The sequence below is a fragment of the Phascolarctos cinereus genome, unplaced genomic scaffold, assembly GCF_003287225.1.
Source record: "Phascolarctos cinereus isolate Bilbo 61053 unplaced genomic scaffold, phaCin_HiC Scaffold_726;HRSCAF=1367, whole genome shotgun sequence".
Classification (NCBI taxonomy): domain Eukaryota; kingdom Metazoa; phylum Chordata; class Mammalia; order Diprotodontia; family Phascolarctidae; genus Phascolarctos; species Phascolarctos cinereus.
In genome coordinates this window covers 373004324-373065271 of record NW_027556098.1, presented here as the reverse complement: position 1 = coordinate 373065271, position 60948 = coordinate 373004324, and the positions used below count along the sequence as shown (strand labels likewise).

Genomic DNA, 60948 nt, shown 5'->3' with positions numbered 1-60948 from the left:
GTAGGGAGGGCAGGGGAGGGCACCCCAGGCAGAGGAAATGGCCTGAGCAAAGGGTGCTGAGGCAGGAAGCCACAGTGGTATTCAAGGAGCAAAGAGTGGCATAGTTTAGGTGAACTATACGAAGTGAATTTGGGAGTAATATGAAATAAAGCTGGAAAGGGCTGATCTAGCAAGCACTTTTTAAAGCACCTACTGTGTGCCAGGCATTGTTCTAGGTCAGTGGTTCCCAATTTTTTTGTTCCAAGAACCTCTTCCAACAACAAAAAAAGTGCCGTGACTCCCCGCGGTAACAATATACTACTCATAATAATCAGATTTATTCATGAAGTCCTTCTGTAACAGTGGCCACCCTGGCCCCCACTGCCTGAAGGCCAGGTGTGCTACATTGGGCCCTTCCCTCCAGGGATCTCCACTATCAGTCCCTCCACCATTGGCTCCAGGCCCCACCAACAGTGTTCCCCTAGTTTTAGGGGGTCCTCTGCACCCCAGTGCCATATAACCTCTTGACAGATTCGCTTTTACAAAGGAACGTTTACTCAAAGACACAGTAAGAACACAAGTGTCACTCCCAGCACCTGAGGGGCTTCGCTCTCCACTGCCCCCGGCCCCCCACATCACCTCCATGTCCAGGGAGTGAGGTTCACAGCTCAGCTCACTTCCTAGATAGTTCCCACCAGGGTTCCCTATCAGGCTCAATCCCCAGGCACCCGGTCTCTCACAGCTTCCCTGACAGGCTGGCAACATCGCTCTGGCCTAGAATTCTGCCTCCAAGGTCACCACGGCCTACTCGGTCCGGGGGCTCCACTGGCCGCCCCTAGAGCTGAAAGGGACAAACAAAACAGAAGAAAGCTCCAAACCTGTTTCTCAGGGTCATGGAGCCTGAAAACGTGGGGAAGGAAGCTAGTCCTCCCCCTCACCCAGGTCAGTTCATGATGCTTACCCTGTGGGTGAACTTCAGACTCCTTGGATGCAGCTCGCTCCAACTACACAGACAATAGAAAGAAGTTGTTCCCACCCACGTGGTAGGGGAACACAGCATGTCTTCTTTCAGAGAAATAGGTCTCTGCCTTCTCCCATGTGAAGGCCTCCATGTTAGGTTTTCTGGATATGAGCAAAGCAAATTCTATTCCACTTGCAATAACTACAATGATAATTTTTGCCTCCAGAAGCTCTGAATTAAAATTTATAATTATATAATTTTAATCATAAAATATAAAATGTTATTCTACCTCAGAATTATGAAAACTCTTAAGTATAAAATTGTAGAACTCTACTTATAAAATAATTATGAACATTCTATGTGGGACATTTTATAAGAAAATTTTTTTTCCAGGCAATTGGGGTTAAGTGACTTGCCCAGGGTCACACAGCTAGTAAGTGTCAAGTGGTTGGTCTGAGTCCGGATTTGAACTCAGGTACTTCTGACTTCAGGGCCCATGCTCTATCCACTGCGTCACCTCGCTGCCCCATTTTATAAGAATTTTAAAAAGTAATCTAGCAAGACCTCATATATTTACTATTATCTACAAGCCTTCATATTATATTTCTTTATCTTACAGATTTCTTTGTTTGACAGATTTTGTTGAACATAACATTTTGATGAAATAGGTTACAACTCAGAAGATGTTTAATATAATATAATAATCATATACAAACTTAATTTCAATGTTGTACTTTTTTATTTGAACAAATATTTGTAATTTGGCTCATCAGACAACCACAGAATTAAATCTGGTTTCATATCAAGTTTCTGTCTGTATTTTGATTTAAAACAAGAATAAAGTGAAAATGTTTGCTCACACAAATGTGTGATGGAAAAAGGGAGGAGAATTTTACAAGCTCTCTTGCTAAGAGGTGGAAATTCATTTTTAAATTTTTAGACACCTAAACAATTAATGAAAATGGCAAGCTAGTTACAACATAAAATATTTACTTTTCTACTGGCTAATGACAAGCACTGTATTAAATGACAAATATACTTACAGTTCAATTGCATATACTACATGTTTATTTGTTTTTTAAACAATTCTTGTATACATAAACCGACCTTTGTAAGGAAAGAATTTCTTCAGATGTGTCTTTCTTCTCTTCTCCTGCTGGCAGCTGGGCTACTCTCACAGAAAGTGTTGCCAACTAGTTTACGAAAAATCTGCCCAAGAGAAGAATAGTAACATAAATAGAGAACAAGCTTAAATTGGAAAACAACCTTAATAATGAGAGGCAATACAAGGTTTTTTTCTGCAGAATATTTATGATGGCCTGTGATGGTTTCACGATAGCTTGTAGTGTGCATGCCCAGTGATCATGGCTTTCATATTGCTGGATATTTGTGCTGCAAGAATGTAAACATTCATGGCATCTTGATTGTATCATTATACAACTGATGAGACAGGATTACAGGGTAATGGAGTGGAATGAGGAAGCTGCTCTGGTCTGGTCAATATACAGAATGCAAATGAGGATAGGCACATGCATCTGATCATCTTTTGAAAATAGGACACAACCCCGTGGTAGTTTGGAAACAGTCTGATGAAAAACTTCAAGAACATATTGTGTTTAAGGTCAGAAGTGACCAAAGTTTGGTATAATCACTGTATGAACACTAAAAGCATTGCACATGTGATCATGATGGCTTTGAATCACTGCAGAAACAAACCTATAATGCTTCAAAAATGCACATGCTCGTGTCAAGAGGAAAAATATATTTGCAATATAACTGAGTAAATGTTTACTATTTAAAACATCATTAAAGAATTTTTAGTGTGAATCCCTTGAACTACTATCATGAACCTCCATAGGGCTTGTGAACTACTCAGTGGAACCACTGTTCTAGGAGATGGAGATTGTGGAAGGGCATCAAATGCCAGGCATAAGACTTTGGACTTCACTCACCTGCACCTCCCAGAGTCCCTCTCTTCATTAAAGACACATCTTCTGCAGGAAGCCTCTGCTGATCTCTCTAACTCCCGGCATCTTCCCTCTCAAACTACCGTGTGCTTAACCACTTTGTATACATTTCTATGTATTTACTTTATATTTGTTCTCTCTCTGTTTTTATATGTGCTTATCTTTCTCATTAGAATGTTAACTCCCTGTGAGGAGGGACTGTTTTATTCCTTGAACTTGCATTCCCAGGACCTGGCACAGTGCATTTGTTGATTAATTGATTAACCTCAGAAGATTTGTAAGCAGAGTCGTGATATGATGAGATTTACATATTACAAATATCATTCTGGGGGCAGGGGCTGGGGCAGCGGTGGAGATGGTGTAAGTGGGAAGATAGCTACTGTGCCCATTCAGGTGGTTGAGAGAGGGTGGACTATGGCTGTGAAATGAGGCAAACAATGAGTCCAGACTTTGGAATATCCTGTGTGTGGATTAGATTTGCTTAGGTGGGCTTCTTGTTACAAAGGAGGGCTGCATAAGGGGGTGTAGGGGGATTTTGGTTGAGATTTGAAGGATGCCAGGGAAGGATTCCCTGAAGAGGAAGAGCATTGCAGGCATGAGGAACAGCTACAGAAAATGTCCAGAGCCAAGACATGGATCGTAGCAACAGGGAGGTGTTATTATTATCCTCATTTGACAGTTGAGGAAACTGAAGCAAACAAAGATGAAGTAAGGCCACTTATCTGGTAAGTCCAAAGTCACTTAGCTAGTGAGTCCAAGGTCACATAGCTAGTAAGTATCTGAGGCCAGCTTTGAATAACATGCCCTCAGAGAAATATAGGACTTGGAAAGAAGACGTGCAGCTAGTCCTGTAACCTACGGACACTCAGACAATCCATAGGCATTCATGAGATGTTTGGAGAAATGCTAGAAAGGCCTCCAGCATGTTCAACAAACCTCCTATGGCAGACTTATGGTGGAACAGGGTTCAAAGTCACACTGAATGGGCAGATATGGGCAAGTTGCCATTTGCATCATTGGAAGGGGCATTCAAATCAATTAGATCATAGATCCATTAGAGTACTTATGCCACCTGCTCGAATGGAGGTCATTCTTGGAAATACAGGATGTTCCAAAAGTCTTAGCACAGTTTTCAGGTACCAGCGCTTCAAACTGCGCTTACGACTTTGGGAGAAACCCTGTATTCTGCAGCCTACTTCTGCCCACTGCGTATGTCCTCCTTGACCTTTAGGTGACCCACAACTTGTATTCTTCAGAAATCATGCTGTTGCAAGATCTGCGGCCACACAGTATTACCTAGAGAACATTTACGTTAAGTCATGGAGCAGCTTGGGATCATAAAGAGCAGAGATGAATTTCCCAAATGAAATCCAGCCCACTCTTTTCCTCTAATTCAATCCTAGGCCCAACTTACTGTTCACCTTCAGTACCTGCTCAAGCTGTGTCCACTAATGGGTCGATTCAATGGACTGACTTTCCTGCATGCCAGAGCCTGGAAAACACACATTTTTCATCCATTTAGTTTTTCCTATAGACACTGTTTGGTCAGTTTCTTCTGAGTAACCATGGATCTCCTTAAGCAGGCCCTTCAACGTTCTTGAGCTTCATGGAATCAGCATAATGTCATCTGCAAACAGGAGCCTCTGGAGAGCTTCCATATATATAAAGGATCTCTCTTGGATTTGGATTCTGTGCAGGACACCGTCCATAACAGTGGCCAATACCTTTGGTGAGCACACATTGCTGTTTTAACTCATTTGACGTTAATAATCAGAAGGTCATTGAACAGAGTCATCTTAGGCACTTCATATACTAAGGAATCTTCTATGTCTTGTATGAGAGACTCCTTTGTTGGAGTACAGCCATTGAGCGTACATTTTTTAAAAATCAGCAAACAATATAGTGAGATCTTATATTTTCTACACCTCACCTTTCAGTCAATTATGTGGCTATGTAGATGCAATTTGCTATAGAAAATTGGTTACAAAAACTCGCCTGTTTCCATCTCATATTTTCATCAAGAACTTTTTCATTGAATTTGTAGACCATTATTATAAAGGTTTATAAAAATAAAAAAAAGGCATATGAGTTGGTCATTATTGATATCATCTCAACTGCCTCTTTGGAGTAGGAATGACTTCTGAGATTTTTTTCTATTTTTTCTATTTTCTATTTCTATTTTTCTATTTTTTCTATACCTCCTAGAGATATCAGACAAACAGTCAGCACCTCGAGTCCATCATGTCTTTGTCCAGAGGTGACTAACATGCTTCATTATCAAATCATAGTTGGTCACTGAATTGGTCAGAGTTCTTCAGTTTTTCAAAGCTGTTTGTCTTTACAGTGCTGTTATTGTATAAATTGTTCTGTGTCTGCTCATTTCACTCTGTATCAGTTCATAAAAATCTTCCCAGGTTTCTTTGAAACTATCCCTTGTTTTATTTCTTATAGTATAATAGTATTAATAACATAATAATAATAATAATAATAATAGTTAATCCTCATACAACATGGACTTTCTTCATCCTTGTTGTCCTCTTCTGGACACTTTCCAACTCTTCAATGTCCCTCTTAAATTGTGGGACCCAAAGCTGGACACAATACTCCAGATGAGGCCTGACAAGGAAGGAGGACAATAAGACTGTCACCTCCCTCTTCCTAGAAACTATGCCTCTCCAGATGCAGTCTGAGATTGCATAAGCTTTTTTTTTTTTTGGCTGCCATATTTGCTGACTCACATTCTGCTTGTGGTCCATTAAAACCTCAAGATGTTTTTCAGATCAGTTGCTGTTTAACCACACCTTGGCTATCTCGTACCTGTGAAGTTGTTGTCGGGTTGGGTTTTTTTTAGACATTTTTTTGACATGGCTGATATGTCCATGTTTGTGCGTATTTGTTACAAGAGTTTTCTCTACCTTTTTTTTTTATGAAGGGTGGCGAGGACAGAAAATTCAATATTTGTTGATTAAAAATAAGTAATTAAAAAATAAATAGTTTTTAAGGGCCATATTGGACTTGTTCAGCTGTCCTTATATCTAGTTGTTCCAATCCCATTGTAAATGACCAAATTGCCTAAATTCATCAGTCACTATGATCCCACAAGTCTTTAGGATAGACTAAAAACTCCTCTGTTTGTCTTTTAAATAAAGCCTTCTGAAATATGCTGCCATTCTACTCCAGGCTTATTACTTCTCACTCTTCTTTACTGGCTCTTGGTTCTGACAAAGCTGGGCAGTTGTCCATTCCCTAGACAGAACACTCCATCCCTTTCCCTAGGCCTTGTATAGGGTGGCCCTCATGCCTAGAATGCCTTCCCCCCACCCCCATAGAATCCCCAGCTTCCTTCACAGTTCAGCTAAGTGCCGCCTTTAACAGGAAGCCTAACCTAATTTACCTAGTTACAGCTCCCCTACCCCCAATTACTTTGTATGTAGTTTCTATTTTCATTTTCTGAGTGCACATCATTTATATACACACCAATGGAATGTAAGCTATTGAGGGCTACTGAGGTTCTTTTGTAAGTTCAGTGTCTGCACAATGCCTGGTCTACAGTAGGTGCTTAATTAACGCTTATTTTCTCCACTTGGGGTGTTGTTCCCCCCTAGCATCCAGGGTCCTGCTTATGTCCCCTGGAAACCTGGGTTCCGCAGGTGCCCCCAAATGGTACAAACTTTCATAGGATCACTGTAGAGACGAGAGACAGCCAGCAAATTTGATCCCCTTTTCCAATCCCCTACAAACCCTTATATTCTGATACTCTTTTCTTAATAATAGTACATCTATCAAGTACTTCAGCATAATAAGATCTTGCATACCTTAGCTTATTGGATCCGTGTAAGAGTTACTTCTGGTGCCCCTCACAGGCTGTCCCCTCAGGCTGGAATGCGCCCCCTCCTCCTCTTAGCTCTTAGACCCCCTACATTCCTTCAAAGTTCAACTCAAGGGTCACCTCCTACTTGAGGCCTGTCCTGATCATCCTGGCTGCTAGCGCTTCCACCCCACCCTCATTACTTTGTATGAACTCTGCATATTTCATATATAATTATACACACTGTTGTTTCCCCAAGCTAAACAGTGAACTCCCTGAGGGCAGGCACTGGTTCATGATTTTATCCCCAGCACCTCACACAGTGTCTGGCATATAGTAAGCACCTTATAAATGTTTATTGATTGTTAAATCCCAGGAAAGAGATAGCACAATTGGTATTATCCTCACTTTATGGATGGGGAAACAGGGAAGTTAAATGACTTGCCCAGAATCACACAGTCGTTTAAAACATGGAGGAGTAGATACCCAAACCCAGGCATTCTGACTCCTTTGCACCACGCTGCCTCCCTCTGACTAACAGAAAAACAGAGAAGGGGCCCAAGTAACAGCTCTGAGGAAAGTTATAAAGTTAGAATTCTTAAATGACCTGCAAGCAAGAGCAAGAACAGCAACACAGGAGGCTGCCTCCGTGGAGTGCGTGGTTGGAGGAGGGGTGGAACAAAGCATGGTGCACAGACGTAATAGAACATTATTGCTCCACTTAAAAAAAGGCAATTATGAAAAAAGGAGTATAGGAAGACTTGTCTTAGATGAACTGATGCAAAACGAAGGAAGTAGAACCAAGAAAACAATATGAGCAATGATTCCAACACCTAAATGAAATAAGTTTGAGAAATAAAACTGAATACTCCGTAATTATAAAAACCAAACTTGGTCCCTGAATATAAGATGAAAAAACTCACCTCTCTTCCTTTTATCCTGGGGTGAGGGACTATTACTGTGGAAAATTGCAAATATTGTCAGATTTGGCTCAATCTTTGTTTAGTTTTGCCCAACTGTTGCCCTCCTCCTCCTTTCTTCCTTTCCTCCCTCTCTCTGCCTCTCTTTCTGTCTCTCTCTATCTCTCTGTCTCTGTCTCTGTCTGTCTCTGTCTGTCTTGCATTCTTTTTTTTTTTACAAGAAATAGCTCTCTGAGCAGAGGGGGAGGAAGGGATATATTTGGAAATCAAGGTGATATAAAGACAAAAGATATCAATAAATGTGTGTGTGTGTGTGTGTGTGTGTGTGTGTGTGTGTGTAAGAAGAAAAGAGAAGTCTTACAAAGAAAATTCTCCCTTTTGTTTCTGGGAATGTCAATGGAGTTTAGCCTGATTTAGTTCTATCTCTGCATCTTTCCCTTCCTTGCTTCTGTCTACTTTAAGCTTCATCAGGGCAGAGACTATGGGCTTTATAATTCCCCTAGAACCTAGCACAGGACCTTATCATTCAGTCAGTCAATAAACATTTATTTAGGGCCTACTATGTGACAGGAAATGGCAAACCACTCCAGTGTCTTTGCCAAGAAAACCTCATGGACAGTAGGGTCCGTTCACAGTCTAATGGAGGCGATAACATACAAACAACTAGGTATATACAATCTATATACAGGATAAATTGGAGATATCAACAGAGAAAAGGCACTATAATTAACGGAGATTAGCAAAGGCTTCTTGTAGAAAGTGAGAGTTTAGCTGGCACTTTGAAGGAAGCCTGGGAAACCAGGAATCAGAGGAGGGAAAGGAAAATATTCCAGGCATTGGGGATAGCCAGAGAAAATGCCCAGAGACTGGAGATCAGCATCTTGTTCGAGTAACCTATATTGAGTACTTAATAAATGTTTGCTGAATTGAATTTATTCAATTTATCATGAAGGTAAGTCCAAAACTCCTACCTCATAGACTCATAAAATGAGTAATAAAAAATTATTTTCTTTTGGTTTTGTCATATATTTCTCTCCTGTCCAGAGAGCCTTTCCTTACAATAACTAAAAAAGAAGGAGGAAACAAGGCAGCTATGTGCCAATCTATAGTTGCACAGTTCTGCAAAAATAGGAGGGAGGGGCAAGAGACAAGAATATTATAATTATAAGTCATTATCATTATTCATTATAATTATGGCAAATTCTGTTAGGTTGTGTTTTTTCCCTTCCATTTTCATTGGTTTAGACACAAAATGTTGGTACCACTAGTGATCTTAGCAATCATCTGGTCTAATTCCCCTTTTTTATGGGTGAAGAAACTGAAGGGAAGTGATTCCCAGACTCGTCCATCTTTCCCCAGCAAAGCCTCCTCTCCTGGGTTTTCTCTCCCTTCCCCCTTCTGGCTGGCATGACATCCTGAGGGAGACAAAGGAACTCATTAAGTGCTAATGGTGGAACTTTGGGTGCATAAAAGAGGAGAGTCTTTAAAGCCCCAAAGGAAATTCTGAACCTTCTCTATCTCAATATTTCCCTATTTCACCTGGGGAAATCATCCTAGGTCTCACACACACACACACACACACACACTTCAGTAAAGTTGGTGGGCAGGCCTAACACAGTGGTAACCCCCCCCCAGATCTCCGACTAACCTATACCCTTTCCCCAATAAAACTTACCTGACCCAAGTTCTGTACCCCCAATGCTCTTTCAGCTACTTCCTAAAAGGGCAGCTGCTAAATCCCCCTAGAAAGGTTAATAACTAAAAAAGACAATATAATATATAAGGGGTGTGTGTGTGTGTGAAGGTTCGGTGGGTTGGGGGAATCTGAGCACGTTCGAAGGCAGGCAGGACGGATTAAGCCAAGGAGACAAAGGGAAGATGATTCAGTGGAAGGGCAAGCTGCCATTGGTAGGGAGGGCAACCTCAACTTCTCAATGTGGAGCAAAGGACGAAAGCACTGGGTATGATTCTGAGGAGGTTGCTTGCGATTACTTATATATCTGGTTACATTTAAATTAAAACAATCCCTGCCTTCAAGTAGTTCTCAGTTCAGTGGGGGAGACAAGCAAACAAGTATGTACAAACAGGCTAAATGGGAAATAACGAACAGAAGCAAGGCACTAGAATGAAGAGGAGTTGGGGAAGGCTTCCTGTGGAAGGCGGGATTTTAGCTGGGCATCAAAGGAAGCCAGGAGGCTGAGCTGAGGAGCATGAACATTCCAGCCCTAGGGGACAGCCAGACAAAATGCCCAGAGCTGGGAAGTGGAGTATGTTATTTGTGAAATGGCAAGAGGCCAGTATCACAAGATCAGAGAGTAGTGGGAGGGTGTCAGGTGTTAAGACTGGAAAGGCAGGGAGGGCTAAGCTGTGAAGGGCTTTGGACACCAGAGGGTTTTATATCTGATGCCGGTGGTCATGGAGAGCCACAGGACTTTATTGAGTATGTGGAGGGTGGGGGGTGACATGGTCAGACCTGAGCTTTAGGAAGATCACTTTGGCAGCGGGATGGAGGATGAACTAGAGTGGGGAGACACTTGTACAGGCACAAGGCTACTGCAGTAATCCAGGTATGAGGTGATGAGGGCTGGCACCAGAGTGGAGGCAGTTTTATTTATTTATTTTTAATACTATTTTCCCCCTAATTAAATGTAAAAACATTTATTAACATTCAGGTTGTGTTTTTTTTTTAAGTTTTGAGTTCCAAATTCTATCCTTCTCTCCCTCCCCTCCCCCTTCCCTGAGATGGTAAGCAATCTGATACATATTTCCATATTAGTCATTTCGTGAATGAAAGAAAGAAAGAAAGAAAGAAAGAAAGAAAGAAAGAAAGAAAGAAAGAAAGAAAGAAAGAAAGAAAGAAAGAAAGAAAGAAAGAAAGAAAGAAAAATAGTATGCTTCCCTCAGTTCTTTCTCTGGAGGCAGATAACATTTTTCACCATGAGTCTTTTGGGATTATCTTGGATCATTGTATTAGTCAGAGTAACTAAGTCTTTCACAGTTGATCATCATAAAACATTTGCTGTTACTGTGTACAATGTTCTCCTGGTTTTGTTCACTTCACTCTGCATCAGTTTGTAAGTCTTTCTAGGTTTTCCTGAAATCATCCTGCTCGTCATTTCTTATAGTACAATAATATTCCATTACAATCATATACTACAACTCATTCAGCCATTGCCCAACTGATGGGCATTCCCTCAGTTTCCAATTCTTAGCCACCACAAAAAGAGCTACTATAAATATTTTTATGCAAACAGGTCCTTTCCCCACCCTTTTTTTTTCTTTATCTCTTTGCTGGATCAAAGGGTGTGAGCGTTTTTATAGCCCTTTGGGCATAGTTCACAGTGACGGTTTTAGAAGTAACTAGTTCTTCACAACCTGCCAACTTTCAATTTTATTGCTTTTAATTATTTTTTCCAATTTGAAAGTTATGAGGTGATATGTCAGCGCTGTTTTAATTTGCAACACTTTGATTACTAATAAGACTATTTTTTTCAAGTGATTATTAAGGATTTGTTTTCTCTTTTAAAAATTGCCTGTTTATATCCTTTGACTGGGAATTACCACTCTGAATTTTTAATGGTTCTTTATATTTTAGAGGGCGAGTTTTTGTCATGTTGGCTATATAAATACTTTCCTAAACTTTTTTCCTTTTAATTCACTGATTTCATGAAGAATTTTAAAAACACTAATATACTCAAGCACCCCTGTCTTATCCTCAATAATTCCTTCCAGTTCTAATAGTCTATATTCCAAGGTCCCTTCAAGCTCTGACATTCTGTGTTCTGATGTCATTCCTAGCTCTCACAGTCTAGGATTCAAATGTAGGGAACCTGCGGCCTCGAGGCCACATATGGTTCTTCACAGGTTCCCCACCCCTGGCTAGGTTCTGAGATGAATAGGTGAATTTTTCCCTGACCTCTCCCACCACCTCTTCTCTTCTCCTTTCTCTTTTCTTCCTTCCCTTCCTTCCTTCTTTCTTTCTTCTTTCTTCCTTCTTCTTCCTTTCTTTCCTTCTTTCTTTCTTTCTTTCTTTCTTTCTTCCTTCCTTCCTTCCTTCTTTCTTCTCTCCTCCTCTCTCTCTCTCTCTCTCTCTCTCTCTCTCTCTCTCTCTCTCTCTCTCTTTCTTTCTTCTTTCTTTCTTTCTTTCTTTCTTTCTTTCTTTTCTTTCTTTCTTTCTTTCTTTCTTTCTTTTTTCTTTCTTCCTTCTTCCTTCTCTTCTTTCCTCTCTCTCTCTCTCTCCTCTCTCTCTCTCTCTCTCTCTCCTCTCTCTCTCTCTCTCTCTCTCTCTCTCTCTCTTTCTTTCTTTTCCAAGAAAACCCATTTATCCAAATTGTTAGCAAAATAAAAATCAGAGAAGTTATACATAGAATATTTACCAGACATAGAGTGAAGAAGTTCTCCCATTGGGAGCAAGATAACTCAGTTCAACCAAGAGAGAGATACCTAAATCTCACGCACAGGGAAGTTCCCTGAACTCTCTGGCCTGACTTGCTTCTTAACTCTACCTACTATGAGTTAATAGGTAGCTGTAATTCCAGTAAATGCCACAAGAGGGAAGATGAGCATTCCCTTCCTCCCCATCCACCCCTTCCTACTCTGCCAGAGCTCTGCCTCAGGGCCTCTATGGTATTTCTAAGCTCGGCAGCTTGGAACCAGTTGGATTGACACCAGCGTGGCCTGCCCCTCCCACTCACTCAGCTCTAGTTTTCATGAAAATGGGGAACGTTTAGCACAGGGCCAGTTCTCCAGATAAGTAACCAAAACTAGCTCTTACAGCACAGCTTTGTTCAGGTCTGCTCACCTGCCGATGGAATTCATTACAGAATTTTCTCCCACGGAGAGAGGAGGATAAGAATGAGCTTTCATATTCCCTGTCCACTGATCCAGGGACAAATATCAGTAGAGAGATAAGCCTGAAGAAAATCTATAGTTCTAAGTCAAGTCCAAAGGCCTGGGATTGAGCTTAGAGATCTACCACTTACCAGCTGGCGCAGCCAAGTGGCAGTCACAGCACAGGGATTCAAATTCATCGCCCGCTGCCAATTACTGCCTGTGTGACTGAGGGCAAATCACTTCACCCTTCTGGGACTCAGTTCCCTCATCGGTAAAATAAAGAGGTGGGCGGAGAACATAATCACACAAGAGATAACTCCATATTTGGCAAGAACTGCTGGGGAAACGGAAAAGCAGTTTGGCAGAAATTATGCTTAGACCAGCATCTTACACCACGTGCAACAGTGAGCTTAAAAGCGAAATACAACTTGAATGTGAAAAGTCGTACCATTAAAAAAAATTAGAAGAGAACAAGACCAGGTATACTTTATAGCTACAGTTAAAGGAAAGGTTCCTTTTGTTTGTTTTAAAGAAGTTTTTATTGATTTTTTTTTTAAAAATCACCATAATTTCTCCAAGTATCTCTCCCCTACCTCTCCCAGAGAGCTATCCCATAATATCTCTGATCAATGCAATGGCCAATCATGACTCCAGAGGACCAGAGATGAAGCATATTATCTACCACCTTGAGTGAGAGGTGATTGGCGTACCCAAGGTGGAGAGTCATACATTTGTGCAAATGGTCAGTAAGTAGATTCATTTTTTTTACTATATTTATTTGTTACAAAGGTTTTTCTTTTTCAAAAAATGTAAATAAAAATTATTTTTAAAAAATTTTAAGGGGGCAGCTGGGTGGCACAGTGGATAGAGCACTGGCCCTGAAGTCAGGAATACCTGAGTTCAAATCCAGCCTCAGACACATGATACTCACTAGCTGTGTGACTCTGGGCAAGTCACTTAACCCCAACTGCCTCACTAACAAAAAAATAAATAAATAAAATAAAGTAACTGAGGAAAGAATCTGCAAAAAAAAATTTTTTTAAGAACTAACAAGGCCAGTTTAACTGGACTGTGAATGTGTGTGTGTGTGTGTGTAAAGGGAAGTAGGATGGAAAGGTAGGTTGGAATCAGGTTGTGAAAGATTTGAAAGGTTGAACAATATAGTTTGTATTTGATACTAGGTATATTAGGGAGGCACTGGAATTTATTTGGTAGGGGAGTTATGTGATCACATCTGTATTTTAGAAAAATAATTCTGATAATTGCGGAGGAGAGACCACACACAGAGACTAATTGGAGGTTATTGCAATAGTCCAGGTAGGAGGTGCCTTCGTCACCTAGGGCTGTTAGGTGGCACAGAGGATAGAGACAGCATTGAGCCTGGAATGAGGAAGACCTGAGTTCAAATTCAGTCTCAGACACTTACTAGCTGAGTGACCCTGGGCAAGTCACTTTGCCTCTCTATCTGCCTTAGTCCCTTCCTCTATAAAATGGGGATAATAATAACACTCCTCTCCCAAGGTTGTTGTGAATATAAAATAGGATAATATTTGTAAAGCTCTTTGTAACCCTTCGAGTGCTATGTAAATGTGAGCTAGCATTATTGAGGAGGAAGAAGAATTGACAACACTTGGCAGCTAACTGGCTGTGCAGGCCGATGAATGAGGATACCTTTGTGGCTGCAACCCTGGATTCCTATGGAAAGGTGGTGGAACCCTTGATAGATATAGGGAAGTTTAAAGAGGAGTGAGTGGGTTGGAGTTGGGAAACCATTCAACGAGCATATATTAAGTGCTTACTGTGAATTGCTGTGGATATGTAAGCTCCTGTCCTCAAGGAGGTTATATTCTAAGGAGACAATCTATACATACAACATGCACACAGAGTAGGTGGACGGTAGCTTTAGATGAGAAGACAGTAGCAGCTGGGGAACCTAGAAAAGGCCTCACACTAGGTGGCATAATGAATTTTGTTTCAGACATGATGAGTTTGAAATGCCTTTGGGACATTCAGTTCATAATATTTAGTAGGCAGTTGGTTGTGTAGGGCTAGAAGTCAGGAGGGGGACTGGGTCTGGATAAAGAAACCTGGGAGTCATCTGCACAGAGATGATAACAACTCATGGGACCAGATGAGCTCATCAAGTGAGAGCGTTGAGAGAACAGAAGAGGGCCTAGGACAGAGTCTTGAGGAACGGACACCCACGGTTAAAAGGCATGATGTAGGTGGTGATCCAGCAAAGAACACTGAGGAGGAAAGGTCAGATAAGGAGTAGAATCAGATGAAAACAGTTTCAGGAAAATCCATAAGGAAGGAAGTATCTCAGAGGAGAGGGTAGTATTGTTTCCTGCCTTCTGCACAAAGACTGGCATTTACAAAGCACTTTACATGCATTATCTCACTTGGGCCCCATAACCACCCTATGACGTAGGTAGAACACACATCATTTCCCCTGTTTTTCAGGTGAGGAAAACAAGAGGAAGTGACTTATCCAGGGTGACATAGCTAATGAGCATCAGAATATCCATAAGCACTACTTCAAAAGGCCAGGAGATAAGGGGGCAGCTAGGTGGCAGCTAGGTGGCGCAGTGGATAGAGCACCAGCCCTGGAGTCAGGAGGACCTGAGTTCAAATGTAGCCTTAGACACTTGACACTTACTAGCTGTGTGACCCTGGGCAAGTCACTTAACCCCATTGTCTAGTCAAAAAAACAAACAAACAAAAAATGCCAGATTACTATACTATAAACTAGGAGACAACTACAAATGAGGGGGACAAGGCATTACTTAAGGTCAAAGGAGGAACAGGTCGCTGCAAATTGAGGAGATTCACGAAGGAGAGCTGGGTGAGATTTTTGCAAGTGGAGATTGAAAAGTTGAGGGGACCCAGGACTCTCACCTCCACAAACATGCGTGCCCTAGTTTTCATGTCTGGAAAGCTCAGTAGTTTTTCCTCATGTCAAATAGAAATGTGCTTCCTTATAACTTCCACATGCTGCCCTTGCCTCTGTTTCCTCATCTGCAAAAAGCAGCACAGGCAGAGTGGATAGAGAGCTGTCTTCAGGCCAGATGACCTGGGTTTACGTAGAACTTCTGGCATCTGTGTCATCCTCGCTAAGTCAGCTGATCTGACCTGAGAGAGGGGGGCTTCCCCACCAACCCTTCCCCATGCCAACGAATCAAAAACACTCACTCTACAAACCCAACTGCCTTGTTGCGGGACCTGACCCGGCCCATCTAGATCAAAGCCAAGTAGGGCTTTCAACTCGTCTCCTGCCTTCTGGTCCAGAACCCTTTCCATCACACAGCACTGGCTCTCCTTACTTAATTTCAAGGAAAAAGACTGATTCGCTGACATCCTTGAACGAAGGAACATGTCCATTATGCCAGCTCCTGCCTTCTGACCAAGCTCATTAGTAACCTTAAATCAAGCCAGCGGCTACAACCACGCCTTCTCTCCCTCTTCCGACAATCCTACTACTTAAAAGACATCCACTGTGGATTGGAAGGGAGGCTAGCGGGTCGGCTGGGCTGTTGTCTTCCTTTTAACAGCAGATGGTGGTGTAGGCCCACAGCAGGTGGAAGCGCTTTGGTGGAATGGGACAGAGAAGAAGAAAGTCCTTTCCCCAGAGATATTTCTTTCCTTAAGTAAACAGCCGAGGGGTCGTTTGCTCCAGCCTGGCAAGTCTGGGGCAGATGGAAGAGACAGCTTTTGAGCCAAGAAAGTCATTTGGAGAGAACGTGGAAAATGGGGTTCCAAGCTTTCTTTCTAGCTATTGAAAAGTAATGCAAAGTGAGCTTTCTAAGAGGATTTTTTTTTTTTTTTGCTGAGTGAGGTCAGGAGAATCCAGTAGGAGGGGGAATCATTTTTTAAAATTCCATTTATTCTGGATTTCCCCACTTAATGAAAAAAAGTTTCTGGAGAGAAAGGCACAGAGTCCCCCCTGACAATTATTAGTGTTAAGGACTAGTGGGGATTTCCAATCACACAAAGGTTTATATTGTCTCATTTTTTTTCAGTGAACAAAAATACACCTTCTCTCCCTCTTACTTCCCTCCCATCTGAAAACAAAAACAAAACACTTGTGACTAACCCGAATCATCCAGAGATTCTAAGTGCTTTCCCTCCCTCCTCCACACACTCTCCTCCTTCCCTAACTCCTCTCTGCTCTTCTGGTCCGACAGGCTGTGTGACTTTCTCCCTGGTTACTTTTTCCCTTTGAGAGAGGCCATATGTTTGAAGCTTGAATGTTAGAAGAGCCACAATAGTCATATTCCAGGAACTATCTCAGAGGTTCTAGGGAAGGGGTTCTTAACCTGAGGTCCATGCATCAGCAAGATCTAATCCTAACTTTCATTGTGAACTTGGATCAGAAAAAAAAATCAAATCTTTATTTTCATTAACCTCTAACTGAAATTAAGCATTGTTTATTAATAGCCAGCAAAAATAATAGTAGTAGCTAGCATTTATATAACATTTTAAGGTTTGCAAAGCACTTTACAAATATCTCATTTTATACTTAAAATATCCCTTCAAAGTAGATGTTATTGTTGTTGTTGTTGTTATCCCCATTTTATAGTTGAGGAAACTGAGGCAAACAGCAAGGTTAAGTGACTTGCTCAGGGTTATACAGCTGGTAAGTATCTGATGCTGAATTTGAACTCGAATTTTCCTGACTGCAGGCCCAGAGCTCTATCCACTGTGCATCAGCGGCCTCTAAGATAAGGAAATTGGGGCAGACAGAGGTTAATCACACACCTAGGGAGCATCTCAGGCAGGCTTTGATCTAAGGCCTTCCTGACTTCACCACCACCTACTTCATTGTGAATGTAAGCAACGAACATTGTTCTGAGGAATCCACGGATGTCCCCGGACTTTCAAAGGAGCCTATGACACAGAAAGGGGTAAGAACTGGTGCCCTAAAGCCATCAGCAGACTCCAAGATGGATACTACCTGAGGCTAGGACTGTTTTTGTGTTGGTCTTCTTTGGGATTTGCAAAGTTCTGCTATAACCAAACTAGTTCTGGGGAAGCTGGGGGAACTGAAATTGGGCAGCTATGTGGTAAGGTGGATAGGATGCCAAGCTTGGAGTTGGGAAGACTCATCTTCATGAATTCAAATCTGCTCTCAGACACTTACTAGACCCTGGCAACTCATTTAACCCTGATTGCCTCAGTTTCCTCATCTATCAAATGAGCTGGAGAAGGAAATGGCAAACCACTCCAGTATTTCTGCCAAGAAGACTCCACATGGGGTCACAGAGAGTTGGATGTGACTGAACAACAGCAATGGACTGAAACGGACAGAGGTTGGAACAGACCACATTATACACTGAGCTCCTTACTGAACTTGGAAGCTCTCCGATTTGATCTAAAATGTGATAACATGGTATAGCAGAGGGCAGTGGGTTTGAAATGTGGGGTTCCAGGTTCTGGAATGCTAGACTTGAAGTCAGGATGACTTGACTTTGAATCCTGTCTCTGGACACTTACTATCTGTGTGACCCCGGGTTAGTCACTTATCTCAGCCTCAGTGCCCATCTTTAAAATGGGCTAATAATAGTGCCTGCCTCATAGGGTATTATGAGGATAAAAATCAGATGAGATATTTGAAATGTTTTGCAAACCTTGAATTGCCATATAAATGTTTCTGTTAATATTATTTTTAGTTTCTAGACCTCTAAGCCTCTTTTATAAAAAAATTATATTATACATATATAATATGATATATTTTTTCAATTAACATATATTATTTTCTCTCCCTCTTACTTTCTCCTCTTGAGGGAAAAAAAAAGACACTCTATTGAGCCTTGTATCCATCTGACTGGGGAACTTCTGAGGACTCTTCTTTCCAACTCTGTCATTATACGGTCCAGCTCATACTTTCTGATTCTACATTAGCCTGGAGAATTGTTTCTTCATAATGCTATACTTATTTTAGCAAAAAGATGTCAAGTTTGCTTTTAGCCATGGATGGGATTATGGATTTAGAGCTAGAAGGGCCCTCACAAGTCTCTCATTTCACAGATGAGTAAACTGAGGCACACAGCACAGTTAAGTGACTTGCTCAAGGTTATACTGGTAGTAAGTGTGGGAGGTAAGACTGGAGAAACCAGATCGTCTGACTCAAGAGCCAGTGCTTTTCCAGCCATACCTGGGTGGTCCTGGTGGTTCTCTGCTGCATTATCTGGATGCAGCTGAGGCCAACGAGGCAGTGACTTTTGACCTGGAAGAGGGTGGGAAATGCTGCCATCAAGCCCTTTGTCCTACCTGGGCATATTTTAGGACCACTGCACTCGAAACTAACGCGTTCTGTTCCTAGTAAACTCGACATTCTGGAAGGGTGGAGCAGAGCGAGTTGCTTTAAAAGCAGGCTTTCAGTTGGAAGCTTGAAATGCACAATGGCTTTCCTTTTGTCAGGCAGCAGAGTTCTTTGACCTCACTTTTTATTGCACTAACAAAAATGAATCTGGTTAAACGTAAAAGGCTGCCTTGATGTCAAAACAAAAACGGATATTGTCTCTCCCCAACGTGCTGGAATGAAGGTCCACAATCCTCTCTGAATCCAGATAAGGATACTTTCCCCAGAAAGCGTTCCTAGAATCACCTGTCACTCAGAGACTTCACTTGGGCTGGGGAGTGGGGGAGGGACAATGGGTCCATCTTGCCTTCCTGAAACTCTGCCTCTTAGAAGGCGGTTTCCTTGAAAGCTCAGCTCGAGCACCACCTCTTCCCGACGCTGGCTGGGGAGGAGGGGACCTCAAATTACATCGTATTTATTTTGCATGCCCTTATGTATAAGTGTTGTTTCTCCTCCTAGAATATAAGTGCCTCGAGGGCAGTTAAACTGTTTCGGTTTTGCTTTTGTGTCCTGGCTGTTCAGCCTATAGAAGGCGCTTAAAAAATGCTTGTTGATTGATTCTAGAGAACTACCTAGAGTATTCGATACCACTCCCTCCCCTTTCAAAATAATAATAACGATAACAACAATAACTAACCTTTTAAAAGTGCTTTGTGCTTTACAAAGATTATCATGTTTCATTCTCACAGCCACCCTGGGCGGTAGGTGCTATTTTTATCCCCATTTTACAGTTAAGGAAACTGAGACAAAGTCTAAACAATTTTCGGAGAAACCCACAGCTAGTAAGTATCTGAGCCGGGATTTGAAACCAACCTGTTGACTTGCTATCTATCCTTTAAAATTCCTTCCATCCCTAGCTTTTCCTAATTAGTAGCGATTGCTGACAGTAATCTCCCCTTTGGACCTTTGGAAAGCACTCTACTGCGCCCCTCTGGTGCAATTACAACTTATTGTTGTATGGCACAGGTTATCTGTGAATGGATTATTATTTTCCCACCAGACTATAAGCTCCATGAGGGATCACAGCTGAGAACATGTGGTAGACATTTAGTGGTAGACGCTTGTTAAGTGGAAGGCTTGTCTTGCCCTTCTGCTTATGCTCATTACTGATGCTGACGCAGACACAGACGAAGACGCAGCAGACCGTCTTTCTTTCCAGTGTTCAGGCCTGTGTGTCAGTCTCTCAGCAGCAGAAGGCAGCATGGTGGAGCAGCCAACCCACTGGCTATAACTCCTGCCTCTGCCACTGATGGGCTCAGATGAGGGGCTTCTAATCCCTGGGCACTTTCCTTTCCCCAAGGCTACAAAGGAAAGGCAAACACAGTTTTTGTCCCCAAGAAGCTCACAGTCTAATGGGGACAACATGCAAAGAACCATGTAAAACCAAGACACATATAGGAAAAAGTGGAGATTATCACAAATGAAGAAACTTGCATTAAGGGTGATCAGAAAAGGGTTCTTGTAGAAGGGGTGTGTGTGTGTGTGTGTGTGTGTGTGTGTGTGTGTGTGTAGGGGAGGAGTCGTCCAATTGCTTTATTTTTAAGCAGGACCTCACCCACTCTAAGTAGGTAAGTATGGCTATAAAGAGCCAGGAAAGGACCAGTTGCACTACCCTTATAATTAACATCTCTGACACCTTGTGGACTATGGAAGCTGTAGCAAACATGTACGAAAGTCTGCATCTCTTACTATTCAGTGCTATACCAAGTGAATTGAATTCGGCCCTATTAGGTTAGATTTATTTCTCTCTCTTCTTTCCTCTCTGTCACATCCAGGACACCTGCTCCCTCTCCATCCCCCATTCTTCCAGCTGTCTGTCTGTCTCATTTGTGTCAATTAAGAATTCAATTCATCCTGATGTAATTGCCTGACTTTCCCTCTATAGATTCCCAGCCACAGACAGGGCACTAGCCAGCACCCCACTGCCTGAGTGACCAAGAAAGAATGTTCCGATATGACAGAGCATATGGAGATGCTGCAGAATGGGAGTGGGCCAGCAAGGGGAAAAAAGCAAGAGTCACTTTACTACTTCTGTATGAGCATCCGGTCCAGAAAGATATTGGGAGGGTCAGGTAGGCTTCATGTCACTGGTACCAGTCAGTAGGTGAAGTTTGAGGCTACCTGGCAATTGTTTCCAGTAAAAATGGGACAATGTGGTATATTCGGAAAAAGCATAGGACTGGAAGACAGGGGACCAGGGTTTTAGTCTTTGCTCTGCCACTTTTTTGGACCTCGTTTTCCTCATCTGTACAATTAGCTTAGACTAAATGATCTTTCAGTTCCTTTCCAGATCAAATCTATGATCCCTATAACAAATTAGCTGTATGACTTTGGGTAAATCACTTAAGTGTTCTGGGCCTCAGTTTCCTCATATGTAGAATGAAGAAATTAGATTAATTAGCCTCTAATATCCTTTCTGGTTCCATCATTCCCCCTTCTAAGGTCCTTTACAATTTTGACATTCCCTGCTAAGGCAAGGGGAAAGAGCATTTATATAGTTCCTACTATACATCAGGCACTGTGCTAAGCAGTTTTTACAAATATTATTTCATTTGATCCTCACAGCAATCCTGTGAGGTAAGTTAAAGATAAGGAGATGGGCCACATTAATAAATCCTTGTTTGGCTGAAAGAGAGGGGATGGAAGAGGAACCAAAATGGCAGAGTAGCAGGAAGCAGGACAGCAAGCCCCTCCTCCCTCACTCCCTCAAAAAAAAAAACCTTCCTCCAAACAGATCTAGAAAATGCACCAGACCAAATTCTGATGGGGAAATCCAAGAAAAAGTCTCAGTGGTTCATTTTTCCATCCCAGATTAGCACAGGGACACAGCTCTAAAGGTCTGCAGACACTGAGACACTGGGTAGAGTCTGGCCAGGAGCACTCTGTCAGCAGAGCATTCCATTGCCAGGGCAGAGGCTGTACTCAAAGGCAGGAGGAGGTTCCAGACCCATTCCAGGGCCCCATGATGAGAACAGGTGCAGTCTGGTAGTCTGGTTGCCTGTCACTCAGTTCTAACTCACCAATCCAGGGTGGCTCGAGGAGGGAACCTGATCTCAGGGGTGGGATTCAGGATAAGGAGTTATGGGTGTCCCTGGGAAGAGAAAAGGAACAGCTACAGACACAAGCAGCAACTATGTGGCTTAGAGCCCCCAGGAGCAAAGCAGGGTCTCAGTTCCAGCTTGTAGCCCAATCTGAAGCCTGTAAAGGAACAGGGTAGGAAACCCACACCAAAGGGGACCCTGTAGTTCTCTCCTCTGAACTAGAAGACCTTCCCAGGGGACTGATAATGGCTGAGGTCAGCAGCATCCACTGTCCTTCAGACCCAAACCCAGGGAAGGAACTGGCAGAGTTCAGACAGGAGGACAGCAATCAGACTTTGCCCTGTCTTAGGTCACTTTGGGAATAATGAAAGCTTTCAGGTCCCCAGTCTTAGCTGTCTTTGAGAGCCTGAAATAACCCTAAACTCAAAACTCCAAAAAAGTAGCAATAGGCTTAGACCTTCCCTCCAGAAGTGTACAGAGTCTGACCCTAACATTAAGTCTGAAGTCAGGTAGTAAGGCTGGAAGAATAAGCAAACAAAAAAGAATCCCACCATAAAAAGAAACTACCAAATGAAAACTCCCAGGAACATCATAGTCAAAATCCAGAGCTTCCAGATCAAATTAAAAAATACTTCAAGCATCAAGAAAGAAAGAATTCAAGAAGTGAGGTGAGCCACAGTCAGGATTGCACATGTTTTAGCAACTTCCACCATAGCAGAGTGGAGAACTTGGAATACACTATCACTGTCATCTGAACTGGTCAAAGAAGGCAAGAATACACACATATATATTCGGGTACAAAAATTCATTTCACTCAACAGGGATATAGGAAGGAAATGAGAGAAGAAAGGAGGGGGAATTAGAGGGTACTTTAAAGGAGGGATTAGTCCTAAGCAAAACAAAGTCTAAGGATATACAAAAAATGTTTATAACTCTTTTTGAGGGGTCAAAGAATGGTATTCTGAGGGGGTGACTAAAAATTGAGGTATGGCTGAATGCAAGTATATATAATAAATAATATAAATGGGATGGAATACTATTATTTATCAAAAAATGTTGAAGGGCGTGATTTCAGAGAAACTGGGGAAGACATATGAACTGTTGCAAAGTGAAGTGAACAGAACGAGGAGAACAATTTATACAATGAAAACAACATGGTGAAGAAATACAACTTTGAAAGAACTAGGGACTCTGATCAGCACAATGACCAACTACCATTCCAGAGGACAAATGATGCAACATGCCTCTGATAAAGGTGAAGGACTCAGGGTGTAGAATGAGATATATCAAATTTTTTTTTACATGTGGCCAATGTGGAAGTTTGTTTTACTTGACTATATGTGTTTGTAACGAGGTTTGGTTTTTCTTTCACCCTAAATTAGGAGTTGGGGGGGAGGGGCAAAGGACTGGTTGGAATGGGAAAGAAGGCAGATATTTGCTTGCAGAAAAAAATATAAAAAATTTTTTAAAATAAAAAGAGAGAAGGCCAAGATACAAAGCTGGGAAGGGCTTTAGAAGGTCATCTAGTCCAACTCCCTCATTTTTTACACATGAGGAAAGCGAAACTCATAGAGGTTACGACTTGCCCAAAGTCACAATTCAATTAGACAAGCATTGAGACTTCAAGCAGGGAGGCCAATTGGGAGGAGCTTATAGTCGTCCAAGAGAGGAGCAGTGAGGAGTAGCAGCAAGAGGAAGGAGGGAAAGAAATCCAAGAGCCATTCTTTTTCTTGTCTGAATTGTGGCGTAGACCAACTTCAGTTCTTAAATAGTGGAGGCCAGTGCTGTTTCCATGTTCTTAGTGTCTGTTTCCTTCCTTTTCTTTTTGCTCATAAGATCATGGGATTTTAGAGCTAAAAGGTCATTTAACCCATCTTTTGTCAAGGTAGTAAGAATCTGGGGATTAAACTACACAGTAGCCCTTTGTACAAGGACATAAAAACACCAGCATTCCGTCCTTGTGATTATCTGCCATAAATGTCCTTTCATCTCCCATTCACCTCAAAATCTATCTCTGTCCACTCTTCCTTTACTTCAGTTTCCCTTCTTTCAAGGGGACTCTCCTCTTTGACAAGGCCAACCTCTCTGCCCATGACCTTGATATCATTTCCCCTGCAATACTATTCCTTCTCCTCCTCCACCCCACCCTCCCCATCTTCACTCGCTCCTAGAGCCAAAACTAGGGATCACTGCACAATGGACATTCAGTCCTGAAGGCAGTCAGATCAGTAGGCATGGTCATGGTAGGACTGGAGATGGCTTGCCCCCCACAGAATGAATCAATGAAGCACTTATTATGTGCAAAGCACTGTGGTAAGCACCAGAAACACAACTGGAAAAGTAGCACCTGCTCTCAAGGAGTGCACATTCTTATGAGTCTGCCTGGGCTGCTAGGGTTTGGGGTAAGTTGATGCAATGAAGGGTGCCACTGCAATTATCAGGCTAATCACAGTCATGGGTAGCACCTACCTTTCAGGGTTGTTGTGAAGAATGAATGAGATAATATTTATAAAGTGTTTAGCACGGTGTCTGACACATAGCAGGTGCTTTAAAAATGCTTGTTCCCTTCCTTTCTTTCCTTCCTTCCTCTTTTCCTCCCTCCTTCTTCCCTTCTTTTCATCTTTCCTCATTCTTTTCTTCTTCCTTCCCTTCCTTCTTTTCTCCCTCTCTCCCTCCCTTCCCATCCCTAGGAGGGAGATCCCTGGGGAAGGAAACAATAGCACCCTGGAATAAAACCCCTATTGCTCTATGATATGTTCATCTCCGGTCTCTTCTGTACTGGCTCCTTCTCCCTTAATCTCAAAAACAAAGAATTCATTCTTCGACCTTGCCATTTCCTCCAGCTAGCATTCTACCTGGATGGCCTTAAGCAAGTCATTTTCCCTTTCAGTGAAGTGGGTCTCAGTTTCTTCATCTGAAAAATGGGGGTTGAACTAGATGGCCTCTAAGGTTCCTTCCGGCTCCAACTCCATGATCTTCCCTTCCCCAAAAGCTTCTTGGAAGGGTTGGGCACACTCAATCCTTGGCCTCTTGATTTTTTTTCTTTTTTTTTTAATTCTGAATTCAACACCAAATAAAATAGGCATTTTCATATACATAATACAACAGATAATTGTCAATGAAACTGCTAATCCCAGTTGTGTAGAGTTTGCTTTTCTTTTAAAATATATAATAAGTTAAACATGTAACCTAAAACTATCTTGCTTGTCTGTGATTTTTTTCTGGCCTTCCTTCTGTTCCATGCACTTTAAAAAATGCTTCAATGACCTGCTTTTCTTTTTCTTTCTTTTTGTTTTTGGCTCCCCCATTCCTAGCCCCCCACTTCACTTCCAAACTGGAGTGAGGGAAGATGGGGGGTGGGGGAGAAAAACAAAAACCATGTAACAAAAACACACAGGAAAGCAAAACTTATTTCCACATTGTTGTGTCTGAAATTGTATGTCATATTGTCCCTCCTGAGTCTATCATGTGTCATTCTTTCTCATCAGACCTCTGAAATTGTAATTGGTCATTGCGTTGATCAGAATTCTTAAGTCTCTGGAAGTTGTTTGTCTTTGCAATGTTCTCATGATTGTATAAATTGTACTACTGGTTCTGCTTACTTTCAGTTCTTTACTGTAACAAAAAGAGCTTCTATAAATATTTTTGTACATATAGGTTCTTTATTTTTTTCTTTGATTTCTCTGGGGTATAGGCCTAGTAGTGGTATCAGTGAGTCAAAGGGTATTATCCATAGTTTAATTTATCCATTACCTCTGACTTTTGGGGTATGATTCCATATCACTTTTCAGAATAGCTTGACCCTTTTTTCACAGCTCCATCAACAATATAATGTTGTTGTTGTTCGGTCATTTTTCAGTTGTGTCCGACTATTCATGACTCCATTTGGGGTTTTCTTGGCAAAGATATTGCAGTGGTTTGCCATTTCCTTCTCCAGCTCACTTTACAAATGAGGAAAGTGAGGCAAACAGGGTTAAATGACTTGCCCAGGGTCCCATAGCTGGTATCTGAAGCCAAATCTGAACTCAGATCTTCCTGACTCTAGACCCAGCACGCTATCCACTGTACCACCGAGATGCACCAGAACAGTGCAACAGGGTGCCTATTTTCTTGCAGCCCCTTTTCAATTGTAATTTTTCTTTTTTTGTCATCTTTGTCAATCTGATGGATATGAGGGGAGTTGCTTACTCAGAGCTGCTTACATTTGCATTTCTCTAGTTATGAGAAATTTGCTCGTATTCCTTCCTTTGAATGCTGCCAGATCATATTCTTTGACATTTTTCTATTGGAGTACCCCTGAATTCTCTTCTTCATTCCTACCACTCTCCCCAAGGCCACCAATGACCTCTTTATTTTGATTTCAATCTTTATGTCTTTTTTTTTAAATATCATCTTCATTTTCCAATACATCCCTCCCAGAAGCCATCCCTTATAACAAAGACTAAAGTGAAGGGGGTAAGGGAAAGATGGCTAGGGGAAGGAAATAGGAGTTCAACAAAGCTAATTAACACATCAACCAAGTCTGACATTCCATGTCATGTTCTACACTTATTCCCAACCTCTGCAAAACGCAGAGATTCAGTCACTATCTCTTCTTTTAGGGCCAAACTTGGTCATTATAATTTCAAAGCACTCACTTGCAATCATTTTGTTGTTGTCTCCATTCACATGTTGTAGTCATTGTGTATATGTTGTTTTCTTTGTTCTGCTTACTTCATTTTTCATCAGTTCCTAGAAATCTTCCCGTGCTTTTCTGTATTCTTACATAGCAACAATATTCCATTACATTGATGGACCACAATTTATTTAGCTATTCTCTGACTAAAAGGATCTTTGTTTCTAGTTCTTTACTATTGTAAAAAGTGCTACTATAGCTAGTTCACCAATGGCCTTTTTATAAGCCCTCATCCTCTTTGACATCCCCTATTTTTTTTTTCCTGATATATGACACTGCTTTCTCCTGGTTCTCTTTCTGCCGGTCGGATTGATCCTTCTTGGTCTCTTCAATGGCTCACTGGCCGCTTCTGACTCCCTCAAGAATGGATGTCCCCCCCCCAAAGATTTATCTTCTGCCCCTTTTTCTTCTCTCTCTATACTTCATCCCTTGGTAATCCATTATAACCTCTGGTTATCAGTTATAACCAGATATAACCCAAAAGTTGACAGCTTCTTTCTTTTCTCCAGTTTTCTAAGAGTATTTTCTCTAGAACCTTCTGTTGCTGTCATATCATACTCACCTTTTCTATGTATAGGTCATGTTTACCCACAGAGTAGGATGTAAGCTCCTGGAGGGCAGAGCTTGAAAGATTTTCTTATCTTTATATTCCAAGGGCCTAGCACAATATCTTTCACATAACAAGTGCTTAATAAATATATATTTAGTTTATTTTTAAAAATCTATACAGGTGTATTCAGTCCCAATCTCTTGAGTTCTAATCCTGAGTCTGCAATGGCCCGGACATACTCGCCCAGGGTTCAGTTTGGGTCGTATGGAGTTTGAAACGACGTTCGTACCTCATCATCTACCTGTCCCCCCAACTTTCCTTTTTCTGTTAATGGCAACGCGGTCCAGCCACTTCGACGCAATGATTCTGTTGTCTTTGACTCTTCTCTCTTTCTCAGTCCTCTGCCCACTGCTTGTCAAGTCCTCTGTCTTCTCCTTTCTACCCTTCCAGTAACCATCCCCCTGGGATCTTTATTGCCTTTTTCTGGATTGTTATGATGGTCTCCCTGCCACCGTTCTCACTTCTCCAATTTCTTCTTCACAAAGCTGATAAGATAATCTTCCCACCATGGCGTCTTACTGTTACTCCCACCAGCAGAAACATTTAGTGGCCCCCTACTGAAAAAAGTCTAAAACACAAATTTCTTCACCTGGCCTATAAGGCCCTCACTACATTTCCAGCCTTACTTCACATTCCTCTCCTCTAAGCACTCTTCTGTCTAATCACATGAGACTACTAGTTATTCTTCAATTTTTTTCCACACCCTTTCGCCTCTATGCATGTGAACAACCTATCCCCATGCTTGTCAAAATGCTTAACAAAGATCAAGTGTTTTGTTACTGGCAGGGATGCAAAGTAAAAGTAAGAATTCAGAACAAAGATTCTAAAGAGGCTGATAGGCCACCCTCCTCCCCCATCCCAACCAACTTCACTTAGCCTTTTTGCTCATGCCCCTAGGTCACTCACCTGATCACCAGGATTGGAAGCATTATGGGGCTAAGTTGAATCTCCTGCCCTGGCCTCATCTACCTCTTATGTTAATTTGTCGGCCGGAGCTCTCACACGAGTTAAAGCAATTCTTTAACCCCAAGTCAGACATAAGGTGGTGGTCAGAGACTCGGTGTGAAAGCAAGAGGGGACTTAACCTAAGGGCATCTGCTGATTTACTGAGGTGGCCTTGCTGCTGCAGGGGTCTTGGGCCACCTAAGATAAAAGAGCTTTAAGCCCCCTTTGAAAGAGAGGCTTTACTGGCCACCACGACTCAATAGATGGTAGCAGATGGCTGAAGATCAGCTGATGGTAGTTTAGAGCGACTCAGTGAACACCGCAGCTGGAGCTCAAGGCAACTCGATGACCAGCAGGGAGCAGCAGAGAACAGTATGACGACTTCCGATTCTATTACAATTCCTGGGTCATATGTATTCTCTGCACATACACATTTCTCCATGGGCAACATGGTAGAGTGGAAAGTGTGCTGGATTTGGAGTCAGAGGACCTGGGTTCAAATTCGAATTCTGCAGTGCAACCTTGGGCAAATCAACTTAATTTCTCTGGGCCTCAATTTCTTTATTTGTAAAATTAGGATATTAGATGACTCTAATGTCTAAAATCCCATCTTTTAATGGAAGCCTTCCCTAACCTCTCTCGATTCCAGTGCCTTTTCTCTGTTAATAATTTCCTGTTTATCCTGTATATAGCCTGCTTTGTATATATTTGTTTTCATGATGTCTTCCCCATTGGATTGTAAGCTCCTTGAGGGAACAGACTGTCTTTTGTCTCTTTTTGTATCCTCGGTGATTAACACAGTGATCCTGGCACTCAGTGGGTGCTTAACAAGTGTTTCTTGACTTTTAGCTCTAAAGGCAGGATTCTATTACAATCTATGGGAGAGTACGCCCTTACCCGCTGCGTTGGGGACGGGTGATTTTTGTCACTTAACTTTATGCTAGTTGATTCAATGTCTCTGCTTTGAACTGAGGTATTCTTTCTTGTTGATTTAGCGAAAGTAAATCTATTACTGTAATCTTGTGAGCTATTCAGTTCAGCAATTACTATTAAGCAAGATACTGTACCAAGGCTACAAAAATTAAAGAAGGGAGAAGGGGAGAAGAGTACGTTTACAACCAGGGAGGATAAGGACAGGCCTATGTAAGAGGTGGCACCTGAGCTATACTTTGAAGGCAGCCAGGAGCGCTAGAAGGCGGAGGTAAGAAGGGGATGCATTCCAGGTGTAGGGGACCATGGGGGCAGGAGATGGAACTCAGACTAAAACTGAGAGTATGGGAAGGCAAGTATGAAATTATAACTGAACTGGAAGGTAGGAGCCAGACTGTGGAGAGCTTTAAATGTCAAGCTGAGAGGTTTGTGTTTTATTCTAGAGACCACTGAGAGCCAATGAAGATGCCTGAATTGGGGAAGAGGGGGAGGTAGAAAGGGTGGTGACTTGATCAAATCTGCATCCTAGGGAAATTTGGCATCAATGTAGAGGATGGAATGGAGAAGGAAAAGACCAAGCCAGGGACCCCAAATATGATGATTGTGCAATAGTTCCAGTAATAGGTAATAAGGGCCTGAACAAGGAGAGAGAAGGGAGGATAAAGAGAAGGGGTTAGATGCAAGAGATGTAAAGACAAGCAATAACAAATAATTGGATATGGAAGGCAAGAGAGAAGGTAAGAATCAAGAATGACTCTAAGATTTTGAACTTGGGTGAATGCAAGAATGGCTATAGGACATCCAGGTAGAATGTCCAGCACGAAGGTGGTAATATAGGACTGTGGTTCAGAAAAGAAAGCTGAAGGTGAGATATAGAAATTGAGTCGATGACATGGGAGTAGATGAGGTCACCAAGGGTAGAAAGTGAAGGGACTAAAAGGGTCTTACTATCGTCACGCTTTCGCTCGGGGCACAGTGTCTCTGCTGGGCAGGTCACTCAGCTGAGCTGCCAGGGTTTGCTCCTCTCCTTGGCTTCACTCTCAATTGCCCAGGTCAGTCCTCTCCTCAGTTCATATCTAGCTCTCTTCTTCCCTACCTGAGGTTCTGCTTAAACATTTGCCTCATCTGTCTAGAGAGTTCATCTCTCTATTCCCTACTTGGATACAGTGTCCCCTACCACTAGAGCAGCTCAGCCTCAAAGTTCTCCTTCCAGGCAATCAGAGAAAGATATTTATACTTTCTAAAGGGATAAAGAATGTTTATATTTTGTTAACACATTAAAACCTCATAATCTGCTGGTTAAAGGACCAATTCTCCCTCTTAAGCTACAGAGAGGAACGTTTAGGACGATACATGATTGTCTATCAAAATGTGCACAGAAGTCAGGTAGAATGAACACTGAGGAAAGGTCCCTGGAGTTGATAGTTACATAATCCCTGGTAACCTTGGAAAGAAGAGTTTCAACTGAGTGGTGGGAAGGACTGAGAAATAAGTAGGAAGTAAAGAAGTGGGGGCCACAAGTATAGACTACCCATTCTGACACTCTGACCACGAAAGAGAGAAAACACAGAATGATAACTTAAAAGAATGTCAGGATCAAGCGAAGATTTTCTAAGGATGGAGGAAACCAAGGCATATTTGCAGGTGACAGGAAAGAAGCCAGTAGAGATCGAGAGGTCAAAGACCCCAGTCTTTGGGGATGACTGAGAGAACAAGCTATGAGGAGAGATGGGAGTGAATAAATGCAGGGATTAGTTTTGGCAGAAGCAAAAGGAGTAGCTAGGTGGCATAATGGATAGAGCACCAGGCCTGGAGTCAGGAAGACTCATTTTCCCAAGTTCAAATGTGTCCTCAGACATTTACTAACTGTGTGACTCTAGGCAAGTCACTTAACCCTGTTTGCCTCAGTTTCCTCATCTGTAAAAATGAGCTGGAGAAGGAAATGGCAAACCACTCCAGTATCTTTGCCAAAAAAAAACCCAAAAGGGGGTCACAAAGAGTCAGACATGACTGAAAAATGATTACACACACATAGTTTTGGCAAGAAGAAAGTCCTTCAGAGACAGGAATAAAGAAGGAGGGAACAAGAAATGATGAGGGTCTTTGAGATACAGAGTGGAGGAGAGGAAGGAGCTCATGACAGTTGGCCTCTATTTTCTTACTAAAGTAAGAGGTCCTCTGCTGTGAAGGATTGGGGAGAGCCTCAGTTTCCTCATCTGAAAAATAAGCTGGAGAAGGAAAAGGCAAACTGCTCCAGTCTCTTTGCCAATGGGGTTACAAAGAGCTGGACGCAACTGAGACAACTCAACAACAATACTGTCTATGGTCAGTACACCTTAGTCCAGAGAAGCCCAGAGGCAAGCTTGGGATTCCTAGAACACTCTATGTTTTTCGCTTGCTACAAGTGTTAAGTGTATGTCTTGTCTCCTATTTATTCTCTTAATAAAAGTGACTGTGAAATGTGACAGTAAAGGCCACTTGCTACAAGGGCAGCCTGGCCCAGCTGGGGGCAGAGAACAAAGCTCCCCTCCCCTTGCTATTGTGGGGTGTCCCAGTTTGCTGAGCAAGATATTGCAGTAGCCCCTGGCTGCGCCAGAGCGCTGAGCTCATGGGCTGACAGGTGATTGACAATTTTCTGGTTTCAAATTAAACAGAAAACTAAATTAGCAAATTAATTGTTTGACTCGTTTTCCTGGGCCTCTCATCAGCTGCCACAGGATGTGCAGCCAATGAATGAAGGTCTCTTGACTGGCTGGGAGAGAGGGTGAGGGGCTCAGCATCAGCTTCTGCTATCTACCAAGTGTCAGTCATGTTAATTTTAAATTACTTTTGTACAGCTTGGTGTCAAAATGATTAAAGCATGAAGAGGAAAACAGAACCCTGGTGAGGCTGGGGCATCTTTGATTCTGCATTTGCAGTAAGGGCACTGACCATTCCCTCCTGGCCCCTCTCCCCTGTGAATTGTGAAGGCCTCAAGCTCCTTGCCCTTCACTGACCTGCCTAGGATGGGGGCAGGGGGGCAGGAAAAGCGGAATGGGTAGGGTCACCATAGCTCCCCTCTCTGGTTGTATAATAATCTAGTACTCTGACACTACAGAGTTTGTAGCAGAAACACTGAGATGGACAGATACAGGTTCTCCCTCTTGCTTCTTAAAGCATTACCTTAAGCTCTTTGGTTCATGGGTTGCTATGGTCAAAAGAATTCATAGCTAGGGGCCAAGCTGCTGCTGATGAACCTCTCTCTATGAGTCTTCAGCAAGTGGACTTGGTCCATTGCCAAAATTATATTACGTAAGTTTTCTCAGTGTGGTGGAACCTGCCAGAATCTATGTTCCACCGGCCGATACTTGGAGAAGTCAGGGTCACCTGTAAACATAGTGAGGCATGGAAGCAGGACTTTGTGGAGGAACTTTAGGGTACGAATCAAGTTGAGGCAGAATCATAGAGTCATAAATTTAGAGCTGAAAGGGACCTTAGAGACCTAATCCCCTCATTTTACAGGTGAGGAAATAGAGACTTAGAGACATGGCACGCCCAAGGTCACATAGCTAGTCAATTTCTGAGGCTGTATTTGAACCCAAGTATAGTGCCCTATCCACTGTACCACACTGCCTACCCACCTTTTGGTATGTTGGTTACTTCTCCTGAGTCTTAATATCTGATTTGCTGAAATGACATAGGTAATCCTAAGAATTTAAAAACACATAAATGGATCTGCAGTCTCATCAAAGTCCCCTACAATAAGGCAAATCAAGATTCATCCACGTCTACCCATCCTATGCAACTCTTGTCCATACCCTCCCACAAGTTCAGCACAGGGGATATATCTAACATGCTGGAGGCCTTCCTCCAATATGCATAAGAAAATTATTTTGACACATTTTCTTACAGCAGACCAAGGGATTTTTACATTCAGTTCTTGGATCCAAAAAGCTACCTAGGTTCCTAATGGGATAAAACTATCAAAGAAGGTAGTGTGGTAGAGTGGAAAGAGCTCTGGATGTGAAGGCAAAGGTACCATTCTTCTAATCCCTCCTTTGTTCTTTATTCCTGTGTGGTTTGGGGCAACCTCCCTGGTTGCCTTGGCCTCCCCTGGTCTCCCATGCAAAGTCAGCATATAGACTAGATGCCTTGCTAGGTCCTTTCTAGCTGTAACTGTGCGATCCTATGATTTCCACACAACCACATACTGATCCGCCTGCTTGTCTCCCAGGTCCCCCCACGGTGAACGATATCTTTCTTTCACTGTCCCCCCTCCTGTTCCCTGCAAGAATGTTTCCTCTCTTTATTTGAAGAAGATAGTGTGACTATCCATGATTATTCATTTAGGAGAAAACTTCCTCCAAATGCAAAGTCCTATCAGTGACCTATGCTCTTTTCACACAGGGCAAGTTCAGTTCACTGGGTAGTCAAGCTTCCTACCACTGTCTGGCTTTCTTTGTGTGGTACTTTCACTCAAAATGAGTCACCTCACCAGACTGTTGCATAACCTCTCTGTACCTCAGTTTCCTTATCTGTAAAATGGATCTTTCAGTTTTCTCTAAACTCAAACACTCAATGATTCTGTGCTCTAATAACCCACCTCCTATGCTCCCTTCCAGTTCCAACACTATAAAATGAGAAGACTGGATCTGATGATCTCTGTGAATCTAGTCTATGTTCCAAAGTTCCTTCTGACTCTGACGTTCTACAGAATGTCTATGAAATGTCATTGCCATAATAGTAAGTTTAACTGTTTGGAACTATTGTTTACTAACAGTTAACATACACTACTTGAAATTACCTTTTGGAAAGTCTTTAGGAATTTCCTTCACCTATAATCATCACACATTACTTAGCCATACTGTTCACTTCTGCAATTGCAATCATTCAATAAACATTAATAAAGTGCCCATCTTATGTACCAAGCAATGTGCCAAAGCAACAGTGAGGCAGTCCTTGACTGAAGGATATGACATGTAAGCATAATTAAATGCAGGTTGTATATAAAATAAATAAAGCTAAGGGAGGGGGTGACAACTAGAGGGAGTCAGGAAAGGTCTTTGGGAAGAGGCAGCACATGAACTAAACAGTGAAGGGAGTTGAGGGCTCCATGAGTTAGACGTCAAGAGAGGGCATCCTATGCATATGGGACAGCCTGTACAAAGGCAAAGTGGTGAGAAATGCAACATCAGGTATGAGAAACAGCAAGGTTAGACTTTAAAGTATTCAAGAAGGAGTAATGTGAAATAAGCCTGGAAAGAGGAACTGATGGCAGATTATGAACGACAATATAAATGCCAACTGAGGAAGCTGAATTTTATCCTTCAGGCATGGGGAGCCACAAAAGTTTCTTGAGCAAAGATCTCAGACCTACATTTGATGAATATTGATTTGGTAATTATATGGAAGATTGATTATAAAAGAGAGCAATGCAGTGAAACCAATTGGGAAGCCATCGCAACTGTATGGGCCAAAAAGGATAAGGACTTGAATTAAGATTGCAGTGGAGTGATTGGCCAATGAGGTCATTGAGATCATAAACCCAGGTCTCAGATCTTGCACAATATCCACATGGAGGCTTGATGAAGACTTTTCTGAAAGTGTATGATGGAGAGGCTCTTTCTCTCCATGATTCTGAGCATACACAAGTATCCTCTATTTCTTTTCAGCTGACTGCAAGGTGACCAAAAAATAAAGCCTTTTTTTTTTTTGAGGCAATTGAGGTTAAGCGACTTGCCCAGAGTCACACAGCTAGTATTAGGTGTCTGAGGCCAAATTTGAACTCAGGTCCTCCTGACTCCAGGGCCAGTGCTCTATCCACTACACCACCTAGCTGCCCCTAAAAATAAAGCCTTTTAATTGACAAGAACTAAGTGTGCACATAAAAGGTTCAAACAGATGAATACTCTCTCTCCCCTGGTATCTTTTGTGTTAGAAGGAAAAAATGTTGTGTATCTCCAGGTGGGAGGAAATCTAGCAGTAGGAGCACTTTACTAGGGTTGCCTCATCTCCCTACCCAGGCACCATGTGGCTATGAATGCACAGTGTCTATTTCTACCATCTCTATTATGTTTCAGTCTTTCCTGATCTTAGGTGAATAAGTATCCAGAGACAAAAAAGATTAGGTTATGACCTATATGAAAATGACCTAAATAAAAAATGAAAACAAGTTTTGAAAGGTCTGAAAACCATCAGAGAGCCTTCAAATAGAGTCAGTTAAAGAGTCTGCCAGTAGCCACAGCAGCCTAAGCCAATGTGGAATCCATGCAGAGGGTGGAGATTTTGAAGCAATCTAGTGACCTGCTTGACCCAGCCCATCAGTGATCTGACCCTATAGCTGAGACACAATACCCTATGCCACACTCAGAGGTGACCATGAGTGAAATGTTTTGTAGTAACTATCTGAAGTTTGAACCCACTTTTGCAGGGCCCAGGGTAGCAGAGGGGAATGTTCTCCAGGTTTGGGATGTTTTGTATGTTGGTTGTTCATTTACCTTCTTACCAAACATCTCTTTATAAAACCTAATTGATGCTGATTGGTTAAATGGTACTGGGGGAGTATTAACTAATGACTGATATTGAGTGTAATATACTAGATGGGAGTTCAAGAGTGATAGTACTAGAAATCATTCCCAATCCCTCCAGATTACCCTTAGAACCATTAGGAGAGTAGTAGCCACCTTCTGGAGATCCAACCTATTTATTCTAAATGTAGTGGTGTGAGTGGAGAGAAGGGGAAAGGATTTTGAGGTCAAAATGACAAGATTTGACCATTGGACGTGATGGGGAGGGTGGGTGAAGTCAAAGACAATTCTTAGTTTTCAAACTTAGATGACTAGAAAAATGATGATGCCCTCACCAGAGACAGGAAAGATAATGTATGGGTGAATTTAGGGAGAAAGATTATGAGTTCTGTTTTGGGAATACTGAGTTTGAGATGCCTACAGGATATCTTGATAGAAATGTCAAGTAAGCAACTGGAGATGTAGAATTGGAGCTTAAGAGAAAGAAAGGGCTGGGTACACAGATTTACAGATATACAGTCATCTGCATTGAGATGATAAGTGAATACATGGAAGCTATTAAGAGAATATATAGAGAGAAACAGAGAAGGCCCAGGATAGGGTCTTTGGATACACTCACATATAGAAAGTGGATCACAGATAATGCACCTGCAAAGGAAACAGAAAAGAATGGTCCAAAAGGTAGGAAGAGAATGATAGCAGAACGACATGAAATTTGGAGGGGGAAGGGGACAGCATCCAGAAGGAAGGAATAGTCAACAGTGTCAAATGGTGCAGAGAGGTCAAAAAGGATGGGGATTGAGAGAAAGGGCTTTGAATTTAGTAACAAAGATGTAACGGAGGAAATTCCACCTCTTCCCCCCTCAATTAATGTAATCCCAGAAGGTCTCAATGTAACCACATGATATTAAATATAAGTGTGGTCACACACAGTGAAGCTTTAATGTGTAAACAGGATACTAAGCCCTGTTCCTTCAGAAAGTCCAAACCTCTTTGATTGAATTGAAAACAGAATAGTGTGAATGACTACACAAATGGGCTGTGTGAGTTAAAACCAAACCTCTGAAAGGGAATTGTTATTGGGTGGCAGAAAGGGACTTTTTCTCCTCCCTTCCCTCAACTGGCCATCTCATCAGAGAGCCTGGACCAGTAGAAGACAATGTATGTAGACAGGAGCAGAGAGACAAAGAGAATAGATGGATGAATAGAGTCAGTCCCCTAAGAAAGAAAGGAGTGTCAAGGAGCACAACCTCTTGAAGCAGAGAGCACCATCCGCTATGGATTCATGAATGACACTGACCCTCAGAGTCCAATGGAGCACTACACTCAAGGACAGCTGCATGAGTACCCTACACAGACAAAAAGGACTTCCAATACCAGGAATTATGAGTTAACCTTTGCCACGTGAGTATCCTATACTGTGTTTCACTAACATTGTACTCTATATGAATCTTACCTTCCCATAGGCACTGTAATTTGTGCAAGAGTATGTTCTGGGTTTAGAATGTTTGGTACCAACAGTTTTGTACACCATCTTAGCAAATGCTTTTGAAAAGATAATTAAGTCTTTAAAAAAAAAAGAAAAAAGCTAAGCAAGTCTACTGGCTGATTATTAATGGGAGGTACACCAGTGGGGGCTCAAGAGCTATAGTAGTAGAAGTAGCCACCCACAGGATTATCCCCTAGAATCTGAGGTACCAACCATCTTCTAGGGATCCAACCCATAAAGTCAAATACAGGTTGGGGGAGTAACCACAGAGGAGGTATTACAAAGAGTTCATTGGTGACCTTGTAGAAAGCTTATCAAATGGGGGGGGAAAGATCCAAATTTAAAAGGTTTAAGGAATGAGTGGGAGGTAAAAAGTAGAAGCAAGATGGGTAAACAGCTTTTTCTAGGAGTTGGGCTGTGAAAGGTAGGAGAGATATAAGACAACAGCTTCTGGGAATAGTAAAGTCAACTGACTTTTTTTGTGGGGAGGGTGATAATGGGGGAGATATGACATTTTAGTAGGAAGCAAAAACCAGCAGATAAGGAGAGGTGGAAAACTAGACAGAGAGAGGGCCATCAAAAGAGCATGTTCTTGGAGCTTCAAGGAGGAAATGCAATCAAGAGCACAAGTAAAGGGACTGGCATTGTGGAGAAGGGCCACCTCATCCTCTGAGCCTAGATGGGAAAAGATGGAGATGATATTAAGGTGATTTGAGGGTAGATTGGGAAGAAGGTGCTCAAGAAGGAAAAGACTTTATTTTTTCAGTACACTATGAGGCAAAGTCCTCTTACTGTGTGAGGATTGAGCCCGACTCAGGCCAGTCTAACGGTTCAGGTTCAGGATTAGAACCAAATAAGCCATTTATAGATTATCTGGCAGTTGATAGAAGAAGACTTACTTAATCATAGCAAGGAAAGGAAATTTAGCAGGAATACAGCATTGATTTCATTGGGTACCACTTCCCTGTCTCATGGTGGTCACTTTAGCCTGCTGGGCGGAAGCCTGCACTATGACACTGCTTCAGGCATTCAGGCCTTAGTCCCCCTGAGCCAATTAAGTCACCAAATCAGTTTCAATACCTTTAAAAGAAAAATCAACCTAGCGTGCAAGGGCCCTAGAAAAAGCTAGCTCAGCCCACATAACAAGGCCCTAGGATATTACTGCTCTTAGCATACCTCACTAATGTGGAGGGAGGCAGTGATACAGGTGGCTAGAAGAGGTTTGGAACAACCATTGTCAGGAGTTCTACAGAGTTAATTAGCGAAGAGTAATAAAAACTAGTGTGCAGCAATGAGGACCCTGTTGGAATTGGATAGCAAATTTGTAGGTGACCCAATCAGTATAGTCATGTGACTTCACTAGCAGCAGGTGAGCAGGAGTGGAAAAGCTAGATGCGGGGGAGGGTATCAAACAGGACTGGCATCTCAAAGGGGATATGGGCAACAGGACAATGCGATAAGGGATTCAAGAGTCTAACCACATAAAGTTGAACTAGTTAACTAAAGGTTCAAGATTTTGAAGGGAGCAAAGTGAAGCCACAACAGGGGTGACAGCCTGGGAAAACAAAGAAGTAGATTGAAGCAATGATGGATGTTGGGATTAGAAGGAGCAAGACATTGGGGCAGGTGGAAGAATGATAGGTTACGGTTGGATACAGAGATTCTACAGTTGTTGCAACATGGCAGACAGCATGATCATGGCAGTGTGGCAGAAAAAAGAGAATTGCAGGGCTAATGTTGAGACCTTGATGCTCTTTCCTCTACCTTAAAAAACTTTTTGACAGCATCAGGAGGCCTGGTCTCTCTCTGGTGGCTACTCAGAGGAATCTAGATGCTCAGGATCCATCCGTGCCCTAAGGATCCTTAATGTCCTATGATCACCTATCAGAGTTGGGTAGATGGGACCTAGATTCCCCAGGAACCACATGCTCAAGGCTAGAGAATTTCTTATTGTCAAATTCATAAATACTAAATTCATCTGCAGATTTCAATGGACATAAGAATCTGACCATTTTTCCCTCTCCTCTATCTGCCACATAGCTCTACCACTGACTTATGGGAGTCGCCTTGATCAAGTCTTCTAAACCCTCTGCCTGTTTTCTTATCTTTAAAATATTATGCACTAGACAACCTCAAAAGTCCCTTTCAGCTCTAATATTTTATGACTATTCACCCCACCTCCATCTCTTTCTCATGGGTGAGGTGACCTTGACCCTTATCATTGCTCTTATGGCACTAAACTCTACATGCACCCATGCTTACATTTAGGATCATAAGATTTAAAGCTATAAAGAACCGGGAGGTTACAGAATTCAACCTCCTCATTTTACAGCCACTAAAAATAACTGACGTTGGTATAGCACTTTTCCATAGGTCTGCAAAGCTCTTCACCGAGATTGTCATTTAAGCCTCACGGTAACCATATGAAGTACGCAGTGCAGGTATTATCCCCATTTTATAAAAAGAAGGGACTGACCCTAGCTCTGCTGACTCCAAGTCTAGTTAGTACTTCATCCACTGTCAAGTGGATGAGGAGACTGAGGCCCACAGTCGGTTAGACCATAGACTCCCAATTCAGTGCTTTTACCCCTAGGTCTTACTGCCTTGTTTGTTTTTTTCCCTTGGTTACTTTCGTCTTTCTTTCTCCTGCTTTACCCCAATTCCTACATTGTCTAACACCAGGCACACCACATTTCATTCTAAACATTTTGCTTCTTCATAACGTCAGTCTTCCACAGAGTAAGTTAGGTATTTCTGAAACATGATTACTGGGTGAGATTGGCCATGCCTGGCCCTGTTAGCCTTTATACCACATATGCTCTGCAGTCAGACTGTGCTTCCAAGAGGGTAATCTGATTTGGGAATTCTCTGCCCAAGCATATCTCAACATGTTTCACTTTTATTCCAGTTCTGATGAAAACATCACCCAGACATTCATCACATAGGGTGCCTTCAGAGTAGAAAAGGGATTAGGTGGTGAACTAATTGGTGGTGTGTACAGCCCAAAAGATGACCAGCTTTGGAAAAGCCACTTTCCCCAGCATTTTGGCAAGGGGCCTTAAAAGACAGAGCAAAAGGAGCTGACTCTCTCATGCAGTTCCCTCCTTCGGCCTCATATAAGGGCAGCTGTGGGTTACAGGCTTTATGGCTCTGGTTCACTGGGTCCTGGTTTTAGGGTTCGTTTTATAACACCTCACGTTTCTGTAGTGCACAACCCCACGAGGTAAGCAGTGCAAGTTATCCTCCACTGTGTATAAATGTACATCTGTGCCTTCCTGTGCTCTACGCTTGCCTGCTCCCAAAGCAGAGCTAGAACCTAGGACATGGCAACTACTGCTTAGTCCCAGCTCAGCAGACTTGAAAGGCACAAATTTATTGGGGTTCTGATAGTACTTGTAGTCTTTCTGGGGCATAGAAGCAACAGTACTTAGCATCTAGTTAAAAAGAATAATTAGTTCAATTCTTAAGCAGTTAATTAGCAGACTGAACCCCCCCCACACACACTCCTTGTGAAGTACTCTAGCAGCAGCTTCACCCCATTTCTCAAGGTCTGTATCTCCTCCTCACAGGGAGGTGTCCCATATGCCCCACCCCCTCAAATAAGGGTGGCTCACTAAGTGGTTTGTAACACTTGGAGGACACAAAAAATTTCTAGTAATGGCTTTGATGTGAGGACCTAACCTCCAGGCTGTGGTAAATACTCCAGGCGTGGTAAATCCCTGCAGCTCAGGGGAGGACCTGCAGCTCAGTAAGTAACTGACAGTTTGAAAGGGTTGTCTGAGGTACCAAAAAGGTTAAGTATATATCACTTAATCCCATAGCTAGCATTAGAAGCAGGATCTGAAGCCAGGTCTTCCTGACTACAAGGCTGACCCTCATCTAAGTGAAATAAAATTGTTTTTTTTATAAAAATTGATTTTAAAAATAGTATTTCAAACTGTATCGTCACCATATACAATTATTAAAAACCGATACAATTCACTTGGTATCTCCAGCACACAAGGCACTGTATTCTGATTTTAAATATGAGGAAATTGAGGCTTCAGAAAGGCTAATAAAGACATTAAGGAGACTTAAGAATGATTTGTGTGTGCATGACTCTAACTGTGGGGCAAATGAGGAACAGAGTAAAATAGTTACTAAGTGGAAAGAGTAAAGGTTAGGTAAATGAGAAACTGTTCATGGATGAGATGAAGCACAACCTCTTCTTTTCTCCCTATCAAACAATTCCTTTTTTTTTCCTTACAGCAATCTGAATTTGGCTGCTATAATACTAGTTATAATTAACTGATAAAATTAAATAGTCTGTGTTCTCAATCTTTATCCACAGCTGTGCATTTAAATCTCTGGGTGTGGTTAAAAAAAAAACGGTGAACAAAGCACTTGCATGTCTAGGTTTTTGAGTTAAAATACCAGGGTGGTACAAATATGGACAAAATTTATCAAGTACGGTCTACTCACGAAAACAGTTTAGCTCATCTGGTTCGTTTCAAATCATGTTAAAATATATAACATTAAATAAATGCAATGAGGCTCAGAACAAAGAAAGCGATTAGGCTGGTTTAACTATGTTCAGCAAGCCATACTGAAACCCTGAGGACCTCAAGTTAAACAAAATTCAGTTTCTTGGCCAAAATCTTTTTTCCTCGGAGAAGTTATCTCTGTGCAGAAATGATTTCTGGTTCAGCACTAATGATTTTTTTTTTCTACAGCATCGTGAAAATGACCTATATCTGGTTGTGTTTAAGAAGAAATGGGAAATAAGACTGACGAAGGGTAATACGAACAGAGGGGCAGACAAGCATGGCAAACGGGCAGAGATTACGCATAAAACGCCCTTGTGTTCTGTTCCAGAGAACAGACAGCCAGTGACACCCGGCTTGGGGATTTCATCCTGCACTGGATCAAATGAGGAACATAATAAGGTCTAATTATGGTAGTGCTGTTAGTGCCTGTTTATGAGGCCTGGCAGCAATTTGGTCGAACACCCCTCATTCTGAGAAATTGGTGATCTGGCAGCCAGAACTCTCGCTGCCCAGAATGTCTGGCACACAAGGTTCCAGCCTGAGTTTTAAAACATCACGAAACAGAGAAAACGTGGCTTGATGTTGCAACGCGGCTCTTTTCCGCCCGGCCTTTCGTGCCCTTTCCGACAGCGAACGACCGGCGCCCGCTGGGGAACAGGGACCAACTCTTCCCCAGAAGTTCTCGGAAGACTCGGGACCACGTGGGCCCCGGGAGCCGCGGAGCGCGCCGGCCCGGGGCAAGCCCGTGTCCGCGCGGGGGCCGCTGCTCCGGGCGGCTTCCTCAGCGCCTCTCCGAGCGGGGAAACCGTGGCCGGCGTCCCAGAGTCCCAAAATACCACTTCCTGTTGTTTAAGGCTCGGGAAGGTCACTGGACCCAGGGGGGCGGGGAGGGGTTGAGCCGCGGCCTTACAGCGTGACACCCCACCCCCGGCCGGGGAGCACGTTGGCCCCGCGGGGCTCCTCTGACGCAACTTTTGGGGTTTCTTACAGGAAATCGGTAACTTTGGGGGTTGCTCCCAAACGTTACAAAGCCACTGCGCGCAACGGAACGGCCCGGCCCGGCCGCGCGCCCAGCCCTCCTCTCCCGAGGCGTGAGTCGCGCAGCGTCGCCGCGGAGGCGCACGCGGACCCTCGCACGGCGCTGGCGGCGGCAGGGTGCGCGAGGCTCCCAGGGCGGGGCGCGCCGAGCCCGTCGGCAGGGGGCAGCAGCAGGAGCCTGTTGTTCCCGCTCGCTGCGAGCGTGGAGCTAGGCGGGGGCGGGAAGGGGAGGGGGTGGGGAGTCCGCCGCTCGGGGGCTGGGAGGCAGAGCCGCACCGCCCTTCGCGGCCCCGCTCCCCCGACTTCGGGAGGCGGGAGTTTCCAGGAAGCTCTCTGAGCTCACTCCCCCGAGCGCACGCACGCGGCGGGCCGCGCGTTAAATAGTCCCTCAAGCCCGCACCGGGAGAGGAGGGAGACGCACTTCCGAGCAGGGTCACGGTGGTCTGTCCTCGGAAGGTGAACAGACCAGGGGGAGCGGGGCTGTGGGGATTCTCCCCGCCTCGTCTTTCTCTCAAAGGAAGTGAAGCGTGGGGGAAGCGGAACAAGTCCCGGCGGAGGCGGCGGAAGGGTCCGAGTGCGTTCGAGAAGTGTACAGAGTTTAAAGTGGGCGGGAAATCCCGGAGCGGATTTTTCTCCCCCGACACAGCTAGGGAACTCCCTCCTCCCACATCCAATTCCCCAGTTCCCCTAGGTGGGAAGCGCGTAGGGGTGAAGAAAAGCCACGGGGGGAATCAGTTTTACCTTCAAGTCCCCCCACCCCCTCCCCAGTAATTCTCCGCGGAGGAAGCCGGTGGTGAGCTGTCCCGGGCACCTCCTCCGTCTGGAGGGGGCGGGGCGGGCTGGCCTGGCTCCTCCCCCTTTCCCTCCCAGAGTCGGCCCAGCCAGCCCGCGCGCTCGATGGCTCGCGCGCTGTCTCCTCCGGGCCTTGCTCGCGATCGAGCTCTCGCGGGTTTCCCGCCCCTTCCTGAGCGCGCGCCCCTCCCCCTCCTCCCTTCCCCCAGCTCCAACGTTCTTTCAACCGTCACCTCCGAGCCTGCCCCACCCCCAGCTCCGCGGCCCAGCCCCGCCCAGCCCAGTCCTCCCCTCCCCCGGGCGGGGGCAGAGCCCGTTCTGCTGGTCCCAGGCCTCGCCTCGCCCGCCTGTTCTCTAACCCCTTCACCCCGACTCTGCTCCGCCCCACCCCGCCTCGCCTCGCCTCGCCTTCTTCCTCCCGCCCCGGCCAAGCCTCTTCGGGCAGGCCTCCCGGCCCCTCCTGCTCCCCGGCCAGCCCTCGGTCCCTTCCCTCTCGGCTCTCCCGAAGCCTCAGGCCAGAAACCTCCCTAAGCCCTACTCCCGAGGAGCCGCTCCTCTTACCTGCCCATTTTGCAGATGAGGAAACTGAGGCTCCGCGATGGCTTCCGGGCAGACACTGGATCCTAGGGATAACCGGCTTTCCCAGACCAGCCTCTTTAAAGTCATACTTGTTTCCCCCCCCCTTAGGTCCTCAATAGAAAGGGGACTAGATTTGGAGGAGAATCCCGGAGTTGGGGTTCTCCGCCCTCCCCCACCCAGCCTGGGGGACCTTAGGACGGTTAACCCTCGTCTAGAGGCTCCATTTGCCAGGTTCCCTTCGCGCCAAAGGTTGGGTTAGGACCAGACCTCCCTACAGGGATGCCTCTTGTGGCTGTGGCCCTACCTGTGTGACCTTGGGGACGCCCCTTCTCTGCTCTGGCCTTCCTTCCTTCTAGAGTGGAATCCGAGGGTGCACTAGAGGACCCTCTTGAGACCCCTTCCAGCTCTGGGTCCTGTGACCCCATGGCTCTGTAAGCCAGTGAGCCAGCCCACTCTGAAAAGGCCACCGGCGGGTTCAGCCCAAGTCAACTCTGAAAGGAAATTGCTATGTCAGAAGATAGGCCAGGTCTTAATCTTAGCTGGCATGATGTGTTGAAGGTGATGCATTTTGTTTGTTCAATGTGAGGTCGTTTGTTTTTCCATGTGTGTAATGTTTTCTGTTTCACAGACTTCCTTTTTCTTTTTTCCCTAAGACTCTTGAATACAAATTCTCTATTAAGCTCCTTAAAATGGTGTTATTTAGATTTTTTAAAATAATTTTTATGGGGATTTGGCTTTATTTTAAAACTAAGAGGCCCTCCCCCCCCTTTTTTTTAAGTACAAGAAATCTTTGTTAATCTGGGTGGTATTGTTTCCTGAATTAATTTTCCTCCCCAAAGCTATGGCTCAGTCTGGAAGCAGAGTTCTTTGGTGTGCTTCAGCATTGATTAAAGTCATGTACAAGTTAATGAGAGGCTTGCAAGGGATGTGAAGCGAGAGAATCTTGAAGCAGGCCGGCTGTTCCCTTTTTTTGTATACCACAAACTTGTAAACTGTAACTGAAAGGTAGATAGAGTTTTGCATGTGTGATTTGTGCAATTGTATCAATGTTGGGTACTCTTAATTCTAGGTGATTTATTACAAGTATTGAAAATCTAAACCAGGGATTCTCTTGTAAAGCTTTTTTAATGTTATAGTTCTTTGCTGAAAATATCCTGGTGTTTTTTGATGGGCTGATTTCCTTTAATTGTAATGAACAGGACTACAAAGAAGCAGTATGATTTTTGTCACAATAGAGATAGGTACTGGACTTGCAATTTCACTAGGATAGGGAACTCCAAGGCAAGGAAATTCTCATTACCAATGCATGTTGATACTGTATCTCCAACTTTAACTCTTACTGAGAATTAAATGACCTACCAAAGGATCATACAGCTAGTATGTGTCAGATGCAAGATTTGAACCCAGCTGTTCCTGGCTTCCACTAGCCAACTATCCACTATGTCTTTTCTCTCACTGTCTTTCATATATATAATATAGCCTTTCGTTAAATGAACCAGAGGTTTTACACTTTCATATTTATAATTTTTTTAAAAAGTTCTTGCATCTGTTATATACACTGAGCAATATTTATGCACTTACTGAGTGCAGAAAGCTATGCTAACCTGTTAAATACAAACTTAGATGAGACATGGGCCTTGTCCTTTTGGAGTTTAACCATTAAGATACAAATAGATTTTTATCAAGTATTTATTAAAGACCTACTGTATACAAAAGCCTGTGCTAGGAGCTGAGGATATAAACATAATAGGAAAAACAGTTCTTTCCTCATTTGTAAAATGAGCAGATTAAATTGTTGTTCAGTCGTGTCTGACTCTTTATGACCCCATTTAGGGTTTTCTTGGAAAATATACTGGAGTAGTTTGCCATTTCCTTCTCCAGCTCATTTTATGGATGAGGAAACTGAGGCAAACAGGGTTAAGAGATTTGCCCAGGGTCACAGACAGCTAGTAAGTGTCTGAACTCAGGAAGATGAGCATTCCTGACTCTAGGCCTGGCACTCTATCCACCTAGCTGCCCCACATGGATTAGATTAGATGACCTCTATGACCCTTTTTACCTCAAGGAGCAATATTATATGATGAATGTTTTAGAGGAACAAAACAGTGTACTGTAAGGGCTCTCCCCCTAAGGTTGTTAATGGTAACTGATGGGGTGGGATGAGGGGAGAGAATCAGGGTAGGCTTCATGAAGGAAGAAGCATTTCAGTGGGGCATAGGTAAGAATTCAGTGAATAAAGTGGGCATAAGAGAGCCTTGTAAAGCACAAGGAATAGTCCCTGAAAGGCATAGAGATGACAAAATACAAGACTGTTCAGGGAACACTTTGATTGGAGTTAGTGAAGGGAAGTAATAGAAAGGAAGTCTGGAAAGGGAGGATGGCTACTGTTTGTGAAGAGCAACATAGGGGATCTGAAGTTGGACGAAATGATCTAGCAGGGATGGTCAGACCTTTTTTCTCATTAAAATGAATATTTCACTATTTTCAGGTCATTTAAATGAATGTGGTATTTTAGTATTTCAAAAACAGAGTTCACCCTGGCTCACATCTTGGTATCAGGAAACTTTAAGGGAAAGTGGGGAGGGGAATAATAGAGAGGACAATTATCCTAAGTGGAAATGTTCAGGATCTAGAGATAATAAAGGATATGGAGAAAGGGACAAAATGAGAGCATGGAGAAATAGTATTGAAAGATAGAGCTATGGAATGTGAAGTGGATGTGAATTATGGAATATTGAAAAGGTGTTCCTAGCGTAATGGGGTCTGGTTCATGCTCAGAGCACCTGGGATGGTATCTTTTCACCTGAAGAACCTGGGGAGCCTGCTTCTGGGAGAATTCTGATGAAGTATAAGGGAAAAGTGTAAGTAATCTTGGAGAGATTGTGGAAAAGGTGCTGACGTTCCCAAAACTAGTTTTGGTTGACTAACCTCATAGTTGCGAGGAGCTTTTTTCAGTTGGCTGCATCATTAGAACATCAACATCTTCAGAAAGCCAGTCAGCATCAGCCACAATCTCTTTGCCTATTTACTTCTGGGGACTCCTTCATTAATGGCATTCAGTGAAGGAAGTAGAATCTCTGGTCTTGAGGGCTTTGAAAAGCTGGAGGAACAAGTTATAGGAATCTGGGATCTGGAGCTCAGACTGAGTGTTACAACCAGCTCAGTAGCAGTGCATGCTGAGGAGCAAAGAGGATGTTGGAGTTCCCTGCCCAGCTAAAGCAGAGATGATGACGCATTCCACTATCTTTGGATTTGAACTCGGTGTGACCAATACTATATAGGAACTGAACAAAATTAAGCCTGCTCCATTCCTCCCTATCTTAGAGGCAGCTAGGTGGCTTGGTAGAGTGCTAGAGTCAGGCAAATCTGAATTCAGATCCAGCCTTAGGCTCTTAATAGCTCTGTGTCTCTGGGCAAGTCACTTAACTTTTTCTCAGTTTTCTTAATTGTAAAATGAGGATAATAACGGCATCTGCTTCACAAAGTTGTTTAAGGATCAGTGAGGTGTTTGTAAAGTGCTTGGCACAGTGCCTGGTACATAGTAAGAACTATATAAATGCTTATTTCCTCTCCTCTCCTTACATTCTAACTCTCCCCAACTAAGGTGGTATAGAGAAGAGTATGCCTCTTTGAGGTACTGAGGAAATGTACTTTATTCTTGCTATGTCTTTGAAGTAAATGTCCCCTTGTAAAAGCTACCTGATATTAAGTGGCTAAATAGAACAGGGATGTTGACCATTGGCCCCCCACAGTGGGTGAAATACAACCAGTTCAGGCTTGAGCATATGGCAGCAGAGAAAAAGACTCCAATCGTTAGGGTACCGTAGAACCCCATAGGTGGAAATGTAGCCTGACTCTGAGAGAATGTGGCCAGAGCATAGTTTAATACACTAGAATTTAATCAGATGCCAGAAATAGGGGAGGACATTAGTGGATTATATGTTTACAAACAGCTATCTCAGAGTTGCTGAGTGCCTAAAACAACCCATCCTCTACCAGCCATTGTTCAGGGGAGCAACCCCCGATGGAGAACAAGCCAGCTATTTCCACCAGCTGCCACTCAAGGCAGGCAAGCTAGCCCAAACAAAACAACAAAGCACTCTTAAGAAGCAAGAAATGGCCCTCATGGAAACAGCTCAGGATGCTGAGGCCCAAGATCCCTGGGAATACTACTGGCCCTCCTTCCTGGCTCCCAAAGGCATTATTCAACTATCCTTATAGAAAATGGACCTACTATCCTAAACCACCAACACCAACTACTGCCATGAATGGGAAGGTAACACCAAGAGCGCTACTTCCTAGCCATGCTTCTAGCCCTGACCTTCAAGACCATCATCCTAGTGAACAATCCCTGTTGAGGAGGGAGCAGCCATTCCAAATCAATTATTACCCACAGGACAGGCAAGCCAAATTAAAGCTGGAGCAACAGAACACAGAAGAGGCTGCATGTGCCAGGGATGTCAAACCACCGCCATCTCTTCTCAGGTCCTGGTAGAGATATCCTGATCCCTGAAGTTATCTAAGTTATCAACCCTGCAACCCAGCAGCGACTTCTGTAGGGATACGCAACGGAACCCCGCTCAGCCACTGACAATTTAGAAAAGAAAATTCTTGCCACCAAAGCTTTGGCACTGTCAAATAGTTCAATGCCAGAAATAGGATTTTATCAGTGGAAATGACATGTTTAAAATGCACTATATTTTACTTTGCCTCTTCACCACTGGACCTTTCCATCTGACTTGCAGCTAAAACTTATTCATTGTGTTGATTTTCCCTATTAGAATATAAGCTCCTTGAAAGCAGGTCTTTTTCTGTTTGTATCCCTAGCCTTTAGTGCAGTGTTTTGCACATAGCACTTAATAAGTGTTTTTTCACTTATTCACATAGCTGCCGTGGTGATTTTCCTTAATCATAAATCTGACCATGTCATTCCAGTTAGTCAATAAACACTTTTAAAGTACCTACTACATGCCAGGCACTGTGTTAAGCCCCAGGGATACAAAAAGAGGGAAAAGATAGCACCTGCCCCCAAGGAGGTCACAATCTAAAGGGGAAAGCAACAAGCAAACGTGTAAAAAAAAACCCAAAGCTATATGCAGGATAAATAGGACATAATTAAAAGAGAGAAGGCACTAGAAATAATGGGGGTTAAGGCTTTTTGTGGAAGATAGGATTTTAGTTGAAATTTAAAAGAAGCCAGGAAAGCCAGTAGGTGGTGATGAGGAAGGGGGAGCATTCCAGGCAAGAGGGACAGCCAGAGAAAATGCTTAGAGCTGAGAGATGAGTTGTCTTGTTTGTGGAACAGCAAGGATACCCGTGTTACTGGATCAAAGAGTACACAGCTGGGAGTAAGGTGTAAGAAGACTGGAAAAGTAGGAGGAGGCTAGGTTATGAAGGGCTTCGAATGCCAAATGGAGCATTTAGTATTTGATCTAGGAGGCAAGAGGAAGCCACTGGAGTTGAGTGTGAGGCTGTGAGGGTGACATAGTTGGATCTACACTTTAAGAAAGTCATTTTAGTGGTTGGATGAAGGATGGATTGGAATGGGGAGAGACTTGAGGCAGGCAGACCTACTAGCAGGCAAATTTTGCAGTAGTCCAGGCGTGAGGTGATGAGAGCCTACACCAGAATCAGAAAAGGCAGCTAATTTGAAAGATGTTGCAAAGGTGAAATTGTTAGGTCTTGGAAACAGATTAGACACAGGGAATGAGAGATAGTGGAATTGAGAATGACATCTAGGTTTTGAGCCTGGAGGACTGGGAGAATGACGTTGACCTTGAAATTATTAGGGAAATTGCAGGGTGGTGCCAGGGGAAGGTTTAGGGAGAAAGAATTTAATTTTTGGACATGCTGAGTTTCAGAAGTCTACTAGACATCCAGTTGAAGATGTCTAAAAGGCAATTGGAAATGTGAGACTGGAGGTCAGCAGAGAGGTTAGAGTAGGACAGATAGATTTGAGAATCATTGGCCTGGGGATGGTAATTAAATTCACAGGGGCTGACTAGATCACCAACTGAAATGGTACAAGGGAGAAAAGGGCCCAGGACAGTTCCTGTGGGACACCTACCATCAGAGGGTTTTATCAAGATGAAGATCCAGAAAAGGAGAACTAAGAAAGAGCTGTCTGATATGTAGAAAAGAAGCAGGAGATGGTGGTATCCAAAATATCTAGAGAGAAGAGAATATCAAGGAGAATAGGGTATTCAGTAATTGTCAGAGACTGCAAAGAGGTCAAGAATGAGGCTTGACAAAAAGCAATTGGATTTGTCAGTTGAGAGATGATTGGTAACTTTGAAGATAGTAGTTTTGGTGGGATGATAAAGTTGGAATCTGAATTGTAAAGGGTTAAGAAGAAAGTGAGAGAGAGAGAAAGAGGAGGCACCAATTTTAGAAGACCTTTTCAAGTTTGGCCACAAAGAGCAGAAGAAATATAGGACTATAGCAGGGATGGAAGGATCAAGTGAGGATTTTTTTTGAGAATGGGGAGATATGGCATGTTTGTAAGAAGTAGGTAAAGAGCCAGTAGTTAGAGAGAGATTGAAGATGAGTAATAGAGTGGGGATGACAGAGGGGCAATCTGTTGATGGAGACAGGGTAGAATGGTATCACTTGTGAAGGTAGAGGGCCTTGGAGTAAAACCTTTTTTGTTGTGAGACAGGAGTTAAGGAGGAGATAGTGGCAGAAGGCAGGTGAGTGATATGAGGAAAAAGTTCATGGCAAATGTCTCTAATTTTTTTTTTCTATGAAATATGAGGCAGGGTTCTCAGCTGAAAAAATGGGGGGGAAGCCATGGAAGGTTTGAAGAGGTACGAAAGAGCTTCTGTGGAGAGTGGGATAATGAGTTGATAAGGGAGGTATAGCAAGATTGCCTAGTAGCACTGAGGGCCCAGTTGAGGTTGTGTGACATAAATGTGTAGTAGACCCAATTAGAAGGATTGCATATTTTTTTTCACCTTCAGTAGCATATGTGCATGCGTGCACATGTGTGTCTGTCTAGAAACAAGGTGGTGGGTGGTGGGGAGTGATCCAAGATATAGACTTGGCAGGCTGCAGTCAGCAATATGTTAAAAGGGCTAGGGCCTTAAGGAAGAGGATAGTGTAGAATTGTACTAGTTCACTAGGGTTCAAGATGGGGAAAAGAGGAGAGAGTGATTAGTGTAGGGGTAATGGCCTGGGAAAGAATTGAGTAGTTGAGGGATTGAAGGTCATGGTCTTGAAAAGTATGATTTGCTAAGAGAGACAGAGAGAGAGAGAGAGCCAATAGATTATGGTAAAATAAAGAGATTATAGAATTCTTCAACATGGAGGTGGTGAATTTGCAAGATCAAGGGTATGACCATCTTTGTGAGGTATTCAAATGCCAGTGTCTCCCTATCTAGGATAAACTATAGATTCCTCTTTTTAACTTTTAAAGCCTTTCACAGTCTGACCTCAGCCTACCTTTCCAGCCTCATATGTTACTTCCCTTCTCAAATTCTGATCCAGCCAAATTGACTTTCTTTTCCTCACCCAGAGCACTCCATTTTCCCTGGGTGCTCTATGCATCCAGCTCCCCCCCTGCCATTCCTGGAATTCTTTCCCTTCTCACCTTAGTGTTATAGAATTCCTCCCCTCAAGATGCAGCTCAAGCACCACACTTTACACGAAGCCTTTCTTGGTCCCTCCTCCCAACTTCTAGTGCTCTCTCTCCATAACTGTCTTGTATTTATTCTAAATATATTAATTCTGTAAAAACTTAACATTATTTATCTCCATAGAATATGAATTCCTTAAGAATAGGAATAATTTTATTTTTTATCTTTGTACCTCCAATGCCTTCTCCCTAGCCCAATGCTTGGCACAAAATAGGTGCTTGATCAATGTTTGTTAATGAATTGAAATATAAATTGACTTTGAATGTAGGTATTTGCCCATATCTAGGTTTGATAACCAATTAAGGAGGACCAGTGGTAGAAGATTTTAATCTGCTTTTCCATACTTCTAACATCCTAATCTGGCAAGAGAGAGCACTCAGATTTATACTAGAACTAACAGAACCTGGCTCTTAAATATATCCACTTAACCTTTTTTGTAAATTCAGTTTTGAACTCTGTTTCAGGGCAAATATGGTCAGTATGGTCTCATTTTCCAACATTTTGAAGAAGAATTTGAAGAAAAATATTTTTTATGCCTGGAATCTCAAACCCTGTTTTGTTAAGGCAGGTGCTGGACTGAATCACAAAGCCTCAAAGTGAATACCTCTCCATGACCATTTTCTTTCAAGAAGTCTCTAGAGATGTCCAGATTTTCAAAGCAATGTAATCCTTAATCCCCAGAGATTTTAGAGCCCTAAATCAAATAGTACCAAGGCAACTCTTTGGTTTTGTATTCTGTTGGCCCATTACTTGAGATACTCCCCTTTTAGCTCTCTGTTCCTTACAGTTAGTTCCTCCAGAGTTACACCAGCTGACAACTTTCAGTTCCTTTATGACTAAACTGGGCTGGATAAAAGTTCCTTAGATATGTGGTAAGTCATATCCCTGTCATTGTAGATCTTACAGCCTGCTCACTGCTAACCTTTTCCTGTACTCAGTTGGCTGTTTTTAAATGGTATTGGCAAATTTGGAGTCAGAACTCAACTCTATTCAACAAACTTTGTCTAGGCATACAACAACAACAATGCCTGTGAAACCTGGACAGCATACCAGTGCCGTACCAGGAAACTGAATTGCTTCCATGTGAATTGTCTCAGGAAGATTCTGAAGATCAATTGGTAAGACAAGATACTGGACACTGAGGTCCTTTCTTGAGCTAAACTGCCAATCAAACTCTGCTGCAGAGGGTGCAACTCTGATGGGCTTGTCATGTTGTTTGAATGCCAAATGTAGGTTTGTCTAAAAGACTATTTTGTGGAGAACTCGCACAAGGAAGGCACTAATATGGTAGTCAGAAGAAGCAATATGAGGACACTTTCAAGGTCTCTCTGAAGAACTTTGGAATCTATTGTGTGACATGGGAGACATTGGTACAGGACTGCCCAGTATGTAGTGCCCACATCTAAGAAGGCACTGTCCTCTATGAGCAAAGCAGAATTGCAACAGCTCAAAAGAAACATGAGATGCACAAATTTAGAGACATCTCCATTTCAAATGTTCATATGGATTATTTGTGCCCGGCCTATGGTAGATTGTTCCAAGCTCATATTGGTCTGATCAGCCACAGCAGGATACGTTGTACCTTAACTCCAACACAGTGTTGTCATTTTGGTCTTCTTCTACAAGGAAGCGCAACAACCAGCCGACTCTATACACAGTCTGAAGACCTTGGCTTAAATCTTGGCTTTTCTACAGTACTTACTATCTACTGACTTTGGGCAAATCACTTAACCTCCCTAGAAGTCCATTTCTCTATCTTAGATCACTTGATTAAAGGAGATTTACTTAAGAATACTTTTAATTTTAAATCCTTTGATCCACCTTTAAGGGTGGGATTCCATCATTATCCCACCTATTTAAAAGCAATTACCTTTCTTAATTAGTTCATGACTAAATCAACCTATTTAAACGGGGCCTGTACACCTCTTTAGATCATTCAAATCCAATGTAAGATACAGACGGTTCTGTGTTCTGCAGAACTCTTTGTACATAAGTGGACAGTTCTGAAGACCTCTATGTAAAGCAATTTTTGGGTAATGAGAATTTGCCCACAGACATGGAGAAGGGAGGGAAAGAGGCAGGAAGGGAGCAGGGTCGGTGGAGGGAGAGGACTGGCACAGGGTTTGAAGATGTGACATGGGGGTCTAGGGACAGAGCAGCAAGGAACACCTGGAGGAGGAACACCTAGGCTGAGGCCAGCCGCAAGGGGACCTTGCTGGAACTGAGAGGAAGAACATTGGAGTTAGGGGAGGGGTGGACACATAGGGTCTGGACGTGGACACAGACAGGAGAGGCAACATGTGGGGGCCAGGGACAGACCCATGGTACCCAGTGCAGATGGATGGAAGACAGATACCTGGCAAGGACACATAGGTGGGTGAGTAGAATGGTGCAAAGGTCGCCACTCTTGGGCATAGGAGTTCTCAAGCCAACTCCTCAGTCCAGCAGCTGTGGTCTCTCAACACAACCATTCTACAGCTTTCACTTGAAGGATTTTTAAAAAGGATTTTTGGGGGGAGGAGGTGCTCCTGAGCACCAAGTGAGGGACAGAAGCAGAGACAGAGAGCGTGGTAGTACAGTAAAGTTAACATAGGTGGTTTTTTTTGGAATACAGATTTCTTTCAGGATACTTTTATCAACTTTGTCAAATTTGCATAATGAGAATTTGATACATAAGCACAACTTTCTGTACTTGGCCATTCCCTAAAGAATTTGTATAAAAGGAGAAATTACCTCAAAACCAGATATTCTGAGGGTCTAGAAACATTTGTGCAGTCATACAGAGTTGAGCTAAGAACAAGTAACCCCAGGGCAAGCTACAAAAGGGGAAAGAGGAGGTAGGACTGGGATGTGACCGGAAAATATGTAGAACAGTTTGCTCTGTAGGTATCTTGGAACCCAAGGCCCATGCTAATGTTTCTAGTATAACCACCTACTCAAGGACTTTACTGGATCTTTTTCCAGGTAATTCCCATTAACCATGGATGTCCCCTAAGGCTTTATCATGGGCCTTCTCTTCTCCCTTTATACTGTTTCATTCATGTGTCCAATTTGTGGCCAAATCTTTTGGATTCTACATAACATCCATCTTCTCTCCTCTAACGCTGTTACCACCTTGGTGCAGGTTCTCATCACCTCACTCCTGGACTGTTGCAAAATAGCTTTCTGATTTGGTCTCCCTGCCTCAATTCTCTCTCCATTCCATCCATTCACCATTTAGCTGTCAAGATCTTTCTAAAGTTCAGGTCTGGCAATGTCAACCCCGTTTAATAAATTCTAGGGGCTCCCCATCACCTCCAGGATTAAATATAAAACTATCTGATATTTAAAGGCCTTCATAACCTGCACCCTTCCTACCTTTCTGATGTTCTAACAACTTTCACCAACCCCTCTAACCCCCACCCCCAACATGCTCTGTGATCCAGTGACACTGGCCGCCTTGCTCTTCCTCTGTAAGACGCTGCAGTCTCCCAACTCCAAGCATTTTCATGCTGGGAATTCTTTCCCTCTATGTCTTTGCCTGCTAGCTTCCCTCAAGTCCCAGCTAAACCCACCTTCTAAAAGAAGCCTTTTTCAGTCCCCGTTAATGAGAGTACCTTTCTGTTGTTGATTTCCTCCAATCTATCCCATATAGATCTTATTTGTACAGAGTTCTTTAGATGTCCTTCCAATTTGATTTTAGCTCCTTGAGAGCAGGGACTGTCCTTTTGTTTTTGTTTTGCTGTTGCTTTTCTTTGTATCCCCAGCATAGTAGATACTTAATAAATACGTGGTGACTTGACTGAGGGAAATCCCAAGAAATAGTCTGTCTACTTTCTTCTCCAACTTCCTTTCCTGGTGCCTGTTTATCCACAAACACTGTAACATAAATCTTCTGTTTTGTTTCCCAAATGTTTCTAGTAACCTGAATTTTGCCTCAACCACAAAGAATCCAGAGCTTAACTAGAGATAGATATGAATGTAAATTTAGACAGAAAGTCAAATTTCTGCCTAAATGTTAGGAATTTTCCTAACCAGGGGCTCAGTGATTATGATAGAACTAATAACTTTTCATCTAAAATAAACTCCCTACAGCTGGAAAAAAAATTACAAAGATCTTAGGGGTCATTCTGTTGTCCCTAGGCTTGAAAACAGCTAATTATTATGACAGCGCTCTGAGAAACTGTAAGCTCCATGAAAACAGCAATATACCTTATCTAAATTTTGCTTTTTTATTTTATTTTTTAAAATTTGAACTTAAATACCAAAGAAAACAGGCATAGATACATATGTATATATACACTCACATACATATGTATATGTATGTATGTGTGTATATATATATGTATATACACACATTGTAGAACAGGAGAGGATTGTTATACAGGAAACTGAATCTCTGTTATGTAGAGCTTGCTTTTATTTTTATGTAGGTAATAAATTTAACATGCAACTTTCAAAGCTATCCTGCTTATGAGACCTTTATGTTCTCTTCTCAATCTTTTGAAGGAGGAAAATCCTATCCCTACCTTTATCCTTTCTACTTTCCCCTAAATTAAAAAAGAAAAATAAAGCCCTTGTCACAAAACCAATTCCCACATCGTCCATATCCAAAAATATATGTGTCTCTTCACATCTTCAGTCAGGAGATGGGTAGCTTGCTTCCTGATTTCCTCTGTAATCATGAGTAGTGATTATATTGATGAAAGTTCTTAAGTCTTTCAAGGTTGTTTTTTCTTTATGTTGCAGCTATAATATAAAATGTTCTTCTGGTACTGCTTTCTTCACTTTGTCTCACTTTACACAGATTTTCTCAGATTGTTCTGAAACCATCCCTTCATCATCTCTTAAGGTATAATAATATTTCATAACATTCACATACATTCACATTTGTTTGGCTCTTCCCCAATAGATACCCTTTGAGTTTCTAGTTCTTTGCCACTACAAAAAGTATTGCTGTAAATATTTTTGTATATATGGGTCCTTTTCCTCTTTCTTTGATCTCTTTGGGTGATAGGCCTAGTAGTGTTATGGTTGGATCAAAGGGCATATGTACAGTTTAGTGACTCTTTGGGTAGTTTCCAATTGTTTTCCAGATTGGCAGATGTCATTCATAGCTTTAAACAGTGCACTAAATATGTGTGTTCTTCAGCAGTCCCTCCAACATTATTTATTTTCCTTTTTTTGTCATGGTTGTCCATCTGAGTATGAGATGTATCTTCAGAGTTGCTTTAATTTTCTTTTCTATTCACATTAACTTGCGATCACTAATTATTAGTGACTGAAGCATTTTATCATAAGCTTGTTGATAGCTTGGATTTGCTGCCTTTGAAAACTGTTTTCATATTCTTTGACCATTTATCAATCAGGGAATGGTTCTTTTTTGTTTTTTTAAGGTTTGCAAATCATTTTACTTATGTTATCTTATTGGATCCTTACAATAATCCTATGTTTTTCTTTCTTAAAAACAATTATATTATTTATTTTTAATATTTATTTTTCTTTAAATTGAGTTTAGAATTCTCTCCTGCCTGGCCCTACCTCACCCATTGACAAGACAAGAAGTGTAATATCAATTATACATGTGAAATCATGCAAAATAATAGCTCTTATTCTTATAAATTTTAATCACTCATATGCCTTGAGACCTTTATCTGAGAAACTTTCTGCAAATTTTTTTTCCTAGTTAACTGACTTCTAATTTTAATTGCATTAGTTTTGTGCAAAATCTTTTTAAATTTTTTGTTATTGAAATTGTCCATTTTGTCTTCTGTGATTCTTTCTATCCTTTATTTAGCCATGAACTCTTTTCCTATCAATAGATTAGAAAGGTAATTTCTTTCTTGCTCTTATAATTTGTTTATAAGGACCTTTTTATATCTAAGTGAAGTGCCTATTTGGAGCTTATCTTGGTATATGGTATAGGATGTTGTTATATACCTAATTTCTGCCAGTTTTCCAGTTTTCTCAGAAGTTTTTTTATCAGGGAATCTTTCTCCCTTAGAAGTTTAGCTTATAATCTAAACTTTGTACCTCACCTATAACAGTGCTATGAACACAATTCTTAATAACTATTTATTGAATGCTTATTTAAGCCATTTCTCTCCCTTCCTCTTTAGGCCATCCTTATAAAGGAAGCTATTTTTTAAAAATAATTTTGAAAATAACAAATCTAAAATGAACGTGTTTGGTAGTTATACAAGCCAGTTAGAGAGACAGCATGTCGTGCTTCTGAATTCCAGCCAGAAGACTTGGGTTCTTTGTGTAGTGGAAGAATACTGGACTTGGAATTAGGAGATCTGGGTTTGATTCTGTGTGATCAAGGGCACATCACACCCTCTTACAGCCTCAGTTTCCTAACCTGTCAAATGGAGACACATCTTGTTTTACCTACCTTATAAGATTCTTGAAAGAAGAACATTTTGCTGAGCCTTCAAAGAAGCTAGTGCAGCCAGAAAGCAGAAATGAGAAGGGAGAGCATTGCAGGCATTGTGAACAGCCAGCGAAAACACTTGGAATTGGAGATGGAACGTCTTGTGCAAGGAACATCAAGCCAGTGAGTATTCTTGGAACACAGAGTACATAGTGGGGAGTGAGGTCTAAGAAGACTGGAAAGGTAGGAGAGGGCCAGATTGTTAGGAGCATTTGATCCTAGAAGTAATAAAGAGCCACTGGAGTTCAGTGGGCATTGATAGCAATGATCATCTTCTTTCCTCCTGAATATATTCTCCTGTCTGGACTTTTTTTTTGTTTTCTGGACACTGCTTCCTCTTGGTTTTCATTCTTTCCTGTTGTTTCTGTATCCACGTCTTACACTTTAACCAAGATTCTGTCTTGGGCCAAACTCTTTACTTCTTTTTCTATGGACTCTCTCTTGATGATATAATTAGCTCCCAGAAGTACAGTTATCTGTATGTATCTGTAGACTCACAGCTACATATATATATGTATATGTGTATGTATGCACATATATACATACTACATACATGTATATATGTATCTATGTGTGTGTGTGTATATATGTGTATATAAATCCAGCTCTAGTATCTCTTTTGAACTTCAGCCCCACACTGCCAACTTCCTAATGGACATATCCAAGTGGATGTAATTTCTGACTCAAGGTCCTGCGCTCTACCTCCTAGTACAGCATCTGTAAGACTCCTTGAGATCTTTTCAAATAAACATTTTAGTAATATTGAAGAAAAAACCAACAACAACCCATCACTCCATCAGTCAGCAGACATGTTTACCACAGAACTGATCTTTCTCTACCCTCCACCTCCAAAACCACCACTCTTCCTAACTCTCCCATTCCTATTGAAAGTACCATCATCCTCTAGTCACCCAGGTTCATAACCTTTGAATCATCTTCACTGTCTTCATGTCTCTTCACAACTCTTCAACTCTCCCACCTAATCAGATACCAAATCTTGTTAATTGTACTTCTACAACATTTCTCATATTAATTACCTTGTCTCCACTCACTATGTCAGCTAGTTCGGGACCTTCTCCCCTCTCACCATCCTAGATTCCTGATGTCATCTCCTAGTTGGTTCCCTAGATTCAAAACTCTCTCTTCTCCAATCCATCTTCCACATAATTGCTAAAGTATTTGTCCAAAGCATAGGACTGGTCAAGTCACTCCCTTGGGCTCCTAAGCATTTAAAGCCTTTACAATTTGGCTCCATCCTACATTTCTAAGTTCATTAAACGTTGATGGCTTTCACAGTGCCTTGCAAGTAGGAGGCACCTAATGCTAGTTGATCAATCAGTTCATATACTCTTGTGCCAACCAGTCTGGCCTAGTTGCTGTTGCTTCTCCATGGCAATCCATCTTCTGTGCACAAGCTATTCATGACGCCTGGAATATCCTTCCTTCTCACCTCAGCCTGATAAAATCTCTGATGTCCTTCAAAGCTTAGCTCGGTTGTTCCTTCTTACAAGAGGCCTTTCCTCACACATAGTCTCTCAGCTATTCTAGTGCCCCCCTGAAATGACATCGTACTTAGTTTGTGCATCTGTGTGTGCATGCTGTGCCGCTTGCCCTACCTCCACAATAAAATTCATGCTCCTTGAGAGTAAGGTCTTTGGTTTTTCTCTTTCTTTCCCAAGTGCCTGTCACTTTTTATGCAACCTAATAGTGCAGTGTCTTAAATTGATTGTCTTAAATCATAGAAGGCTAAGGAAAAGTAGTCAGAAGAAACAGAAAAGGATAACAGTTCTGTAACGGTCGATTTTTTATCATAAAGGGTTTCATCTAACTATAGTACAATAAAATGAGCATCAATTCTCTTATCTGATACTGTATTAAAATCATAAAACCAAATCTAAACCTATCTTCTCCTTGTAAATACAGTTTGTCATATGATTTGGCTTGCTGACAATTGCTATCAAGAGAGAGCTTTCCTGTCATCATGGCAATGACTCATATTTTCTGGAATTGGTAGAGTTCATGGAAATCCATCGTGGATCCTGTTCAACATTTTCTTCTTGGTTTCCCGTTCCTACCCTAGCAGCTCCTTCACTCTCTTGCCTCTTTATTTTTTTTAAGACTTTGCTAAGACTGAGGTAGGAAGACTATAGATAACTGTTCAAACTAGTTCTTTCTACATTTTCATTTTGACATATACTTGTCTTTTTCCACCCACAAGTTTTTACCTAATTTGGTTCTCTGGGATGGTGCTAGAGTGGAGTAGCTAGGATAATTTAATTTTTTTTAAGACAATGAAAACTATCCTTGAATTTGCATATGTAATATTCTTACAGTGTAATTACAGAAGGCAGTGAAAATAATTTAAGAACAAATATGGCTTGTTAACCTGCACTAATATCTTCTTCTAGTGCTTTATGGTGGTATGGAGGTAATCCTGAGTTCTTCTAGTGAAGGAATTCTGAAGATTTTGGTGTCATGGACCCCTTTGGAAGGCTGGTGAAGCCAATGGATACCTTCTCAGAATAATATTTTTTAAAACATAAAATAAAATATATAGGATCACAAAGGAAAACAATTATATTGAAATAAGAGTTGTGTATTTTTTGAAGTTCAGGGGCCCCAGGTTAAGAATCCTTATTCTAAAGGTACGCCAACAGAGTACAGACTCTAGTAGGTACTTGCTAGAAAGGTGCTGAGAACAGCAGGTGACAGACTATGTGGCCTTCACCCAAGGACCAACAGAGCAAAGAAGATTTGTCACCAGTCAGTGAGCAGTGAATTGTTCAGCCAAAACAACTCATGGAGATAGTCGATAATGCCATGGAGAGAGTGTCCACGCTATTGAAATGATGGATATTTTGAAGAATAGAGTAAGTACAAGTGGTTAATGTCAGCAGTCTTTCTTTATGATGACAACTCTCAGTCTAATCTGACTAGAATGT

General features: G+C 42.4%; 1 long non-coding RNA gene across 2 annotated transcripts; it reads right to left on the bottom strand.

Moving 5' to 3' along the window:
* Positions 1-287: 287 nt before the first annotated feature.
* On the bottom strand, positions 288-44444 carry LOC110206131 (uncharacterized). Of its 2 annotated transcripts, XR_013482497.1 has the most exons (5): positions 44265-44444; positions 43943-44004; positions 2048-2149; positions 941-1101; positions 288-820 (listed from the first exon to the last, which is right to left on the bottom strand). It is a non-coding gene; the product is annotated as an uncharacterized LOC110206131 (long non-coding RNA). The 2 variants fall into 2 exon arrangements; XR_013482496.1 differs by having other exon boundaries at positions 43943-44444.
* Between the last annotated feature and the right edge of the window lie 16504 nt (positions 44445-60948).